This window comes from Ambystoma mexicanum, chromosome 4q, assembly GCF_040938575.1.
Source record: "Ambystoma mexicanum isolate Mex_15411 chromosome 4q, UKY_AmexF1_1, whole genome shotgun sequence".
Classification (NCBI taxonomy): domain Eukaryota; kingdom Metazoa; phylum Chordata; class Amphibia; order Caudata; family Ambystomatidae; genus Ambystoma; species Ambystoma mexicanum.
The window spans coordinates 609,792,665-609,864,753 of NC_090928.1; positions in this window are offsets into that span (position 1 = coordinate 609,792,665).

Consider the following 72,089-nt stretch of genomic DNA (forward strand, 5'->3'; position numbering starts at 1 on the left):
GGCCCGGCTCAGGGCGGACATTCTGTATATGAAACTGTCATGGGTGGAGCCAGGGTAGTTTGCATAGACAGAGGTGATGATTCCCTTTGCATCGCATACCACCTGTACGTTGATGGAATGCCAGTGCTTGCGGTTTCGGTAGATGTGCTCAGTGGCCCGAGGTGGACGTAGGGCCACATGGGTGCAATCTATGGCACCGAGCACTTTGGGGAAGTGTGCCACCCTGAAAAAATCCAGGACAACGGCCTGCCTTTCTGCGGGTGTTCTGGGCATGTATATGTGCCTGCGGACTGAGGGGCGCACTATCATGATTGCCAGTACCTGGTGTAGGCAGCGTGACTGCGTGGCCTGTGAGACCCCCCCACTATGGCAGTAGTCCGCTGAAATGACCCAGTGACCAAAAAATTCAGGACATTGAGCAGCTTCTCCAAGGGGCTCAATGCTTGGGAGCAAAGGGTGGGGGATGTAAGGTCATCTTCCCACTCCCTGACCAGGTCTAGGATGATATGGGGTGGAAACCTATACCTGCCATAGACCTAGTCGTCAGGCATCCCAAAAAGGCTTGTCCGTGGTGCGAAAATGCGTGCCCTGGCTATTCTCCTCCTCCTGCGGTGTCCCACGATCAGTGCTGCGACAAATGGGGCATTCATCGTAGCTGTATATACGTGTTTGTTGTTTGTGCGCACTTTTGTACTGTGCGTGGGGACGCTTCCGCCTGCCTTCGTGTGGCCGACGCATTGACGCCTGTGCGCGACTTTTGCCGTGCGCGGGTTTCCCGTATTCGAATCCATGGGTTGTTCGCGTGCGTGTGGGCGTTCCGTGTAGTTCCCTGCAGTACTTCCCCAGTTACGCCTTCTTTTTCAAGCGTTGTTCCCCATTCCACGTGTTACGCCCACTGTTCCGCCCACTTTGGTTGTGTGCGCCGCGCTATGTGCGCTTTTGCTGTCGTGTATGCCTGCGTGCGCCATGGCTGGATTGGGCGCACGGACAGCGGAAAACACGTGCAGCGTCTTCCTTGAATCACAGGCGTGCGCTGCGTTTCTCACTCTTGCGCTCCCTTGCGCCTGCTTGCGCATGGATTTTCGGCGCAGGTTTGTTCCATGAATCGGCCCCTGAGTGTCATATACTTCTGTGCATCCATTCAACTTCATTACAATAGTCCCTGCCTCTTATCCATTGCATGGCATTTGGTGCAGTATCTTTCATGCAACCTAGCAACATCCTGTATTAATTACACCCTTTTTATTTATTCACATGCAAGGTCCCACTGCTCATCTGTAATTGCCACACCCAATTCTTCCTCTCACTTTCCTCTGTACTTTATCGATTCAGAAGCTTTAATGTTTAACATAGTGTTGTATATAGTAGTGATTAAATGACGACACCCTACCTCAGACACAATGAAATACAGTAACTGAGTAGTCACTGGATCTGTAGGGAAACTATGCCACCTAGCCTTAATCAGTGCTCTGAGTTGTAAATATGATTACAGCTAGTCCTATATGTGCTATTTGTTGAGAAATATGTCAACCATCGTCCACGCTTTTCATTGCCCTTGCCTATTAACAGTAATACCTGAAGCAATACAATCTGTATGTGGCATCAATTTCAACCTCATAAGCGGGGAGTATGGCATCTGAATACCTACATATCTCAATGTATTGTGCCAAGCAATAATAGTACAATTGATCAGGATCCATGTTCTTCCTCTCCACAAATCCGGTTAAGCCAAGTATAATCTGTCTCATAAGGCTGCACTAGATCACATTCAATCGGCACATGTGGTGCCATGTCCATCTTTTTTACCCAGGAAATAGCATGTAGGCATGTAGGTCAGGTTCTGCTAGCCCACCCTATCTATTGGCCTTGCAAGGGTGCCGATGTCTAATCTTTCCTGCCCAGATCAGCCTATTTATTTAATAGTGTTCTGCAGCGACTAAAGAACGTGTATGGTAGCACACATGGTATATTCGCAAATACATTTAACAATTTAAGTAACACCATCAATTTGGCAAGGGCCACCCTGCCTGCCATTGACATGGGTACTGTTATCCATGTTTCCACTTTGCGTTTCAATCACCTTAGTAACACTAACATTTTGTGTTTTACATTTGACGCTCCAGTTCTATATATTTTGATACCTAAATATTTAATATAGCTCTCCACCACTAATAATCCTGTGGCCCCAACATTTATGCATAAGGACAAGAAAAAGTACCCACTTAGGGAACTCCCGTCCCCTGCACTCTAATGATGGCTTAAACAAGCTAAAATAATGTATATTTCCAATCGGAAAGCCAATGTAGATTTAGTCAATGGATTACAATCTATGTAAGTACATAGCATTCATAAACATAGGTTTTGAGACAAAAAATGATTTAGGTACAGCTTGAAAGTAGATTGGTTTTCCAACGAAGATTTATTTTTCATAAGCATATGCCTAACGCGTTTCGAGATAATGTTCTCTTCATCAGGGGCTGTAATGATGCATACAATAATCAAAGAAGTTCTAAAGAAATATAAAACAATAATGTCAGAATACATAATAGTCCAACTTGTTGTGTCAAAGACAAATATTCACTTAGACAAACTGCATGGGGGATATTGTGCAAACAATAGCTCAATATTGTTAGAAGCCTGAAATACAACTTTCAGTATTTTCCCAAATATGTCAGAGCCATAATATTTTTATGGGGATTAGTATCCCATTAGTGCCAAATTGCGTAGTTAAAGGAGAACATCATTATGCAAATCATAATCTGGAGCAAAACCTATAAATTCTGAAAAGAATAGAAACAAGCCTACCGTGTGTTCCACATCGGTAGGTATTGGGCGTAGTGTTTCAAAGATGTAGCATCCCTATAGAGAGTGGTAGTCTGAATCCCCTATTTTAATAAAAAGACAAAGGAATTGTGCTGTGTAAGAAGTTGTGTCTGCCCTAGGTAAAATCTAAATAAATAGCTATAGTAGAGGTGGAATGACTTACTGGATAATGTCCAGGAGACTGGTAAACCCTTACCCGTCCAAAGGGAACGATGCATACAGGACTTCAAAAAAGGGGACAGCGATGCGTGTCCAAAATCCTTTGCGGTACCTGAAAAAGGCGCCATGTGTTAATGTAGTAATAAAAGACTCGTAAGAGTCAGAACATCCACTGAGGATGTAAGGTAAGTGTAAGGGCGCTGTCACCCTGCAACGGCATAAGGGAACAGGAAAGTAAAACTAACGAGTACTTACTGATGTCTCTAAAAGATGATTTTAGTCTAGGAAGCCGATCTGGACCAGCGCTGTGTAAAGTGCTGGCAAGATGGCGGATAATATATACATCATGGATGTGACATCATCACGTCGTAACATGAATGACGTCACAGATGTTAACAATGTAATCGCGTAATGATATAAATAAAGAGGCTGATGCATGGAATGCAGTCGTGGGTAGGTGGTGCCTTATTATTAGTGCAGCTTGATGGTTAAAGACCAATTACTGCCGTAATATATAACCTCAAGTAGGGTAAAGCAATAACAAATAGAAAAATGAAATAGAGGCAATGTTCGTGGGTCTGGTTAGGTGTGTGGTCAAGTCTGTCTGCCAAATGGCCTCAATGTAACCATAAATAATGTATGGACGATGCAATGTACATAGTACAGTAGCCGCAAAGTGTATCAAAGCAGTATATGGAATGCAATTTAGCATATTTTTAGCATGTGAAATGCAATTTACCATATTTTTAGACCAATGTGTGTGACACGGTGTAAAAAATGACATGTGATCCCACATTTTCTCCATGAGAATTGCTCACAGGTTTCTCAGTACAAGAATTTGAACAATTATATGATAACATACACTAGCTGGGTTAGATAAATGAGATTTACCACTGTCTCATGCAAATTGAGTTCACAGTCTGTTGAGTAGGGTGGGTGTCAAGAACCCAAAAGAGGATCAGTTACATGGTCAGCTGTCTCTACAGGAAGAGTTCACAGTCTGCAAGAAATACCCTGGACCACAGTGGGCTAATGGGCAAGCCCCTTCAACCTCAAAGCATGGTAGGGTGATATGTAACAGAAGAGGTACCCTTGAGGATGTGTGGAGTAGATAGAGGAGTCTGATTAAAGGTCATTTGGAAGGTATTGCTTTAAAGGAATGGCCCAAGGTAGAAATCGTCATTTAAACCTTGGGGATTCACTGCGTCCATGTTCTCTCTGGGCTAATTTCTTGGCAAAGTCTCCCCCTCTCGGTAAAGAATGTACTACTTCTAAGATTACCCATCTCAGTTGTGAGATGTTGTGTCCTTTCTCCTTAAAATGTCTAAACACTGGTGATTTGACATTGCTGGTCCTGATGTTAGACTTATGTTCTGCCCAGCGTTCTTTGGCTTTCCTAATAGTTTTGCCTACGTAATATTTCCCACAAGGGCATCTTAGGGCATAGATAACATTTTTGCTGTCACATGTTGCGTAATCTGATAAAGATATTTTTTTGCCATTGTTGGGATGACGGATGTACTCTCCCTTGATGATATTTGAGCAATGTTGACAGTGTAGGCATGGGTAGGTCCCTAGTTTTTGTTTTCTCAAAGATGTTTGGAGTGAGGATTTTTTCTTTTCTGCTTTGACCAAGCTATTGCTCAGGTTCTTTCCTCTTTCGTAGGCCAACATTGGCGGTTCCGGGAATAGTCTATTGAGATTAGGATCTGCTTTGATCAGATCCCAATTCTTGGTGATGATCCTTTTGATCTGATAACTCTGGCTAGAGAATTTCAATGTGTGGATGAGTCTAGTTGTACATTTCTTAGGTTTGTCTTCCAATAGGTCTGATCTAGACAGAGCATCAATGCGTCTGACAGCTTTATCAATGGTTGCATCAGGAAAACTTCTTTTAATAAATCTTTGCTTCATATCCTCGTATTCACCCTGGAGTTTTGCGGTATCTGACGTAATCCTCTTTCGTCGTAACATCTGACTAAAGGGTAAATTATCTTTAAGTTGGGTGGGGTGGAAGCTCTCAAAATGTAACGTACTGTTACAATCTGTAGGTTTCCTGTAGATACTGGTTTGTATGCTGGTGCCAATTATTCCGATGTTGATGTCCAGGAAATGAATATTTGGTGTACCCATCTCAAGGGTAAAGGTGATTCTGTCATTGCAACTGCTTAGGTATTGAAAAAACTGGTTGAGTTCATCTCTGGTACCTAGCCAGATCCCGAAGATGCCGTCTATAAACCTTTTCCAAAATGCGATCTTAGCTTTCCATGGTTCTTTATTCAGTACATGGGTTTCCTCGAAATGGAACATGAAGATGTTCGCATACGACGGGGCTACTGGTGAGCCCATACATGTGCCCGCTGTCTGCAGGTAGTATTTATCATTGAACCTGAAGTAGTTGTTGAATAAAATTATATGAATCAGTTCCATGGCAAATACTTTGTGGATCTTAGTATCTTTGTGTTTCAGAAGAAACCATTCCAATGCTTCGATCCCTTGTTGGTGCGGGATTGAGGTGTACAAGCTATTCACATCAAGTGTGAACAGAATTGATGTAGAGTTGTTGATCCGTACTTCATTGATTAGCCTGAGGAAATGGGCTGTGTCTTTCAAATAAGTAGATGTTTTTTGGACCAATGGTTGAGCAAGCTCTCTTGAAGTATGAACAAATCTGATTTTCACCAATTTATTCACAGCCCTGGTACTTGTCTAAACAAATGTATAATGTATTGGGATGCAAGTCCAATACCCCAAATGTGAGTGAAAGTACAAGTTAAGGAAATCTAACATGAGACATGAACTACCTAGAGGGTCAGTCACCTTGCTATTTCACACGACGCATCAGTGTTATGTGAATGTTGACAAAGGGATAGACAAATTTGTGAGAACAGTCAATGATGAAATACAGATTGGACACCCAAAAACATCTAACGTTGAGAGTGCAAACTGTGTACAGTAAAGTAAGAGACGATTAACATATAGCAGCATAGTAGAAATAGGGTAGACTTACAAATAACAGGGGACACATAGGACTTCCTACAGTGGAAATATTATGTAGAGTAATATTCTGGACAGCAGTCTTAGAAATAGCAGGGAACATATAGAAATTCATATTGGTAAGGTAGCATGAAACTGCTGGAGTTTGTGCCATTCTAAATAAAAATGCATTTTGAGAAACATTCACATTTCTGGTGGTCAAATGCAGCTCATTCCTGCTTGTCTCTGATACTGCAAAAGACAATGGGCCTCATTAGGATTATGGCAGTAGCCATGCCTGTAAAACAGACACGGCTACCGCCAAACTTGCTTTCGACACCGGCACTGCAAATGGGCAATTACCGGCCCATTCTGAGTTCAACGGACCAGTAATTGCCTATTCGCGGGTGCCGGTGTGAACACACCCCCTATCCCCATTCCGCCCCATAGGGCTGAATGGGAATGGGGAGCATGGATGCACCGGCACCGTTTATAACGGTGCCGGTGCATCCACGAGTTGTGCACCCGCGGGCACAACTCGGAGTTTGGTGGTGTGGTAGCAATGGTGCCGGTGCCTTACTGCCACCTTTGTTACCGTACCGCCAAACTCCTAATGAGGCCCAATGTCCGACTTCATGGGGGAAGATGCAAAAATCTGCACAGGAATTGGCTAGGAGCAGAGGGTGCAGCAGGTTCCGAATCCTCAAAAGAGTTAAACATATAACAAATAATGTTCTTACACATCACTTTAAATAAACTAGCAGGATGAAGGCCACAGTTTGGTGAGAATGAGGTGAGAGGGACACCAGATGGAGTTAATCAGGCAGAAGACACACACTGCCCCGGTGGAAAGTATCCACATATGATTGGAGTTACAAGTAGCAAGCACCATGGTTACTTTGACTCAGAATATAAAGAAATACGTATTCATGACCATAGAAGCAAGGAGACGCTTTATCAATGCAGCAAATATAATAGGAGATACATGAAATGTTCTAATACCTATTCAAACCAAATATGTTCACAAGAGTTAGGACCACTCACACCCAGCCACACATAAATTCACGGTTTAAATTTTCACATGGTCTTAGAGCAAGGGACTTTGTGGGAGTGAGGGGTCGTTTATACCCCCCCCCTCACACATACAGCACAGTGTGGACCACTTGCTCGCACAATAGCGGGGGACACTTCCATTGCCTGCGTTTTAAGCAGGGCTGTTGTGAGGGACACTTGGCGTCCATTTTGTGTGCCCTCGGCTCCATCTCTGGACAAGGCCTCACTGCGATAATACTATAATACTAAAAGGCTTCTCTCCCCTTTTGCAGCACCGCGCACTACGCGCTCATGGCCCCCACCATTTCTCACTCTGTCTGAAAGCTTCACAGCTCCATTTCTCATGGATGCGCCGGGGAGAATTGAAACAAAAATACTAATGTAACATCTCACTCTTCCTCTGAGATCACTGTCCTGTGTGTGAAAACCTGCCTGTGTCCTCATACCCCCACTGTTTTTAAAATTACTGCCACTATAACCCTGTGCCCCTTAAGGTATTCCCTTGATGTACCAGAGGTGTGACCCTGCTGTGAAGCCCACCCCACTATGCCCCCTACTAAAACCAGCCCTCTGTCACAGTATATTTCACCTTAGAACTAACAAATGTCAGCGTGCCCCATGATTGCTTTGATGTGCTCATACCCACCCCATGATCGATGTTATCACACTGACCAAGACCCCTAAGCCTGGTAACTCCATATAAATCATGAATGATGCTCTGATTTTATGCATGCAATTTATAGGTTCAAAGAGGATTTACTAAAAGCTTATACTGATGGTCATTGTTTATGATATGTCTAGTGTTAGTTTGTTATGCTAGCTTAGTTAGTGTCTGCCCTGCCTCACCGAAACCTGACCCTCACCCCTCCTGGACACTGGCAGCTGGACCACGTGACGCTCACCCTCCTGCCAATGGAGCAACCAATCCAGATGAAACAGCACCCATAGCCACATAAGTGTCAATGTTATTCACCCAATCCCAAGCATTTGTGGTCCCATATAGTGTGATGTCAGTGATGACGTTTTTTCCCTTCATAAGCCAATATCTTTGTATTGTTTGCCAGAGCGCTCTTGGGGCAGCAGAGTTCTCTGGATGCCAATTCTTTATAAAGAAATCTAGACTCTTGCAACATGTTCTCTTAGTCTCATTCCCATTGGGGTGCTTCATATTCATTTGTACTTGCATGTGTAAGACAGGGAGTGAGCCTTCAGGAGTAAGAAGTATGCCCCATGAAGTCATGTAGTCCTACTATGGGAAAAGGAAGGAAATGTACCAAAAGGTGAAACATGTTTCTAAAGAGAAGTCGCAATATTAACTGTCAGTTGAACAGTTGCAAGAGTGGTCAGGTGGAGCCAACCTTTGGGTCCCATGGGAAAATTATGAAGTATTCTTCTCTGTTGCCACACTTTCTACACTGGTCCAATCAGTGAGTATGAATGTACAAGTATCCTGAAACAAAGTTATGAAACATGCCACTCCTTCCTATAAAAGCCATCATTTAATGATGAAATGTTGAATGATTTTTAAATATTCCCGGGCGAAGCTGTGTACAGTAAACGTTTGTTTTTCTTGCTTCTCATGCACTTTCATTGGCTCATTGGATTGTTTTTGTATATGAGTTTTTGGGCATACCTTACACCTGGCGACATGTGACAGGATTCCAGGCCCATCCGAGGGGCTTGAAGCTCTTCTGCCACATTTTCCTGGGCAAGCAGCACCTGCCTGCATGGAGCAGAAACTGTGCACATCACAAGAAAGAATGCAAGAACCAGGGTTATCCAGCGGCTTGCCTGATCGCTGTAGGTTTTGGCACCACCCCCAGGTGTGCAGGCTCTTGGAGGGGGGAGAGACAGCATTGGTGTTCCTCGGAAGAACATACAGAATGAGAGTGCACCCGACGCAAGAAAACAAATGGGAGAGTGAATATTGGGAGGAGTGTGAGAGAGTGAATCACATGGCCTATATTTCTTTTAATTTTGAGTGGAAAAAGAAAAAAAGTGCTTCCACAGAGGCGGCAGCAACATCACTGTAATAGTTGTAGTAGTGAAAAAAGAGATCTTGAAGTGAAAAGTCCCTTGACAGATGTGAGAGTACAGTGCTGCTTAAAAGAGAAAATAAGTCTTGTAGTGGAGAGGACTATATCCTTCCATCCCGAGGTAAAGAGGAAAAATAAAACATTTTGTATATAAGTGGTGATTTGGGATGTTTTGTTGCATGATTTGTGATAGAAGTGTGTTGTTTGAATTAAGGTGAAAATAGTTTGGTGTGTGTGGAGAGTAAGGTACAAATTTGGAGTGGAAAACGTATTGTGGGAGGGACATTTTGTTAGGGGTTGTTGTGTGGGGATAGATGGTGAGTTTTTGTTTCCCTTTGTGTCTTTTTGTGGCAAACATGTGTGCACCATAGGGGACGGCCTCTGTAGACTTTTGTTGGAAACAGTCTTTTGTTGTGATGATTTGTTGTAGGTCATTACTTCATTATCACTTGTGTTGCTCAAAATGTGCACTCCGGTTGGGCATATGTGTAAGGAGCTCCAGACATATAGAGCAAAAAACCTTACGTATCATAATGAATGGGTGTCGGGGACAGACAGGAAGATGTTTACTGCGTGGCCTGTGGAAGGTACGGACAATAAGGGAACCATTGAGCATATGTACTCAAATCTTTCATCAACATATAAAGGTACAAATTTACGGAAAAGACAGAGCATATTAGAATTATGGAAACTATATGACGAAATAGATGAGGATTCAGAGAGTAGAAATGAACAAGGGAATAAGACACCTGTTGTAGCCACAGTCTCACCCCTTTCCATAGACAGCACGAGTGCAACCCAGGCTCCAACATATGCCCCATCAACAGTCATTCCCCTCCCACAAGAAAGCACCAATTCGGCTCAGGCTGAAATGCTTGCTCAACTGACACCCATGCCCACGCTCATGAAATATCCCGTAAAGCCTGCCATGGGATATGCAAATCCTTGGTATAAACCCCAAACAGAATCAGAACCAAGAGCCTCATGGGTGCTGCAGAAAATAACAAAGTCCAAGACCAAATTATAACAAAGCTAGAAAATAAAGCACTTAGGGATCTATTGGCAGCAATCCAGAACACAGAGGAGGAGCTTTAGAGGGTGATGAGGAGAAGGCAGAGGTGAGGACCATGCTCACTGATAAATGCTGATACATTGACAGCATGGGAGATGCTGCTAAAGATTAATAGGGCAGTGATTAAGGATGTCAAGATAGAGACAGAAGAAGGGTTGTGAGAGGGATCCCTACACAGGGAACCGAAACAGCAATGCTTTTATTATGAGTCAGAAGCTTCAGAGAGCGAGGGAGAACAGGAGGAGGATGAGGAAGATTGGGAGACAGAAGAAGAGCAGAGGGAAAGAATGCCATGGGTGAAAAGGCTCAGACCACACCCAAGACCAATATCAGTCACAAGGGGAAAGAACAGAGTAAAAGCACCTAAAACAGAAAATAATTGCACACAATTCCCCTTAATACAGAAAGGAATAGGGAGATCACAGTATATGCCTTGGCTGCACATGGATAAAAATAACCTGATAAAGACATTGCCACACAGGAGCAGCGGAGTGGATCTATGTATTAGAAAAACAGACTGCAGGAGTCACCTTAGCAGTCGGAGACATGATGAGCCTACTGGCCACTATATTAGGAGTACAAACAAACACAACCTATGAGAAAGCAGCACTCTCAGGGGTTTGACTGGAACTTGACATACCTGATGGAGCTCTATATAATAATTACAGAGCCCATGTCTGGGATGATTGAGAAGAGCTTACTCAGACAAACCTGACATAGGATTGTCATGGAATGCACAATGAGACCAGATGAAGACCCTCCAGTGTACATTAATTCAATTCAGGAGATGTGCCGAGAAGAGATAGGCGAAGCTTGCGATAAAGGTGTACCACTATTTTATCATATGCTATGCAGAGACCTTCCAGTAGAGGTACAGGCAGAGTTTGACAAAAAAGAGGGCATCAAAGCGAAAGGAAGGGGGCGAGATACAACTGCATGTAGTGCATTATTGATTGCGGACGCGCAAGAAAGAAAGGGAGAAAGAAGAACAAACACAGCGAGCAGAAGCAAAGCTGTTACAGAAAAGGTTAGCAAAGGTAAGCATGGAAAGTGCAGTAGTTACGAATGCCACAGATGGGCGACATGAACAAGAGCCGCCACAACGATGTGTAGAAGGCTCAGGGGATGGCATACAGGACTTGGGAAGGGTCCAGGGAACAAGAAGTAACTCCAAAAGAGGACTAGAAGGGGGTTTGGAGGATTAAGACCACAATTGCGAGAGCCTTGTTGGTCATGTGGGAAAGTGGGCCACATGGCACGAGATTGTCTAAGCAGACCTCCAGTATCATCCAGGTGCACCCATAGATCATTATTCTGCCTATGTCCCACCATACAAGGTGTCAGCATATTCCTCAGATCCTGCAGCAGTACCAGGACTCATGTATGCTACAGGGTTGGCACAGCCACAAATTCCAGGCCCAGTGCAGGTAACAGCCCCCACACAGGTGCATCTCATACAGTATTCAATCCCAAATGTAATGCAGAATGTCACAAAGCAAGCACCTTCCCATGCTCACACACCAGCATGGGAACAAAATGGGCTGCTGTGAGGGATGGTGGCTCATCACTTAGAAGCAAGTCTTCTGGCAGGCAACCCTTTACCACTCTCAGGAACGAATATGTACTTACAATAGGACAGCCCACAGCGAGCCCTGATGTGTCCAGTCCTATCAGTCAACCCAGATGCAGAAAAGGAACCCAAGGTGGGAGTGAAGTTAGGAGACAGGATTTTCCCCTTCATGGTGGATGTAGGGGCCACCATGTCCTGTTTAAGGCAAGGGAGGTTTCCTTTAACCAACAGAAGCATGGACACACATGGATTCTCTGGGGCGAGTCCCACGTTTCTATTCACAGCAGTTCTACCTATCACCATAGCAATTCAGAAATTGGAAATTATTTTCTCATTTACAGAAAAAGGGATAGTGTGCTCAGCAGCAGGTATGCACTACACCAAAGTAGCTGCAGTAGTCCAAGCGCTATGCAGCACCATCACAGTTAGTGGGTTACCCATGCACAAAAACATGTACATGTATAAAGTGACTGTCCTTATAGACTGGCTTCCTGGGGTGAAAAACATGATATTCTGTCTGTCTGCAGAATTTTCATTCAGACCAGCAGTCACACAAGAAAATGCAGTAGGAGCAATGTTTACCCTACACATAGAAGCAGTGATCACCAGAAAAGAAGCAATCATTCTACAGATAAACAGGGAATACAATGGTGCATAGTACTGTCCTTATCCCCCACATTGCCATCAAGAGAAGCAACTGTTCACAGATACAGAAGCAGAAGGGGATATTGTGTTTGAGATATGCATATGCTATCACATGGCAATACAGCATAGGAAAATACCACAAACAGTATTGACTTCCACAGCACCACCATCACTGTTATATGAGGACATGGCAAAAGTGCCCAGTCGTATATGGACTGACAGCCCACATGATGTAGGGCTATTGAACAGCATAGCAGCAGTAAAAATCAAACTCAAACCAGGTGCAATACTCCCTAGAGTAAAACAATACCCACTGTCAAGAGGGTGTCCGGTCAAATGGTCGACAGACAAATGGTCGACAGGCCAATTGGTCGACACCATTTGGTTGACAGGTCAAATGGTTGAATTTTTTTTTAATTTGGATATATATTTTTAGGTTTTCGTTTAGGGAAAAAACGGGTTTTTAGCAAGAAAAAGAGGGTCGGGGGGGACCCCCAAAAAAAAAAAAAATTGTGAAAAAACACACGAAACAAATTCGACCAATTGACCTGTCGACCTTTTGGTGTCGACCAATTGTCCTGTCGACCATTTATTTTCGACCAAATGACCTAGAATCGTCAAGAGATATGAAGAGATATGAAGGGCAATACGACACCATTATCACACTAGTTGAGTAAGGCATCGTAGTGCGATCTACTTCCCCATGCAATACGGCTATTTAACCCGTGAAAAGAGCAAATGGTTAATTGTGGAGATTCATACAAGATCTCCACTTTTAAAGAGCATATTGTAGGCAGAATATCCATTAGTGCCCAACCCAGCCTCGAAACTATGCAAAGAAGCAGCAGCTTTTTTCATGGTGATTGATCTTAAAAATGCACTCTTTTTGGTGCCATTGCATCCAGATTCTCAGTATATTACTGCATTCACCTACCACAGACAGTGATACCAACACACCTGTTTACCACAAGGGTACTGTGAATCCCACAGTGTCTTCAATAGGGTCTTCCAGGTGGATTTAAGAAACATACAAATGCCAAGCAAAGTACAACACTATGTAGATAATTTCTTATTATTTAGCAAAACAGAAAAAACAGTTTAGGGAAGACAGCTCTCAAGACTCATCGCAGATAAGGGGTGCAAAGCTGACAAAGAAATGTTGCAGAATTGCCAAAAGGAGATAATGTCCCAAAAGCAAATACTATCCTCAGCACACAGAGTAGTATGTCCAGACAGAGTGACAGCAGTGCATAATACACCACAGCTCAGTACAGTAGAGGAGATGCAGCAATTCCTAGAGTTGTCTAACTACTATAGAACATGGATTTTTGACTACTCCACATTTGTCAGGCCCTAACTGCAAGCACTAGAAGATGACCAAAAACAAAAGGGAGCTCTTGAATAAACAGATGAGATAAGAGAATATTTTGAAGATCTCAAAATAGCAACCAGTAATGATCCAGTGTTAGCAACACCAGATAAAAACAAGCAATTGCATTTCTTTCTCACATTCGAATGGACAGGTAACGTCAGCAGTTCTCACACAATGATCATCTTTGAAACATAAGCCCTTAGCATGCTAAAGTGGACTCATAAACCCAAAAATACACAGCCATTTTCCATGCCAGTAGGAACTGGCAGCTGCAGCATTTTCAATTTAGAAATCTGCCACAATCACAATGAGATGCCCAGTAACTTTATATGGTGAGCATGCAGTTTTCACAATTCTGGAAAGAAAAATCAACCCTCACGACACAGAAAGCACCTGGATATGAGGTAATATTTTCCAACCCAGCCATTACCATAATTTGATGTCTCATTGTGAATCCAGCAACATGTTTAGCAAAACCTGCTGAGTGACATGATCAGGTAGACACAAGTGAGTGAGGATGCACTCTATACAGCAGAAGTGCTGTACTTGACAGGTCATCAATGATAAAGCAGGACAGTGGTCAAAGGCACACAGGAGCAGCACTGGTGAGATATGGAAAGGGAAAGTAAGATGAATACCAGACATTAATCCAAATGAGATTACCCTCACACTACTTAGAACAAGCAGCAGAACTCATAGCACTCATAGAAGCGCTTGAGGCATCATCGAACAATGATGTCACCATATTTACTGATTCAGCATATCTAACATAGACAGTACATTCAAGTCTGTCAAGCTTGAGAAGGAGAAGGTACAGAAAGTCAGATAGTTCCCCATTTCAACATGCAGCACTATTATGTAGACTAAGAGATGTTTTGCAATGTCCCCTCCATGTAGCAATTGTGAAGTGCGCAGCACACACAAGAGGAACAGATCCAACTTCAAGTGGAAATGCGGCTGCTAATGCAGCCATCAAACAAGCAGCTTATATGCCCTTTCCAATGAAAAGAAAAATGTCTGCTATAGCAGTTCAACAAGAGCAATTATCAGAAACATGCAACTCAATGTCCATGGCGCTCATTATAGAATTGCAGGTATGAGCATCACCTCAAGAGAAAGCATTATGGGTGAAGCAAGGGTGCACATTATTACCCATGGTATAGAGACAGGACATTACAGGTAATGCAGTGATGTCTTTGGAATTGTTAAACATTTCCCTGGAGCAGCGTTACTACCCCACAGATGCACCCAAGCTGCTCATCAGAGATTGGGTCATTCTGAACCTAGTTCAGCATGTGAACACATTTGTGGCCAATTGCACAATGTGCCACATCTTCAATCCTGGACACATGTTGCCTCACCCTTCAGGGCCCTTCAAGGAACTCCATGATGACTTAATTAACATAGTTAAAACAGGTGCAGTAACTTTCATTACTTGCCCATTTTCCTGATGGAGTGAGGCTAGTCCATGTGTACACACTGATGCAAAATCGGCAGCCATATTTTTGATCAGGGAGGTATTGCCAAGGGGGGGAATATGTGATGTCCGTAGGTCCAACAGCAGCTCTTATTTTGCTAATGAGCTCTTCAGTGAGATGACTAAATTATTGGGAATTAAACAAGCTTTGCACAGCATACTATCCACAAGCCAATGAGATAGTGGAAATAATAAACTATCTGCTGAAAACAAGCTAGCTAAAATCTGTAACACTCTAAAGAGGATTGGCTACATTTCCTGCCCTTAGCATTGTTCAGTTTGTGCAACCAGCAAGCAATGACTAACACTTGTCACCATATGAGGTGGTGATGGGTCAGAGGATGCATACGCCACTTGCCCCAATGGCAACAATGACAGATGCTCACAGGAGCATAGAGCTCTTGGGGGAAGAATTTAATGCATACTTTAGGGACCTGTCAACATGTGCCAAACTTATTTCTCACCAGGTAATCTCCAATGTGCACCAAGAGGTCAAAACAAACCAAGCCGAACTCAGACATCTGAACCTATACAGATCTACCGTAGGGAAAGAATCTACTCAAGAAAGCATAACAGAACATGGATGCAAATGAAATTCACAGGTCCCCTTGAAGTGATATATGACACACCCAATGCAGTGAAGCTGAAAGACAGACACACCTGGGTCCACCAGACAGATATATGAAGGGACACCAACACAACAGCAGTACCTCAGCAATAAGCAGACAATGGAGAGAGCAACATTAACCAAAATTGAGTAGAACAGAGACTACGAAAAAATGTATGAAGTGAGTGTGCCCCTTTGGGCAGACAGGAGCAGGGTTGTCAGCACAAATCTCTGAGGCACAAGCTGTAAATAGTAGAAGAATGAAGAAATTGTAAATAGGGATATGTTGTTTATTGTTTTCTCTTCTTTGTGCATATGTTATGATGAAAATACTGAATTTAGAGATTAGAAATAGGAAACATTGTGGAACTGAAGTAGTGAATGTAACAGCTATTACAAATAACCTCATGAACCGAAATAAAAGAGAAATCCAGATAGGCGAAAGTGTAAATGCTAATGGCATTGATCAACATCATTCAGAAGGAATATATATCTGGTATGAGACAATGAAGAGGGATAGGCAAGACCCAGTATGATGAATCATGTTATGTATGTGGGTTGATACTGCATGCAGTTGGCACCACCTCATTGTTCTTACATAAGGAAGTGTCCATGTTAGAGACACAGAGGTTGGCACACTTAGTACTCTAAAAGCTATAAGGGCAGTTTCAGGGCAGCCAGTAAAGGCTAGATTGGAAAATATACATAAAGCTAAATGTGCAGGAAAAGAAGAACAAGATTAGATACGATGCGCTATCAGACTGCAAATGTACCTTGAAGGAGCAACCTACTGAAATAAAAGGTGGTTGAAGTGGCAAGCAGTGTTCAAAGCATAGGGACCGGTGGTGTATACAGAAGATAAGCTAAAGAATTCTGATGAAACGTGCAGGGACTTGGGCTGCACATGATAATAGATTGACAAGCTTCCAGCAACATGATCAACCTATTAAGGCATAGAAAATCACTTGATCTTAATTTTGTTTTACGGGCAAAGGAAGGGCAGCTGTGGGTCAAAATGTAAACTGCAATGCAACTTATACCACGCCAGTGTTATGTGATGGATCAGCCACTTTGATGGACATCTTCTGGCAGTGTGATCGCAAGGTTTATTTTCATTTACCGTCATCATGGAATGGCATGTAATCCCTTGTGACTCATCATGCGCCAGTGCTACTCATCCTGGAGAAACACCTTTCAATCCTAAATGGACAACCTCATACCTCCCAAGTGCCCCCAGTAATGCAAGAGAATAAATGCCCACAGATATTACCCTGTATAAAGAGATTGAACTACTTTAGTAAAGAAGCAGACGATTCACTGTAGATGATGCCGATGTAATACAGACTTTTCACAAAAATTGAACTATTTTTTACAGCTTGCCGAGCCACTAGAAAGCAGCCACTAATGCCAAGTGGCTCCAAATTGTCAGATAGAATGTGGTTCAGCTGGCGAACACCATGGAGTATGGCCTCAAAGCAACTAACATTGAGATTGCAAACTGTGTACAGTAAGGTAGGTGGTGACTACCAGCAAATAACGTTCATAAACATCACTTTAAACAAGCAAGATGAAGGCCACAGCTTGGTGAGAATGAGGTAATGTGCTGAGTTGGGCACCAAACAAAGTCGATATGGCATAAGACACACACTGCCCCTTGGTGAGAAATATCACCTAAAATTGGAGTAACGTGTACCAAGCAACATGGGTCCTTCGACTAAGAATATAAAGAGCTAAGTATTCATGACCAGAGAAGCAAGGAGGTGCTTGATCAACGGAGCAAATATAATAGGGGATATATTACATGTTCTGACATCTCTTCAAACCAAATATATTCACAAGAGTTAGGACCATTCACACCCACTCACACATAAATTCACGGCCTAGATTTTCACATGGTCTCCGAACAAGGGGCCACGAAGTATGCCCCATGCAGTTATGTAGTCCCATCATGGAAAAGAGAAGGACATATTCCAAATGTGAAACATGTTTCCAAAGAGAAGTCACAACATTAACTGTTATTTGAACAGTCACAAAGGCTGAGAACGGCCAGATGGTGCCAATCTTTGGGTCCCATGGGTACATGATGAGGTATTCTTTTCTGTTGCCACACTGCCTTCATCTCACATAACGATTGGTCAATTAAGGTGAAAGAAACTCACCCTAGAACACATGAGATAGGACAAACAATGGCAAACAGAGGTGTATGTTGAAAAATGTTGAAATGTCTATTGCCCACTTAGAAATGTACAAGCTGGATAGACCCATTAGTAAGGTAATTGTTAAGAAGAAGTAATTAGCATGGTCACGAGGAATGGGATAGGCCAATAGGTCTAGGCAGTGTATAGAATCCTATAGGGGACAGCAGCCAGGAGTGCAGGAGCCCTGCGGGACGCCGCAGTGAATGATGGTGGGGGTTGCCGAGGCAGTGTCTGAGAACACCTTCATGAGTCTACCTTTTAGGAACAAGGCCACCCAAGCGATAGCTTCTGGAGAGAATTGTGCTTCATTTTTTAGGTGTTTGCCTAGAATATCATGGTTGACAAGGTCAAAGGCAGCTGACAGATCCACTAGGAGAAGGAGTTCCGGTTTGCCTTTGTCCATGATGTCCCCAAGTTGTATTTTTAAGTCTAGTAGGGTTGACTCTGTCCCGTGGCCCAGTCGGAATCCTGACTGTCTTTTACCTAGGATATGGTTGGTTTCAAGGTATTCCTGGATTTGCATGTAAGCGACTTTATCCAGGATCTTGAGCAGGAAGGGCACGGTGGTGATGGATCTGTAGTTATTAGCGACTTCTGGATCAAGAGTAGATTTCTTTAGAAGGGGGCAAACCCAAGCTTCTTTTAGACTGTCTGCAACTGTGTTGGCATTGAAGGAGGCGGTAATGAAGGATTTGAGAAAGGGGGCGAGTGTTTCGGTGCAGTCTTTCATGAGACTAGCTGGGCAGGGGTCCCCTTTGCAGTTGGATGGTTTAATTTTGTTCTTTATCTCAATGACTTCCTGTTCTGTTACTTCCCTGAATTTGAAGAGGGGGGTGGAGGCTTTAGTGGAGGGAGGCACTGGGCTGGGGGTGGGCAATTGGCTGGGCAACTGGTCGGTAATGGTGGTTGTTTGGAGGTGCTGTGATAGGTATTTATGGTGCTCCCTAATTTTGGTTTGTAGGAGTTCGATTTTATTCTCAGTAGGGCGGCTTGTATTGAGTTACACCTGGTCTGATCATGAACTATATCTTGTGATTTGATGGCTGGTGTGTTAAGTTCTTTGGAAATGGCGAAGAGTTCTTTGGATTCGGAGTTAGCATTAGCAATTCTTTCATTGTAGGAGGCTTACTTGGCTATGATTATGGCTTTTTTGTATTGAGAGGTGATTGTTTTGTATGTGGAGAGGGTGGCTGGGGGGGGGTGTGATTTCTGCCAGGTGTTCAGTGTTTGAATGTATCATTGTTTTATCTTTTTTGTTCTGTAGTGGGACAATGGTGTCTATGGCAGTGTTTATGGTGCTCTTATATATTTCTGCTAATACTGATGGGTCGGAGGACTTAAGATCGGTAGTGAGTGTGCTGAGATGTAGTGTTATATTGTCTTTGGTAAGATTTTTTGTGCACATTGCCAGCGCTGGGGGGATGGGGATGGGCTTTTTGGTTTTAGATGCAGCAGGGATGAGGAAATGAATGAGGTGGTGGTCTGACCAAGCAATTGGGGTGATGGAGTTTATGTCGATGTGGCAGTTGTGGTCGGCTGCCCAATCGAGGATGCGGCCTTTGTTATGGGTGGGAGAAGTTATCTTTTGGTCAAAGCCTAGTTCTTTTAGGGCTAGTGTGAGAGATTTGGCTGTCTTATCCTTTTTATCATTGTAGCCTAAGTTAAGGTCACCTAGAAGGATGCTTTTAGAGGTGAGTTTTAGGTTTTCTGTTAGGCGATGTAGGAGGTTTTCATAGAACTCCAATAGTGGGCCGGGTGGGCGTTAAACAAGGTTAATGGTGATGGTGGAGTTAGGGGAGAGGGTGATTTTTATAGCAAGGGAATCTGTGGTGTCACCTAGGTTGGAAGTGGTTTGTCTGGCCTCTTTGTGGTCTTTCAGGATGAGTGCTACCCCCCATCCCACTGAAGAGAGGCAGTCTTGCCTGATGATGGAATAGCCCTGTGGGATGGCAAGGTTGAGGGATGGTCTAGTGGCGCTGTGAAGCCAGGTCTCTGTAATGGCTAGGATGTCGAGGTCCAGGTTGATGAGGAGTTTGTTGATTTCAGTGGCATGCGCGGGAATGGACCTAGCGTTGATAAGGGCACACTGTAGGTTGTGTGGGGCCTGTGATGATGAGAGAGAGGAGTTGTGTGGTGCTGGTGAGGTGGGGTTGGGGTGTACTAGGACTGTTGTAGGTATGAATGGTTTGGCCATGCGGGTATCCATTTTTGTGGTATTGGAAGAGTTGAGAGGAGCTTGGAGAGTAGTGCACGGGTGTCTAGAGCGGAGTCCCAGCAGTTGGTTCCTGATGTAGGTGGGTCTGGCATATGATGTTATGGTGGGTTGGTGGCTGTGGTGATGCTTTTATTGAAGAAGGAGGGTAGAAAATGGGTGGGGGGGATGTTGGAGGGGAAGGTGGGGAGTGAGGCTGGTGGGCTGATTGCCTGGAGGTGATGTCTGGTGAGCATAGGGGTTGTGATTAGATGGCAGTGCAGCCAGATGCTTGTGCAGTAGGGTGCAGACTCTGCAGTCAGGGCAGTACAGGCTGGTGCAAAGTGCAGGCTACTATGATAAGAGGTGCAGCTAACTGTAAAGCACAGCAGTCAGGGCATTACAAGCATCAGTGGCAGTGAGAGGTAGTCAGAGAGGAGTGCCGCTTAGCAAAGGCGCAGAACACAGTAATCCGGGGCAGTGCAGGCGAGTACAGAGTGCAGCACACAATGGCAATGGGTACAGCTAGGAGCAATATATACCAACTAGAAAGCAGTGCAGGCGAGTCATTTGAATTTCTTCTTCCTTTGTGAATTAAAAAACGGCTTTTCCTTTGGTAATGACAGCTCTGCCTTTTTCACATGGCCCTCCAGTTCTGTTGGGTTTGGGGGTTTAATTACACCACAAACAACAGACTACTGACCTCTCCCAGCTTCTCTTTACCTGCAGCACCTCTCATATTACACTTGTGACTCCCACCATACCTCCTAACTTGCAGTTGGTGCAGTTTCCTTGACCTTATAGCACTTGAGGGGAGGAGGATCCCAAATATACCAGGACATTTTTCCTCCTGACTAACTGAGCATTTTTTAACTTTTCACCCTGGTTCATTCCCCGTTCCAATGTTATGTAATGCTGATGCATTTACCAGGACGTTGTGACTCTGCATATCCAACTACCATAGGTCAATCATATTCACTTGTAACCGTACCCACTTGTAACCTCTGAACCTCTCACATTATGCACCAATTTCCCCACCTCCACATTATTGCTTTCACTCTAGCTCTGTGAAATGACTTATTGAATGTATGTACTTTACAAAACATCAATAAAATAAAAAGCACATACAAATAGGCTATCCTTGCCTACATGTTATATGTCTGTTATGTTATATTATGTCACATTTATACAGCGCACATTCACCTGCAGGCAACTTGGTGCGAGAATTCCAAGGTATTAACCAAGCAGCTAAACAACTAAAACAACAACAGGGTTTTCAGGGAGCACCTGAATTGGAGGTGATTCTCAATACCTCTAAGGGCAGGTGGTAAGCCATTCCACAGTTTCCCCGCTGTGAAGGAGAAAGCACATCCTGCAACTCGGGATAACCAAATCTTTGGAATCGTCACCATGTTAGTGCTATCAGAGCGGAGAGACCGTCCAGGAACATATAACCGAAATGTTGTTTGGAGGTAATCAGCCCCCTTGTGATAGAATGCCCGGTGAGCCAGACACAGGGATTTAAACTTGACCCTCTGGGCCACAGGGACCCAATGAAGAGCACAAAGCACTGGGCAGATGTGAGCTCCATAGGGAGAATTGTTGACAACATGACCTGCCAAATTTTGCAGCAATTGCAGGCGATGTATAGAGCCTGTAGACTGAGCCAAGTAGATAGCGTTGCAATTGTCGATACGACTATTAACCAATGGTGCGACAACCAATGGTTGCAGGTGGTTAGGGAGAAATGGAAGTACTTTACAGAGCATTTTGAAAAGAAAGTGCCCTGCTTTGCAAACCGCACTCAATTGGGGGGTCATCGACAGAAAAGAAAGCAAAGGAATACCCAAATCCCTAACCACCGTCACTGAGAATTGAATATCACCAAGAGTGAGAGGCCAGAATGAGGATGTCCAAACAACAGAGCCAGAAGGGGGACCCCTCACTGAATCCTCCGTCTTGTCCCTGTTCAGCTTAAGCCAGTTTGCACTTGTCCACCCCCGCCCCACTGCCGACAGGCACTCACACATACCAGATGACATGCTGCTCTGGTCCAGATCTAATTGGACCAGAATCTGAGTGTTGTCGACATAGGAGTTACATCGGAAGCCGTGGGAGCGAATGAGGCGATCCAGCGGATAAACATAGATATTAAAAAGCATGGGGGAGAAGGCAGAGCACTCAGAGACACTACAAGACAGTGTACAAGATGAAGAAAGAAAAGGAGGAAGAGACAGCAAATGGCTACTATCAGTCAGGAAAGAGATCAACCAGGATGGGCCCGGAAAGGCCTGCCAATGATAAGCGTGACAAGAGGATGGAGTGGTTGACAGTGTAGAAAGACACCGACAGATCTAAACGTGTCAGGGCTCCCACTCCACCCTGATCAACCAACATGGTCAGGTCATCAACCACGGACACCAACATGGTCAGGTCATCGACCACGGACACCAGGATGCTCTGCGTGCCCCGCCCCAGCCGCAACACAGACTGAAAGGAGTCTAGGACATCAGATGTTTCCAAGAAAGACGAAAGAAGAGGAGACACCATGGACTGAAGCAGCTTCACAAAGAAAAGAAGAAGAGAGATAGGGCAAAAGTTGACCAACACAGATGTGTACAGTGATGCTTTTTTCATAAGTGGATAGCGGTTTCCTGTTTCAATTCAATCAGAATGACTCTGTGGAAAGAACACAGTGCACCACGAATAACTTGTAATTCATAGAGAAGGTATGTTTCCCCTAAGTAATAGACCTACCTCCAATGCAAATGTGTGGAATCCCAGTGTCCAACCAGATCTACGTTATAATACAAAAAGAAAACAAGGCTGAAAACACAGAATTTTTGTAAATAGTAATTTCGAAAACGGCTTTTCATTTTTGTGCAAATATTTTCTAATTGAAATTCGGGTGGAGACCACCGCAGCATACACACATTTCAGAGAGAGGTAGAAACCCTGAGGCACTCACCAACTCTATGTCATCAGAGGAAGGTTTAGGGACTGGACATTTCATGCACTGGCTGCTAGTTTTGTATGGGTCAGTTTAAGATCATCTCAGACCTAATCTTATTCATCCTGGCAATTACTGCCGTTTTAGGCCTCATTTCCTCTGTAATAGGATAGCCAGTGGTAATGCACTTGACAAAAGCGGTACATTTAGTTATTGGTGTAATGCGTTACCTCCTTCTGCATTGGGCGTTGATGTACTTCTGGTGTTAAATTACACTCTTACTCTAAGTAATCATACCACCTTTCTGTAACAGGGTCAAAGCCTCATATTCGTAGGGAAAAACAATTATTAGCTATTAGTCAATGGGGTAAAGTTCAACCATGAGATCATAGGCAGTTGTAGGGCACACAGGTTTGGTCCGATGGAGGTGCAGCTCCACTGGTGAAAGTTAGGGGACTCCAGCTAATGCACTTCTGGCAGGAGTGAACGTTTTGCAGTTCTGTCATTTTGAGTTTGTTGAGCTGAGGTTCCGTCATAGGTAGCTGGAGTTCTCAGACTGTTGAGCTGTCAGTTTGCATCAGTTTTTCTGCCTCCTCTTCGTTAGTTCTGTACAGTCAAAATTCAAGCAATGATTGTTGGTGCAGAGGGTTTGAATCTTGTGGCACAGCTGATCCCAACAGGTCATGGGGAGGGACAGCCATCCTTGCCCTCCCTCACCTTGAGCGAAGACTTCCACAGCAATCATTGGGAGGAGCTTAACCATCAGGAGAGGTCCTGGAAGGCTGCAGGTTCAAGCAGAGCTTCCTGAGGTTCAGCCTTCTGCTCTGGGTCCTCCTTTATGTCACAATTATTCACCAAAGTGCTTCAAGCAGTTGAAGCAGAGTGCCCACACCAAGTCATTCCTGTCAAATGTTCTGCTCGATTTGCATTCAAACTGCATATGAGCTGCGAACACGGGTCGCGGACTCTGCGACACCATATCCTAACCCCAACGTCAACTCCTGATCGTGGCTCCCGCCACTGTGAGTGCTCACTCTGTCAGGCTGGAACCACCCCAGGACCCTAGGGCAACTCCAGGCAGGAGTATAGAGCAGGGGAGGAGCCGTCCTCATGCTCGGCTGGCGGCAGCACCACACAGCTACCAAATCAATGATATGAGCACAGAAAAAACATTGAAGTGAGCCAGTGGTATTAGGTTTGTATGTGCATAACATAAGCATATTCCAAGGTACAAAGCTTGATTCGAATGTCCCCACTAGGGACAGTAAGGCCTGTTCATATAGTCAGCGCAGCAAGCCCATGTTCAATTATGCATAGTTACAACAGAAACGCGCAGCCAGCCCCAGGCACAGTACCCTTCACAGGCGAGGGTGTAGCTATGTGGCGCTCCTTGATGCACAAGGGCATGATGGAAGAGCTGGCTGTAGAAAAGGACTGCAGCATCCGTGCAGTCCTCAAGACTTGCAGCACTTCATGCCTTTGAAAAGGGGCCAAGGGCAGACAGGTACGTTGGAGGTAGATCTGGAGAGGCATCTTTGCACACATTGCACACACACTGCCAGTCACAAGTTACTTACCCAGATGCCAAAGGCAGCAAGACAGTGTAAGTGGGTGGGGGTGGCGAGTCCAGCAGAAATGCCAATAATCCTGTTGCTGTGTCTCTCTCATTCATCTTTACTGAGTAGAAGGCTATTGTGTCAGACAATTGTAAAAGAGAATGGTAACAGTATATTAAGCCACGTACAATTTCAGCGACTCCCATCCTTACGAAATCTCATACAGTCATACCACTTTTGAAAGAAATCTCGTTTTCCATGTCATCGTTCCAACAACCTTGTACTTTCGCATTTCTACTGTGCTTATCTAAATTAGCATAGACAATTATTAAGCTCCATTTCTCCATGTTTCTGAATACCGACAATGTTCTATCACCAGTTCAGCTCGAATTGCTCCCGGACACACCACCTATACTTCTCTTTTGTGTGTTTTGGGTTTTCTTCACCTATCTACTCATGCAACACTGTCTTCTGCACTGGTACTTTTTGACTTGCCTGCTACTTTTGGCATTGTTGATCTCTTCTCTTCACAATGTTGCCATTATCACCACTAGGCTTTCAAACCTATATCTTAATACACCTTATTTTGTTTTCTTGGACAAAAGGCTCAGTTTTGTTTGCTCCCATTACCTTTTTAGGGGTTCCCCAGGATTGAGTATGATGACCCTTACTGTTGCCATTGTATAGTATTCCTTTAGTCAAGCTCATTTCAATATTTACCCATATGTGTACACTGATGATTCACACATTATTTCATAATGTTCCCTATTTCTTGAATTAAAAAAGGGAAACCTTACAATGTTTTTCGCCTGTTTCACCAGAGGTATGCAGCATATTCTGGACCCTTTTGCAATGTCTGCCTCTGGTGCACTAGCAGTGGCCCCTACACAGGAAACCAGACTCTGCTGCCACCTTGGTGGAAAGGAAGCACTGCCCCAGATTAAACAAGAGCCAGACAGTAAAACATGCCGCCTCACCACCTGTTCCATGGCAGCAGCAGCAGACATCAGCATGATGGGCCCTTCATTTGTCTCAAATCGATGCTCCCATCCCAGCCTCTTTAACATATTGGTGTCCCTGAGTTTAGGCTAAAGCTCTATCACATATGTCAACAAGCATTGGCAATGGCAACAGTTCAGGCTTTTGTGTAGGCATGGGAAAGGCACTTGCCAGACACAGCCGTAGTGGTATTAACTACCAATTGTTGGTAGCAGGTCCAAAATGGCGTGTGTACCTTGGCATCTAATAGCAATGCCTGGCAAAAGCTTCAAACATACGCTCAAGCCAGAAATGTTGGTTTTACCAATGCTTGTTTGAAACAGGACTTCACTGGCTGTGCCAATGCTTGTTTTTAACAGAACTTCATTGAAGGACACATGATATGATATGATAGTTTATTTATAGAGCACCTATACACTCTGGGGGTCATTCCGAGATTGGAGGTAAGGAATTACCGGCACCGGTAAGGGTGCCGATGCCGGTAATCCCTTACCTCTGTATTCCGAGGTCCCTTTGCAGGTCCTTCCTTACCTCCTGCTTTTAGCAGGAGTAAAGTACGGGACCCGCAAAGGTACTTCAGAGGTAATTACGGTACCATAATTTACAGTGCCAAAATTACCTCCTTCCCCATTCCCATTGAGCCCTATGGGGCAGAAATGGGGAAGGGCAAAAGGTGAATGGGGAATTACCGGTCCCTCCAATCCTGGAATGGACCGGTAATTACTCCATTCACCATGCCGGATTTGGGACGGTTTCGGAGGCAACCATGGAGCTAATTACTCCATGGTTAGCTCCAAACCCGGAATGAGGCCCAATGTGTTTCAAAGCGCTTCAAGGCAAGGGAGGGAACAAGGGAAAATACAATGGCATTCTTACAGGCCATGAACAGTAAGGATGTGAAATTAACCAGCGTACTCGGCCTGATGACATTTCAGATAGTGCAAGAGCTAAGACATAGATAAGGAAGGGAGGAGGCAGTGGGAAGCAAATGGAAACAGACAGGCGACTACTGTACTAGGCCTAATGACATTTCTGGTAGAGCCAGAGAAAACTAAAGGTGAGGGAGAGGGGTGCAGAAAGGGAGGGGGGGGACAAAACAAGCGACTATCGTGTTAGGCCGGATGCCATTTCAGTAGTGCTGGAGGGGGTTGTGGGGGAAAAAGAAGTAAGGGGAGGCGGAAGGGTACAGACGAGGTTGCTATCATACTAGGTCTAGGGACAATTCTGATAGAGTAAGTGCATAGAAAAAAGTAAGGGGGGGAGACAAGGAGATAGGAAAAGGGAGAAAGGGAGAGGAGGAGAGAACAGAGAGTAAGCAGTCACAAAGAGTGGAGAAGCAAGAGGGGAGAGCAAATACAATTGCAGAAGTCAGTAGTAACAAATAATGTTGCAAGCCTGGATACAAGATGAAGATGGCAACAGCATGATTCAGGGCCACCATGAGAAAAGGTGACGCATCGTGAATCAATGAAGTCCATAAAAGTCAAATCCAGCATTCGCCACAAGACGGTGATGGTGAAACCAGAATGTATCAGTACAGACTCCTGCAGAGTAGGCTGGAGGTGGGGGGAGAGCAGGGTAAAAGAATCAAGCAAAACAGGCAACACCTGTGTGCGAGAAGGGGGGGCACAAGGGAACATCACAGGGGGACCAGAGGGGTGGGGATGGCCTGTGGGGACAGAGGGAGTAAACATGTTGGTGCATGCTTACCTGCTGTCTGGGCAGGGGTTTGGGCCCTGGGTCCTCTTGGTCAGAACAGGTCCAAACAGGAATTCCCCTTTTCTTTGTCTGCCCTTTGCTTTGGACGCCCAGGCGAGAGATGCCCTTGATCTAAGAGTTAAGAGCAGGAAGGAAGTGGCAGGGCTAAGAAGGTGGGCAGGGCTTGGGCCAGGTGACCAATATCCACTTGCACCTGCTCCCCATCTGCAAAGGAAAAGAGGCTGGAGGGCTCCTTAAGTTGCAAAAAAGAGTGTATCTGAATCGGGTGGCTGATGGAAGGCCTGGTAAGACATTATTATTATACCAGTAATGTTTACAACTCCAGTTAGTCATTAACTCCCAGAAGACTGTTCTGAACAAACACTGGCAGACACTTTGAATGTGAATCCTGATGGTAAGGCTTGATTAAATGAGGTGTTTTGGGTGGGCCAAGGCAAGAATGGGTGGGAATTGCTATAGGGATTAGCATGGCCATGGGCAGGCAATGGGTGGGCACATAACTAAACAATACCTACAAAATGTGTGTCTCTTTCCATATACCTTTCTTGTGTGTCCATCCTCATATACCATTCCTCCCTATCTGTACTCTAATGCAAATTTTTGTTTGGCTTATAGGTGTCGCATGCGACACCGAATAGCCCAAACTAAAAATATGTAGGCACTGTGTTCCCTCAATTAATCCTTTCTTTCAGCAAACTGCGAGTGACACCCAAAAAAGTGGCCAAAAAACATCAAATAAATGTTGATGGAAATTTAGATGCAGAATGGCACAATACAAAGTAAATTCGCTCGATTGTTTTGTTCCTCTGCATTTAAATCTATTCAAATTTCTCGTGCTAATAATTCTGAGGTATTTTGTAAGTGAAAGAATACTTTCTGACAAATTGCACTGGCCATTAGAGACTCCAGTAATGCATTAATTGATTATGAATAAATGGGGTTTGTGGGGAGAGGGGCAGGCTAGTAGGGAACATAGTTCCACTACTTCTTTTTGTACACTTCGACCACTGTATGAGACATGAAGCCTGATTTATAAAAGTGTTTTTCAATGGAAAAATCCCATGGAGAAAAACTTTGTAAATCAGGCCCATTATGTTCATACAGCCTGGCAATAGTTCATAAACACAGAATTGTATGCAGCCTGAAAATGCCACTAAGGGATCTCAAGAGGTTTTCCATGACAACGTTAATTCCAGAGCCTGTGTTGTCCAGCTCACCTCCACAACCTCTTCTTCATCACAGCATTACTGTTACTCTATGAAGGCTTATTTTACGGGCAGGTAGGAGCAAGGAGGGGAACATACATCAAACTAGGGATTTTTGGTTGGATAAGATAATGCAAGTACTTGGACGAGTTAGAGCAGGACTGGGAGTAATGAAGATTACTGGCAAGTAATCAGGGATCCGGCAGACTGGTAACCTCTGGCACACTCCATCTTGATTAGAATTATTTGTTATAGCATTGTGTACTGACCGGTAGTGAGCACTGACAAAATTTCAAACAAAACAGAAAAAACGCAAAATACAATTAAACTCAAATGTAGGCACTATAATAATTGCCTATGGTGTGCACTCCTTTCCCATCTGAGTGAAGGAGGCACATTCACTTCAGGGGGCTTACAATCATAGCCCTCTAGGTTTCAAAATAGGTTTTTACTCACAAACACAACAGCAGAATGCCTGTGTTTTTACCACATACACTGTGAAACAGCTTGATTTCACATACAGCAAACCGCACATTCTGAAAGATCAAAGAGAGGCCTTACAACAATCATCTGATCAAAATGAACCATAGAAGTGAAAGCAAACCACACACCTGTTTATTTTATTTATTTAAGGTTGTTTTTAATGGGCCCAATAAGAAAACAATGAGAATGTTTGCAAATATACTTGTGGAGGATGTGTTAAATTTAGCTGCAGGTTTGCTATTTCCAGCTTTTGTGATACAGATTATCTACTGAGTGCGGCCAGGGTGCCATAAAGAGGTAAAAGGAGAGCATGAGAAAAGGGGCATAGCAGGTGGTCCGAGCACAGTGCAAGGCTGTCCTGTAGTGCGCAGGCTGGTGCTGCCTTTATTACGACTTGGCGTCCTAACAATGTTAAGAAGGCAGACATTGGGGCTTCCGCTTCCTGGAGGGTGGGGCTGAAAAGAGGCATGGAGGGTTGCAACACCAAAGGTTGGTAGCGAGAGGAGGGTAAGCAAGAACAACTTGCCGTGCACAATAAATGTTGCAGTTGTTATCACACACAGTGTAGCTTTCATTTCCCCATGCGCCATATGCTTGAGTACCAGTACTCCCTTTAGTTTGGAGAAGTCCCAGTACTCATTAGTAAGAAAAATGAGAACTAGCGGCCCTGAGAGCCAGAAAGGACCGGCCCATTTAAAGCACTGGTTACAACTCCATTTAAGTCAATAAATCTCAATAGACTGCTTTGAAAAAGCACTGCCATGCTTTGAGTGCAAAGTTTGATGGCAAGGCTTCATCAAAGCAAGCTCACCTGCCTTCGTTTGATAAGGTTTGTTACCAATAGTCATCCTATTTTTCATATTTCGTTTTCAGCATTCCATCTGATCCACAGCCTATCACTACACAGGACTCCCTACTCATGCAATCAAATGTCTTCTGCCTTAACCCTCTTTGATTGTGCCAATGTGTTAGTCGTGTGTCATTTTGATTCCAATTCCCCCTCCCCCTGACGTTTGTCCTTGTTCACTTTTCCTCCACAGACCACCGCCTGGTTACCCCAAGAGAGGGCACAACATGTCAATGTATGAGCAAGAAACAGAGCCATAATACCACCAGGGTGACAATTGCCACAGTAAAAGAGTTTAGCAACCTAATGTAACCTGTTGATCCACCTTTTCCTGCCCCTCCCAACCTCTACTCTCATTGCCAATTGGCAGAAGTCTCTTCAAGATAGATAAGTCCGCTTTTCATCTGATCCATGCCTATCACTATAGTCCTCACAGAGATTGCCATCAAAGAAATGTTTTAAACAGCACATCAGACACCCCGGTATGCCACCCAAACCTAGCTAATGTCCCAAAACCCAAATATGCTAGTTTTAGGGAAAGAACCATCCGCCATCAAGGCTTCTTCACCTGTTTCTTTCTACTTCTCCACATTTGTCTTGAACAGGACGGTATGAGGTGGACAATGGATATGAGGATGCAGTGGAAAATGGTTATGAAGACACACTTTGGTGGTGATGTGTGCTGTATAAATGCATATCAACATAACTTTATATAGCATAACTATGCACAAGCACAGCAACACTTTAAGGCTGCTATTTTCAGGAAAGGCTTGCATCACTGCCTTACAAAAATGAAATTCACACATCAGCCCCCTCCCACGGATGCAAGCGAACATATAACAACGTTTTGTGTTCTTTCATATCCTTGGGGAGGGGCTGATGTGCACACTTGTTTTTTTGTCAGGCAGAGAGGCGAGGAAAGCCTTTTCTGAAACGAGCAGTGTGAAAGGGTGTTGCATGTTAGCTCATTGAGTATGTATGCACGTGTGCAAGGAGTGTGTATGTAATGTGTGTATGAATGAGTGTGTGTGAAGGAGGGTATCATGTATGGGGGGCTGGGTGCGCATGTAAATGAGCGAGTGTATGGTCTATTACTCAAGGCAGAAGCATCTGACAATGTAGCATCTTCTTTTTCCCCTCATAAATGTCCCCCTTCTCGTCGCTCTCATGTGTTTGTTTCCTGAAGAAACCATTAGCGACACACCCCATCACTCGGTGCTATAGAAAGGTAAACATAAATACTACTTCTTTTCTTGTAAGACCTATAAGCATATAAGTTGAGCAATTACTCCCAACGCATACTTGCCCGCTATAATTAGGTGAACGTTTACGTGGACGTGTTTATTAGCAGCTTTTGGAAATGGCAAAGCATGCACTCTTAGTATGTACAACTTCTCCTCAGTGACACGAACACCAGCTGGATGCCATTTTGCGACTTCCATGGCAGTTGAAGACTTCAATCTATTTCTATCCTATTCCAAGAATGCCATTTGTACATTGTCCAGCGTCACAATATGAAACTGACACCCCTACCAGTTTTGGGTTTCCAACTTTAAATGGCCAACACACAACTGTGTGCCAATAGGCTATTCACGGTGCAATGTCCTTTAATCCAGAACTGAAATAGAGCTAGTATTTTAACTAACTGATGGAAAAAATCACAAGCTGCCCTAACTCCTTAGTGACCCTACTATTTCAAGAAAAATATTCACTGAACTTTCCGGCTGTGGGCTGCTAATCCAAAGAGTGCTTTCTGCAAGCGTGTTAAATTTCCAAGTTAGAATTCATTCAACGGAGTACATTCCTTAACGTGATGCTTATTACTGAAATATGAATTGGCACGTTCATAAGCATGACACGTTGCATGACGGTTGTGACCGCATTTGCAAAAGGTTGTGTAGGTCTTTATTTGCACGAGACCTGTGCCCTTAGTGCAGTGGGACATTAACTGTCTAGATAGCTATGAAAATGTAGATGATGTATTGTGGCTACATTTCAATCACAAAAAATATTATGGGACCAAAGTGCTGAGAAAAATAATGTAAACAATAATTTAAACAAGGGTGTTAACAATAGAATTATTGTGGGAGCATCAAGATTCACTGAAGCAATAGAATCTAGCGGTGGGCATTACCGGTAGGGTAATGTACCCAGGGCGATAGTTAGAAGCCTGAGTGATAATAGGGATTCAACGCAGCCCTGGGTGCATTACCAGACCGATAATGTCCCCCCCGGAGGGTTCTATTGCTATTAGTACCCCGGCACGTTCTACCTAGGTACTAATAATAATATTTCTTTTTAGTTTAGAGACAGGGTTTCAACCGGGACAAAGGGACTACACATAGACCCTTCTCTCTTTCCATGATGGCCAGACGGAGAAAGGAAAGGAACAGCGTGGGGCGCGACGTGTGTCTCTCACACAGCTATGTCCTACTCAGCCGGGTATCAACCCACGATGGCCAATGCAGAGGGTTTTGAATTTAATCCTTGCATCCACTTGGAGCCAATGGAGAGATTTCGGGGCTGGAGAGATACAATCCCAGGGCTTGAGGCCAAGGACAAGTCTCACAGTCCTGTTCTGGATAAGTTGCAGAGGGCGGAGAGTAGCGGCAGGTAGATTTAGAAAGAGGCTGTTACAATAGTCCAACCTAGAGAGAACCAGAGCTTGGGAGACACTGAACTTCTGAGGGAAGGAGAGGAAAGGCAGAGCACCTCTGAGGAGGTTGATTTTTTAGAAACCTCAGAGATATGGGCGGAGAAGGAAAGTGTGGAGTCAAAGATGACCCCGAGGTTCTTAGCCTTGCAGGTAGGAGGAGGGCCAACGAAGGCCGGCCAGAGGGTGAGGAAGAAGGATGGAGATGGTGTGCCGATGAGGAGGATCTCAGTCTTGCTGGCATTCAGACAAAGATCAATGGCGGTACACCAATCTTGAATACCAGTTAGGCAGTCGGAGATGAGAGAGAGAGGAGGTGGCCGAGGGCAGCCAGAAAATGAGTTGAGTGTCATCAGCGTAGCACTGGAAATTTGATCAGTAAATGGCAATGCAGTGGGCGAGAGTTGCCAGGTATTGGTTGAAGAGCCAGGGTGAGAGTTTAGATCCCTGGGGAACCCCACATGTAGAGAGGAAGATAGGTGATAGGAAGGACCCCAGTTGGACCTGGAAGGGTCGATCAGAGAGGAAAGAGGTCAGCCAGGCCAGAGCCTGATCACTGATGCCCAGGTTATCATGGAGACAGTTGAGCAGGATGGTGTGGTTGACCATGTCGAAGGCAGAAGAGAGATCAAGTAGGATGAGGACAGAGGGAATGTTAGAGTCAAGGTTGGAGAGCAAATCTTCACGGATATTCAGGACAGCAGTTTCTGTGCTTCTGGCCGCTCTGAAGCCAGACTGGTGGTCATGGAGACAGCCAACAGAATCTGAATGAAGGTTAAGCTGAGAGATGGCCAGCTTTTCCAGGAGTTTGCCCAGAAAGGGGGTAATGGAAATAGGGCGATAGTTAGCCAGACGGGAAGGATCCGCTGTGGGTTTCTTGAGAAGAGGATGCACAAGGGAGTGCTTCAGAGAGGAGGGGAAAGATCCTGAGGCAAAGGAGTGGTCGCAAAAATAGGCAAGGGCTGGAGTGAGGGTGTCAATGTGGTCTTTGATGGTTTTAGAGGAACAAGGATGAACCTGTTTTTACGAGGCTTTCATAGATCGGACTTGTCTAGCTACCTCATCAGGGGAGAAAATAGGAAAGGAAGAGAAGGACAGTGGGGGGGTGGTTAAACGGTGGTCTTGTGATCTAGCCAAGATGAATTATGACTTCTAACACAAATATCAACATGAAATACATTCATAAGAACAATAGCAATAAATATAACTAAATTAGATTGCAAGTTGAAAAGACACATTGCTGGATGAAAGTTAAACACAGCATTTTCATTGAAACTGGCATATATCAAAATGCTGCACACCGGGAGAAATTAAATAAGTGAGCCTTTCTGTGAAATTCAGACCTATCTAGGATCTTTCATTTCAGGTGACTGATGCCACTTCTCAGCACAAAAACAGACATCATGTAAATAAAAATGCATTTGTGAGTGACCAAACTGAACAGCAGCCCTTCAAATTAAGTTTTCTACATTAATAAAAATTGCTGTGAGCAAAGCAAAAGGAAGACTCTGGGTTAGCTAAAATTACATTTCTAATGGAAAGTGGAACTGTCTTCAAACACAGAGATTCAAAACAAACTTCCCCCACTCCAGGCTTTGCTCAGGTGTCCCCAGTTGATAAACAATTGCTTCGAACCTTTCAAGCCCAAGCAGAAGGATGTAACCAGAATGTGACAGGTATTTATTGGTGGGCTTTGTAAATAGACTAATTCCTGGCTTCACTGGGGGATGACATGCCATAAAGAGAAGATACAATCTTTGCTGTATCTCTTAACTCTGCTTTTCGGCTCCACAAGAGTAATTGATCATTTTATTGCAGGCCTGAACCAACAGCCAAGTGCAGAGGCCTGAACCACATGGGTTCAGGGAAATGAAAAACTGTCCATGTTAATTATGTGCTCATTGACTTTCATTGCAAATGTTATCTTATTTAATCATTTTGAGACCGAGAGATTCACAGGATTGTGGTTGATCTCAGTTTGAAGGTAATTTTCAGGCATTGGTATTAATGTAACTTTCATTTTGATGCGAATTGGAATATTGTAGTTACTTCGATAAAGGTCTTTCTAGCTGCCCCGCAAATGTCCTGAATCTGAAAGTTGGGGAGCTGATCACTTATACAATCAAATATCTGATTAGGAGGTTCCATATGCCCAACTATGTTAGTTTTCGAATAAAAGGCGAAAAACCAAAGCATGCTGGTACTATGGTGTGCCAAAATCAAAGTAGCCCCTACCAATTCGTCATGAGGAGGAGTACATTAATATTTATATATTATGGCATTTAACAGTAAGTTACTAAAATGTGCCATATAGGGACTTTTTGAGGACAAAATCTGTCATGTTAAAAAAAATGCAAATGATAGAAGGTGTGTACCTCACTTCAACCACATAACTTCCCTAGCCTATCCACAGGGAGGAGTTGAGGAGTTGGTTCTAATGAGAAAGAAGAGATAATGATCCTCCAATGGGAACAATGGGAAAGTTAGCACCAATAAGCTGGCACCTCCTAATTGTATTAATTGGGGGCATGGCCTATACATTAAAATGAACTTGCTCTATGCAAGCGGGGATCAGACAAGAATAAAAGCTTCCTAAAAAACCATCCTTGAGGGAGAGCTACCAAACATCCTCTGCCCTTAATCCACCTTAGGGTATCCTGAGACAGCTGCCTGACATTTTGGGTGGAGAGGTCATAACATTGACAGGCCTTCAACTTTTCCTGGGAGAGAGAAACCGTTGGAGCCAACAGCTGATTAGGCCCTGATCCTTAAGGTCAAGCCAGATGAGGGATGAAATCTGGTGGCAATCGCTGACTGAAGTTACCATACCCTTTGCTGTCCAAAAAGAAGCCTGGCTGTCCCCCGAGTGCCCCAAAAAAGAGGTCCATGTAAGTAGAATTGATCCCTTTGAAACCAACTGTTTGGGGGATAATTTACGTACACCACCCTATATAGTGCCACTACATGAATACCCAACAGTACCAAAAATATTATATTTCTTGGGAGGAACTTCACGTTAATGCCCACATGTAAATGATCACACTGTGAATGAGAGCAAAGATGTGGAAAGCCACACAAAACAATGCCATTGTGGTGGCCTGCAAAATGTGGTTGATTAATTTGAAGAGGCCGATCCAATACAAAGTTGCTGTACATTGAAGGAACCACAGAAGATGGATTACTGTAATGTCTTATGTTGCTATTATTAAAGAAGAAGACCATGATGCTCAGTGATCCTGGTAGCTTTGAGGGATTTGAAGACCAGGAGAAAGACAATGAAGGTAAGCATATGACCACAGAGGCACCACACTATGGATTTAGTATGAACAGATATATCCAGTGATAGGTCCACTGACATAATGCTTACTCTTGCATGTGGTACACAGGAAACAAAGTCCCAAACCAGGAGGAAGGTGATGAAACAGTAGAGCCATGTGTACGATGTATTGAGGAGCTAGAATGCTAGGTGCCTGTCTTGCCAGATTTGGAATTCATCAGTACACAAACCAGGAAGATGCTTCCACCTTTGTCATTTTGAGTGCACAATTCCAAAATAACTTGAGTATGTGGGGGTTATACCATGCATCATTGAGCTGGATACCCCCAACATAACTTACCTGCATTTACAACCTGAGGCCAGACAGGGTAAGGGCACCACAACAGCACTTACTAGAGCGGGCCAGTGGTTGGCCATCATATCACTCTCCCTCCTCTTCCTCTATGCATGTGACATTGCTGGATGAATGCTAAAAATGATGTACATTTTCAAAATAATGGAGACCAACCAGCAACAAATGGCATAGAATTGGAGGTGCCATATGTGGACTGTGATCCAGTATACCTATGTCTATCAGCCAAATATACAAGTAGAAAATCTCACATGGAAGACCATGTTGGAAGAGCTGTATGAATCAAAAAGTGGGCTTGCAGAAGCAAGGAAAGTAGGCTCTTAGCTCTTTTTTGGGGTGTGCAATCCAACCCACTGCCAACCTCTGTACAATGGTTAATGACTCTGGGGAACGGTGGGGTTCGGGTGGTGGTATGGTTGCTGGGAATGCTCTAGGGAATGTTGGTCTTTAGCGAGGCGGTACAGTTATTCGGTAAGGGCACAGTTGTGCCTGGATTGTATTCAGAAATTCATGGATATGATGGTTTCTCCTCAAAATATAATCATATAAAGAAATTCCGTATTCTCTGCTCATGATGGCATCAGCAGTGACACCAATCCCTGTGGAAAGTTTCACATGCGTCTTTCATTCCCATTCTCATCGTCTTCTTCTTAGAGTGGCAATGGCCACTAAATAGCAATGTTGTGCAAAATGGAACACAATATACCAAAATGCCATTCATTGCAGGTGAACACCGGAGGATACAGAATTCAGGCTCTATTCTTCAGGAGCCAAAAGACCTTTGCAATACTGCTGGACTTTTCAATGGGGACACTGTTGTAGTGTTGCTGTGTTTCCATGGTCGCTTGGCATGTGGAGACTCATCCATGCTTTCTGGAGGTATCCAGTGTGCCCTGTAATTTTGAGTGGGCATATGCCACTTTAGGATTATTTGTTGGCATAGTACCCTTGAAGGGTTTACATGCTGCCCTGTGCTAGACGGAGTAATTTCTCCTGTGATTGTCTGCCACAAAAAAAGGGGGCTCTCTGATCATGAACGTGTTGCGGTTGCTTTTGAGCAGGGATTCAGGGTTTTAGTCTCCTGTATATTTATTTATAATGTGACGATGCCTCATCTGGGAATATTGACAGGAATGGCTAGATGTGTGTGGATGCATGAATGCGACTCTGTTTCATGTATGTGAGTAGTGGTTCAGCATGTTTTTCACTTACCTATGATCTAAGTCCTGTGTGGAACTTGGTTCCCCATGATCCTTAGCATTTAGATGTTCCTCATGACTGAGGAGTCATATATTGTGCAAAGGAAACATAAATTGGCCTCGGTAAAACATAGGCCTGCATCGCACACTAACCGAATGCTGATGAGGCGCTACAATTTCTGTTTCGTACATAATTTACCCCTAACATTTGCTGGTAAAATAGCCATATGAGTGCAGTTCAAAGCACCTACAACATTAATAATAATAATAATAATAAATAATAATAATAATAATAGAACATTGAGCAAGCCAACCAGTAGCGATGGCAACCCTTGGTGCCAGGGGTTGGAGGGGCAGATAATAGGGCGCCCGCTAGCTCATATCATATGATATGATATGGCATTTATAACGTCCCTATACACAAGTGTTTCATGTCGCGACGAGGCAAGGGAGGGGAACATAGGGAAGACATCGATAGCGATCCTACTAGGCCAGGTGACATTGAGATTGCGCAAGTGCATGGAAATGGGGAAGGGGAAAAGTGTGGGGGGAGAGGGGAATGGGCAGTGCAGTACATACGATAACAGTAGAATAAATAAGACAATAAATAATAGATAATAGATAACATAAATAATATAAATTCCTATGTATACTATTGACAGTGTGCTGAGCTGTTCAGGACCACGTGTGGCCCTCATTTGAAGCAGCAAGGCATCAAAGACCTGACCAAAAAAATGTAAACAAATTGTTCATGTCCTCATTGTCTGGAAAGAAGCAGAAGTGCAGAAGAGTACACAGTGGCGAGCTTCAACAGTGTGTATATGGTGGTGTGCATGTTGTGGTTATTCTCATTCACGCAAGGCCATTGCGCTGGCCGGGCTTCAGCCCCCCCCCCATAATTTGAGCAGAGTGGCAAGGCTTTTTGTTAGTCAGAGAGGGGAGAGAAGCCTTTCCTAAAACCGGCGGCTTTAAAGTGTTACTGTGTTCGTGCGGAAACATTTCTTTGCACAAACGCAGCAACACCTCAAAGCTACTATTTTCAGGAAAGGCTTGCATCACTGCTCTGACTGACAAAAATGAAATGCACACATCAGCCCCCTACCCACGGATACAAGCGAACATATAACAACGTTTTGTGTTCTTTCACATCCTTGGGGAGGGGCTGATGTGCACACTTCTTTTTTGTTAGGCAGAGAGGCATGAAAGCCTTTTCTGAAACTAGCAGTGAGAAAGGGTGTTGCATGTTAGCTCATTAAGTATGTAAGCATGTGTGCAAGGAATGTGTATGTAATGTATGTATGAATGAGAGTGTGTGAATGAGGGTATCATGCATGGGGGCCGGATGCACATGTAAATTAGCGAGTGTGTTGTCAATTGGATGTTTAAATGAGTGAGTGAATGTGTAATTGTGTGAGTGTGCATATATGTGTTCGCTTATGTGTAATGCTGGATCGAGGAGCTGATTATGGCAGGTAGAGAATCGGAGGTGTGGTGGTTGGTAGGAGTGGGATGGGTGGTGAAAGGGGGATAAGATACATGAGACCTCATTACGACTCAGGCGGTAAGGGTTTTACGATGGCGTAAACAGCGCCAACCCTTACCGCCTGAGTACGAGGTCCCTTAGCGCCATGGCGGATTTAACACCTGCTTTTAGCAGGTGTTAAAATCCATGGCGCTAAGGGACCATGGAGTTAATTACGCCACCGTAATTTACGGTGGCGTAATTAACGCCTTCCCCACTCCCATTATGCCCTATGGGGCAAAAATGGGAATGGGGAAGGGTAAATGGGGATTGGGGACTTACCGCCCCGCCAAGGTCGGAATGGGGCGGTAAGTCCGCCAACCACCATGGCGTAAACGTAGTTTACACCATGGTGGTAAAGTCACGGCCCAGGCGGTAACTTACCGCCTGGGTCGTAATGAGGCCCATGGACTCAACGCCAAACAACCTTTGGGTAGTTTTTGAGGGGGCAGAGTGTTTAAGTTTGCCCAACCCCATTTCTAAAGTGGCCCCACCCATAACCTGTTAGCAGCCCCTTCCACCCCACACCCCCGAAATGTAGATTTCATTGCACTCCTGGTTGTTCTCTATGTGATCTTGGATGACTGGCTTGATGGACTGGATGTTGACCAGTTTGACCAGTTTGCGTGTGTGCGCTTCATTTTGTAGGAGTGTGACTCCAAAGTGTGCCTGGTTTCAGGTGATGCCCATTAATTGCCTGGACATAAACAGACTTTCTTTCCATGCCTATAAACGTTGTGTGGCAAATTACCTGCATACTCACAGATAACCCATTACAATGCACAGATTCCCCGTTTATTGACAGGTGCGTCATATGTTTGCCCCTTCTGATTAGCTTGTGTTGATATGATAATCATACAGGGATGTCATTTCACCAAAATGCCTGCGGTAGCGGAAGTGACATCACACGACCCTTGACCCCTGGATGACATCACAGGAAGTGATGTAATTTATGTAATTTGACCCCGCACCCAAGTGACATCACAGAAAGTGATGGGAAACAACCTTTAGATTTTTTAGATGCATCTAACACCCGGGTTTCAAGGTGCTCTCATTTCAGCCATACATAGGACCCAAGGCACAGAGGGAGGCAGGATTTGGCCATGATTACACATTTGGGGAGTGCCATTTTCCAGATTTGATGTGGGGTCCACATATAAAACATACATAATGCAGTATTTCCAACAGGGTAACTGCGAAAATCTGTAACACAGGCTACAGCTAGTGTATGAAACATCTATAGATCAATGGACACAGAAGTAGGTGTTATCTGTGGCGTTGCTGTGTTAAAGAAACCAAACAAACACTGACCTGGGAAGGCGTGCGCTACTGTTTATCCAGGAGAAAAATGCTGCATGAGTAAGGCCTGAAAATAAATTAAATCATTGACCAGGATTTAGTGTCAACAAAATTCCCTGGTTATAAATGTATGTATGATTCAGCTACCACTACGATAGAAGAAACCTATTAGACTGGTCTGCGTGCACAGAGGGAGTGCACCTGATAATGTTATCTTTGCTGCAGTATAATACCTGGGAAAGTTTCTTTCAATATATCCAAGACCCCCCATAGTTCTTCTTATCTAAGTGTAATACTGGGAGTCAGAGGACTTTCTTAAAAAATAAAAAAACACAATTGAATGTAATATCATTGCTGCACACATAAATGCATAGCACCACACAGTTATATAAAATTGAAAACACCCACAAGTTGCTTCTCACCCGGGGACTGGCAGACTTCAAGTCGCGCAATACAAACTATCCCTTTGTCAGACCCAGTGGTGCCCAATGGCGTAGCACAAAATTTGGCAGCTCCCCTGTGAGCCATGCTGTGCCCCCCCCCCAAGCTCCTTAACAAAACACAGGGCACGACACACACCGGGCCAGTCCGGACCACCACGTGTGCAGAATGTCCATGATGATTATGCCGCTGCAGGGGCATGCACAACTGCAAGTGAAAGAAGTAAATATGATTTTTCAATCACAGCTTAAATCTTGAACGTAACATAGAGAGAAGGTGGTGGTGCATGATCCACAAATATACCAGCCACCAGTGGTGGCTGATGAGTTGTTTTTTTGGGGGGTGTAAATATTTGCCACAAGTGTGTGATTGCAACTGAGAATAGCGAGGGAGCCCGAACTAACGAAAATGGGGTCGGTGCCCAGGGGGATTCTTCTCCCTCCCCAGAGTAAATGTTTTGAATAATGGGTTAAGATGGCGGATTATAAAGCACACTTCTTGGGAAAATGTGGATAAAAAGCAAATAATGTGGGTAAAAGGCCAACAATCGGTTTTGTAGGGTGTAGGGTAAATCATGAAACATATACAATTGATGCAAGTCTCCAAAATTGCACATAGCATTTCCCAATGCATTATCATGTAGGTCTCTGCAATACATGCTAGTATAAAAACATTTCTATGCTGGCTGTGCCCATACATTTCCATGCTGGCTCCACCAACATATGCCAGTATTCCCATATAAGACAATACTTATGTTGGCTTGAAAACGTTTTTCTATACAATTATTACTGGCTCTGGGCACAAAACTGGCTGTGCCAATTCATGCCAGTACCATGTAAGAAAATACTCTTGTTGGTTTCACCATTAAAAGTGAAATGTCACAATAGGAAAACCTGTCCAAACTCGCTCCAATGTAAGCCACTTTAGACCCATAAGGACACATATTTGCTTTATTCATCATAGATGGTCAGTTAATCAAACGTCAAGCTACAGTGAAAAATATACAGGCCGATACGTCAAACCATCACTCTAGTGAGGTAACACTACCTATCATGCTTGCTTTTCTAAAGATGCTTAGTAATAAATATCATGCCACAGTAAGCAATGGCTAGACTGACTGCACCAAAATGCCATTCTTGGCCGGGAAGGTACACATGAACTTGCCTTTGCCCAAAAATACCAGTAAAACATGGAAAGTCAATAATGGATGCAGCAAAAATGCTCCAGTGATCACCAGGCTCCCAGGGCATAACACACACATGCATCCCCTTTCACCCACCGGTCACTCACCCATACATCTCCTCTCACACACGCTCACACTGGATTCACCACACAGACACACACCAACCCCCACCCAGAACATTCAAAAACACACATCATATCACCTCTCATTCACCCACCAGTCACTCACACCTTCTATTACATCCACTCATTGCATTCTCTACACATGCACACACCCACCCACCCAGAACATTCAAAAACACACATCACTTCACATTCACCTACCAGTCACTCACACCTTCTCTTGCATCCACTCATTGCATTGATGATGGGTGAAGACTGGGTCGGTGACCCACCAGACCTGGTGTGGCGGGTCCCCCCGAGCCACAGGAGGGCCCGCTATACCAGGAGCACCTGTTTTTTTTGGAGGGAGATTATTTTTTTTCTAACAATTTTACTTTCTTTTTTAATTTTGGGGTCGCAAGGGAGTCCAAGGTGTTGCAACTGTGGCCCCCAGGGGTCACAGTTGCAACCCCTGGAGACCCACAAATGATGTCCCTGTACTCATACCTCGCTTCTGAATCTCCAGTGTATTAGTTCTTCACCTTGTAATGCTATTACTCTGTGAAAAAAACATGTACGAGGTGAACAGAATATTATTTTTCACAATGCAGCCATATATCACAAGTGCTTCTATATGTGCATTAAAGAGTGCCTATGGAAGGAGATGGCTGATGCGAGGGGTAGTAACATTATTTATTTAGAGCGGTTGGGTAGGCAACTGAGCTGTATGGAAGAGGAGTTAATGAGAGAAAAACAAAATCAAGGGAAAATGCTGACATCAATGAGATTTAAGCTGTAGTGAAAGGGGAGATAAGGAGTGCTTTAAATGGGCCGGTCCTAGCAGTCCTTCAGTACCTGCAGGTCTTATTTTTGAGCATTTGAGTGCCTGCATTTCTCAACACCTGAAAGAGAGTACCTAAACTTAGCTATGTGGCAAGGTGAAAATTAGTGTTTCATTTCACTTTATCGCAACGTAAAGGACTAAGCTTCTGCAGCCTTTGCAGGGGAAAGCAGCGCCCTCTCCTCCTCGTGGCTCCTCCACCCGCAGTGCCCATAACGTCTCGTTCAGGGCCCACGTGCAGCTACTTTGCTCACAGCAGGCCGAGCACTGTTTCCCTAAGTGGCCTTCACCTTTTACTTGATGGAGAAGGGATTGATTTGGAAAGCCTGGGAAATTACTTTTTTTAAGTGTTCATTTGTTACTTACTAGCAGTGCCTATTCTAATATGTAAATGTTTAAGTAATTGGTATTGTGATGGAACGTTTTCCACTGAAAACTTGCACCCCGGTCCAGTTACCTACCAAAAACTCGCACACAGCTCCAGTTACCTACCGAAAACTTGCACACAGCGCCTGTTATCCACCGAAAACTCGCACCCTGCTCCAGTTACCACCCGAAAACTCGCACACAGCTCCTGTTATCCACCGAAAACTCGCACCCCGCTCCAGTTACCTACCGAAAACTCGTACACATCTCCAGTTACCTACTGAATTTCTCATTAGGCACTGGAAGTGAACAATAATAAAACTGCCCATCTACAGCTTAGTTTACAGCTATGATATCTGCTAGTTTGATACGCAATAAAAGTAATTTTATATGGATATTCAAACTTTTACACAATGCATAACAATAACCTGGAAGTTTGTGTTAAAGGATCCCGGATACACCACTTTACCAAAGTGTGTGATCCTTGGAACACAATTTAATCTCACTGGGCACTGCCTGCAAAAAACAGGGTGCGCCTAAAAGAAATCTGTGCCCAAGGTGCCGTGTCGAAACGGCTGGTGCTGAAAGCGCTGCGCCGGGATGTCCAGCTTCGTAGCTTGGGGGGTAGCTGCACTTCTTTGCCCACTTTACTGGTATAAATCCACCAGATGGAAAGTTCTTAGTTGCCATGTAATCCAAGAAACATACCAAATGTCTTATCATACCGCCCAGGCGTATTGTAGAAATGCTCAAAATATCAGAGAGGGAGCGTGTTCACATTAGCCCAAAGTAACCAGACATTTCAAGAGGCAATACTAATTTCATTTTTGCGATGCTTTTTGGAACGAGGGCCAAATATATGTTGAGTACTAAGTGAGTGGCTTCTTGCCACCAGCAGCTGCTCAGTGAACCTTCTGCAGTGTGGAGAGCTCCTGCCAGAGGGAGCGGGGAAGGATTCCATGGTGCCTGGCAAAGTCTGGCAAACGCCGCGTGTCTGCTTACAAGTACCCGTGTTGCTAAAACTAGGCATCTGATCTGGCAAACACATACAGAAAGCTTGTCACTCGCGAGAAAGACTGCGAACAATTACAGTATAGACGTACAGAATGTGGTTTTCCGCGATTACTTTATATCTGTGAGAAACAGATGCTGTTAAATTATTCTAAAATGTTATACGTACGAGGGAAAAACACTGAACATAGCATACATGTGGTGTTTGTCAAGTCACTACAGTAGACTGAAACCTAAAATAGTAGCTGATTGGCACTGATCACACTGCGCTTCCCTCCTTCCCTGGAGACCAAGGCTGCCCTCATTGAAACTGTAGAACGCACACCTGATAGAGGTTTCCTCCATGCATCTCTGTACACAATGCATTCCCCTCTGGGTTGTTATTTTTGCTGATGCCATTTTAAAGCTAACGTGAATATGTTTACCTGAACACATTAGAGCATTCATGTATTTCCCATAGGCCAACACTTGGGTATGTTTGTTTGTTTGTTTGTTTATTTGATAATGCGCTCCAAGCCCTTGGGCAGCTGGGCGCAACAATACGAAACTTAGTTACAGTGCCTGACACAGGCTATTAAAAAACAGAGGTAACTTACAACAAATGATACAAGTGATACAGTACATATAGGATCAAGATGGGTAAGCGTAGAAGAATACCGTCTTAACATATGTATAACATGATCAGCTAGATAAGGGTGAATATCGTTACATATCATTGTTGTGCAGCTATTTGAGAGCGTTACATCTAAATCTAGTGTAGGGTAGTGGCCGTCTGAGGTCAGGTGGGAGTATGTTCCATGATTGTGCAGCTCTAACAGGGAAGCTAGATCCACCCGCTGTGGTAAGTTTGAATCTCGGGACTTCAAGTAAGAAGGTGTTGGCAGATCTCGTCAGTCGGTTTGAGGGTCTCCAGCTGATTCTTTCAGCTAGGTAGGGGGGTGCTTGATTGGTGAGGCATTTGGATGTGAGAGAAATAGTTTTAAGGAGGATTCTGTCCTTTATCTTTAGCCAGTGGGCCTCAGTCCGGTATTTGGAGATATGCTCTCTACGTGGGATATTCAAAGCTGCTCTTAGGGCATTATTTTGTAATCTCTGGAGTTTGTCAATGACCGACTTATTTGCCCCTGAGTATAGGGCATTGCAATAGTCCAGTCTGGACATGACAAGGGCTTTGGCCAAGGTGAGGCAGCTGGCACTGGACAGGAATGGTCTGGCAGCACGGATGAGTTTACACGTGTAAGTGGTTGTAGAGGCGAGGGAGTTCACTTGCTTTTTAAGGGTGAGAGCTGAGTCGAGGTAAAAACCTAGAGTTTTAACCTCTCGCATAACCTTAATAGTATTATTGTCGATGTTAAATGAGGCATAGTCCGGGGTGAGTTTGGTTAGGTTATGGTCTTATCCGAGGAGCAGGATTTCAGTTTTATCGTCGTTCAGGCAGAGGCCATGGGTGGCCATCCATGCCTGAATGAGGATGTATATTTTATTCACCAAAGCCAGGTCTACTTCATAGTTGCCCGAAAGGGGTATGAGGATCTGGGTGTCATCTGCATAATTTGTGTAGGTGACACCCAGTCTGTCCAACTTGTCGAACAATGGCTTGGTGAAAATGTTGTACATAGTGGGTGAGACACAGGAGCCCTGTGGGACTCCACATGTAATTTGGATGGGATTGGCACAGGTAGAGGTGGAAAAGACTCTCATGGTCCGGTTGGCTAGAAAGGATTGGACCCATACTATAGCTTCCCCTGTGAAATTGGCAGCAAGCTTCAGGTGGTTGCATAAAACTGCATGATCCACCAAATCAAAAGCTGCTGACAAGTCCAGTAGGAGTAGCAGCGCTGTTTTCCCACTATCCTTGAATTCCTCAATTTTAGTTTTAAGATCTATCAAGGCTGTTTCAGTGCCATGGAGAGGGCGGAAGCCCGATTGGCGCGAGCCTAGTAGATGGTTAGCTTCTGAGTAATCTTGAATTTGGAGAAAGGCTACTCTATCGATGATTTTTAGTAGGAAAGGTACAGTGGTGATAGGCCTATAATTAGTTGGGATGGATGGATCAAGGGTTTGTTTCTTAAGAAGGGGGAGGACCCAGGATTCTTTTAGGTTAGCGGGCACTGGGCCTCATTACGACCCTGGCGGAAGACCATGCCGGTAAGTTACCGACTGCGCCATGGAGAAAGGGGGAATTACCACCCCATTACAAGGTTGGCGGGGGTAATTCCCCCTTCCTCCATGGCCCTTCCCCATTCCCATTTTTGCCCCATAGGGCTCAATGGGAATGGGGAAGGCACCAAGTACGGTGCCGCAAATTGCGGCACCATAATTAGCACCAAGGTCCCTTTGCGGGTCCCTACTTTAACGGCTGGTCTACACCAGCTGTAAAGGTTGGGTCCCCCAAAGGGACCTCGTAATTAGGCGCTAGTAGGTTAACGGCACCGCAGCCTTTTACGGCGCCATTACCCCATTAGCGCCTGGGTCGTAATGAGGCCCACTGTGTTGGATTTGAAAGAGGGGTTAATGAGCTTCGAGATAAATGGGGCTAAATCTCTGGCTGTGTCCTTTATTATTTGAGCTGGGCAACTGTCGCCCTTACAGTTGGAAGGCTTCAGTGAGAGGATAACCTTCTCAGCGTTGATGATGGAGATAGGCTTGAAGCTAAAAGGGGGGATAGTATTAGGTTCAGTCACTAGAGGTGCTTGTTGAATAGTAGGAGAGAGGGCATCCTTTTTATTAGTTATTTTAAGCTGGAGGGTGGACATTTTATTCAATAGGGCGTTCTGTATGTTGGTGCACCATATCTTGTCCTTGGGGACCGTGTCAGTTGGTTGGATGGGGGATTCCATTTCCCGGAGGATGGCAAAAAGTTCCTTGGTATTAGATTTGGCATTAGTAATTCTGTCATTGAATACCTTTTTTTGTATTGATAATTTCTGTCTTGTAATATTTGGTGAATTGGGTTAAGTTAACTTTGTTGACGTCAGTAGGAAATTGCGCCAGATAGTTTGGAGTTTTCGTTTCTGATTTCTAAGGTCCTTAAATTGGGGTGTGAACGAAGCATTAAGGTGGGCTTCTTGTTTAGCTTTGCGTAGTTTGGGTGGTGCAATAGTATCTAGTGCATGAGACATAGCTTTATTAAAGGTGTCTACTAGGGTGTCTTGGTCAGTATTGTTCTCCAGGCCATTGATAGTAGGCAGGAGGAGGGGGATGGGTTTTTATGTAGTAATGTCTTTTTTTCTTCTGGTGGGGAGTGGTGGTATCATTTTGATAATTTTAGGGCTGAGGAGGTCAAGTGTGGCAGTGAAATGTATTAGATAGTGGTCAGTCCATGCTTGAGGGATGATGTCAGTAATGACTATGTTGCAGTTAAGTTCAGATACCCAGTCAAGGGTTCTACCTTTAATATGTGTGGGGGTGAGGACTTTTTGGGTAAGGCCGTGGTCGTTTAGGATAGCTGTTATAGAGAGGGAATTTTTATTATCTGGCTCATTGAAACTAATGTTAAAGTCGCCCAGCAACAGCGTTTGCGAGTGATTTTGGGTATTGTTAGCTATGAGGGTGGTAAGGTCATCTTCGAAGGTTCCCAAGGGACCTGGGGGCCTAGAGATCAAGTGAATAGTTAGCGTGCGGTTATTAGAGAGTTGCAATTTTGCTGAGACTACTTCACAGGAAGCACAGGGAGGTGAGGTGGTGAGTCTGATAGGCAAAGTAGTTTTAGCGATGATGGCTAGGCCACCACCTTTAGCATTGGGTCTATCTACTCTGTGGATCTGGTAATTGACAGGTACGGCTAGCATCAGGGAGGGTCCTGCTGCCTCGTGGAGCCAAGTTTCTGTTACGGCAAGGAGGTCGATGCTGCTGTTGTTTAGTATGTCAGCAATTTCAGTTTCATGGGCTACCATGGATCTGGCGTTAATAAGTGATCCAGTAATTGATAAAGTATTCTTAGGAATAGGATAGCTTGCAGATTTATCTGGGTGCTTGTTTTGACTCGGGTGTTTGTTTTTATGAAAGTGAGTGGGATTCGGGGTCAGAGTTGAGGGTTTCGTGGCTTGAGTTTGCTTATCCAAGTGCGTCTGTATAGTTGGGGATCTAACAGTATTGTTTGCGCTATTTCATTTGGGTTCATAAATGCAAGGTAGTCTTGCCCTAAGTCTCAGGTTTCTGTCTGTGGGGGGGGGCTAGTGCTGTAGGTAGCAAAGGCCATGATTGTAGTTAGAAGGGTCAGGGAGGTCAGGTTTCTACACATGGTAGTTAGAGTAGTGAAATGGTTCAAGTTACTTCCCTTACTTCGCTAGGATGTCTGGGTAGGGTGTCGCAATATAGATTGCGGGTGGCTAGTTATAGCCAGGGGTTCATCTAGTTATATGGATCATGACATTCAAGAATCACAATATGAACAAAAATGCGTACGTTCATCGTATTGGTTTAAACAGAATCTCTTGGCATACACATTGCAGAGGAGCGTGTTACGTCATTGCAGCAATATAAAATATATGCCAGAAAGCATGCAAAGGATGCAAGCCACCTGCATTTATGTTATTGATAGTTTTGATTATACACGAACAGGTGGGAACACTCGAGATGCGGCACCCATACATTTCTTTATCTATAATTCTGGTTGCAATGGCAGCAGTATTATCACGTGGGGTAATACTGCCTATTCCCAATGGGAATCTGAAAATAGGGAGTAAATCAGGTGGAAAATTATAATGACCAGTGTAGTTATGATACTGAAGTCCGAAGTGTAATTAAATGTAAAGTTGTGTGTGAAAGAACATCCATGCAAGTTTATGAATGCAAGCAAAATGCACATGTGGGTGGTTGTTGACTCGCACGGCCTAATTAATGGAACTTTTAGCACGGTTTAGTCACTTTGCTCCGAAAAAATTCACTTTGCAGCGCTCTGTGAATGAGGGTGTATGCTGTGCAACGCAGCTTTGCACTAATGCAAAATCAATTTGCACCGCACTAATAGTTCCATGAATTATGTCCCCTGGCTCTCCAATGAACACACTCATGGGCATATAAACTTACACAAATTTGATTTTAAAAGTTATAGGCAATTCATTTAAGCAAACACGAGTTTGCTTACTGGGAACTTCCACGTGTGTGCTCCAGTTTCTGTGAATCATTTGTTTAAATGTTTTTTTCTTGGTGTATAAAGTCACAGATATACCTTGAAAAATACTTGAACTTCATCCTAAAATATTTAAGATGCTTAATCCTTGTCTCATTTTGCTTTGGACCATGTGATGGAGAGGTGTATCGTACTTCGAAGGTGTGTGCATTGTTCTTTCTCTGCATGGTACTTTCAGTTAGCCGAATAACAGGTATCAAAACTGGCATTTTGCATGATCTTAAAATATGAAATTGAGCTCTGTTTTTCAAGATGCGCCAACTACTGTGAATTGTTCTCCAGTCTGTTCCACAGCACATCGATCACTCTTAGTTTTGGAAGGTTGCTAATTGTTTGTACCTACGGACATCTTACACTCACTACTGATTAACCATTATTTAGAACTCTGATTCGTGTATTGTGCTTTGATGTTAGCATGAGGTTAAGATGCTCTTTTTGTTCATTAACAGAGTGGTGTTGTCCCTTTCATTTGAGTGTGTTAAGCAATCAGCAGTACAGCTTAGTACTAGTCAGTTGCTGGCAGGGGGAGTTCTCAATGTAGCAATGCAAGTGTTGGCTTTTTGGCTCCCTGAGTAGTAGAATTGAGATAGATGTTCTTGATAACCACAATTGATATGCATGTGAAACATCAACCTATTATGATATTCAGTGGAGGTTATTTGCACATTTGTGGACATTCTGAAAACCTGACAAGATTACACGAGTTGATGACTTGTCAAGTCCAGCACTCCACTGAAGTGACTGTTTTGAACAGAGCTTTAAGGGTTCATGCGAGTGAAAGGGAAACGTTCAGATAGTTTGGTCACTCTTTCACTGAGTATTTTTTAAACCAAACCAAGTTTTACCTGGGTTCCCTTTGGTAGGCAAGATGGCATCAGAGCTAACATGGTGACTTCTATCATCTGTCATCCTTAAACGTGCCTACCCTTTTCCCATCTACATTTGACACTCCTTGTCCACCTGCTCACTCTCCCATTACGGTGGGCGTCAGTTGATTTTGTCCCTGCTGGCACATCCAGGATCTGCAGTGGTTTCTTCATCCTTTGCCTTTCTGCCATGAATCAGCAGTGTTAGAGAGCTCCACCTCATTGGCTTCTATGTCTCCAATATTCCCATTTCAAATTCAAAGACCACTCGTAGCCGGTCGTTACTTCAGCTGTCAGTGAACTGGTGAGCATATGGGGCCTTTGTATGGGCCTTTGGATACCTCTCGGAGTTCTGGTCTAGCTCACTTTTGCTGACCTATACTTTCGCTAAATACATTTTTGCAAATTTATTTACTACTTGTATTTGCCGCAAAATGCAGATGGTAAGTTGGGGTAAGGTGTACAGAAGGGGGTAGCAGAGTAAGGGGTGGCTTTGCAGGGTTTCCCCCCATTTTTGCTGCGAGATAGATGCTGTTCCATTCCCACTAATACTCCTCGACCTATCAGCCATCCTTGACACAGTGAGTCACTGACATCTACTGAAATAACGTGAGTAGGTGTGGAGGTGTCCAACAGTTTCCTGGACTTGTTCCATTGTTTTCTCATCAACCACCAAGAAAGCACTGGACTCAGAATCTTTGCCTCATCCCGTTCTCCAGTCACTTTGAATGTCTGCTAGGCTGTCCTCTTTCCCCACTAGTCTCCAATATTTAACTGAAGACCCTTATGAATATCCTTCACTTGCACAATGTTAAATGTATCTCAAGACATGCAGATCTGCTTCCATCCATGCTATAATAGCAATCCTCTCTTGAGGTCTGCCTGTTCTTGATTTGTGAATGTAAGATAGCAACTGGAACCTCAATGGAGACAAACATGGAATTATGTGGGGTGTAATCAAAGGCCCCAGACTAACGGAACTGAAAGTCCATGTGAAAAAAGCCAAACTGTCATTACCAAAGGAAGAGCAGCATTTTCAATTCACAAAAGCAGAAGAAATTTAACGGTCCCTTTCTCATAATAAAACAGGATTTTTAAACACTGACACCAAAGCAGCTATGCAGAGGTGTTTTTCTTCAAGGGAAATCCAGAGAAGTCTAAAACAAAAATGTAATGCAGGTGCAGATTGGAAAAGCACAAAACATTACTGGCTAAGAAAGACATGCAGCATTTTCACCGCGACTGCCACCCATTAAACGGTGGGGTGGTACACTGTGACAAGTCAGACTCCCTTTCCAGCAGAAAAAAGAACAGAAGATCATTAAACGTGTATTTTATTAATGACTGAAAGAAACAGCCCTGTACTTTCAGCGCAAAAGCAAAGTGGACCCTGAAAACACACTCTATGTCAAGGAATAAAGGCTGATGTTGGAAAATGCAATATTTATTTATTGTGCATTTTTAAGACACTTATACAGCAAGTAAATTGTGTTTCAAAGTGGGTTCCTTTTCAGATAAGGACAAATAGTGGGCCTCTGCTTAAACTTCACAAAGACTTCCCCCACTGCCAGGCTGGTTTGTGCATCCCAGATGTTTACAACTGCAATAAAATGTAGTTTGCCTGAGAAGTGTTGAAACTCAAGTGTTCACTAGACTTGCTGTCTCTAAAGGCAGTTCTATGTAGAGCAAATGGCTCTAGCTGGTGTATCCCAGGTATTTACAATCTGCAAACAACCATCTTCAAACAACAAAGAGACAAATGACCTGGAGGAAGCAGAGCTCCCATTTGCCAACATGAAGGTGTACTATTAATTTAAGAGGACTATTATAACTTAGATCTTTTTCTCAGCAACCAAAAGTCATACTTTCTTGATTGATGTGTCATTTGTTAGGCAATTTCTAGGCAATTGTGATGATATAAAATGCATCCACCTTCGACTCAGGGAACTGTAATGGCCGTCCAAAATAGGTTTCTGGCTGATCCGAAAATATTCTGAATTTCAGAGTTGGCCAACTGGTAGGTGGGGGGTTGGAAAAATTAGGTATGTGGGGAATAAATTGCATGTTTCTAACGATTATGCTTTTTGTAAAAATGGCAGAAAATAGCCAAAAGGCCGTGCAGCATGGAGACGACACAGATGTTGTTTTATTAAATTCACCCTGATTAGCTGAATCAGAAAATATATATATATTATGACAATTACTAGTAACATTATGAAGTTTTTCCACATAACTAGTTTTTGCCAAGAATATGACATTAGAACAAATGGGGTTTACAAATGGAAGCTGCCATATGTCTGCTCCAGACTCCTAAGCCAATCATTGTAGAGAGGCTGGATTTGGGAGGAGAGGGAAGGGTAACTGTCAAATCCTATTTGCGAGAACTCGTGCAGGGTACTCTGCAAGATTGTAACCTTGACGGTGTTATCACTGCAATATAAAGTGGATACAATAAGAGAGAAAGGGAGAGCTCCCAAAATTATCATCTTGAAGAGAGCTGCTGACAATTGCCATCTGACAGCTGCCAGGAAACACCAAAAGGAGATGTTGGTGAAATTGCCTCTGGGTGGAGCTGTCTATTTATAGGAAGGCCTAAAAATGCTTTCCCTTTACAGTGGTGAGTTGGGCAAAACTGTGTAGATCCTTAGCTTATTTAACTAAAAATATTCATGTAATTCATTCCCCTTGGCAGAACACCAGAGAGTGATTTCTGTTAAAATTTGAAATTAACAAAGCTCATTCCTGTGCGCTGAAGACTATATACTGTAATTTAATTGGGTGATCCTATTTGTCCTGTTGACCCAAACTTTTTTAGGAATAGGTGTGTCTTTGTACCTGAACTATAAAAATACAATTTGTGCTGATCTGCTTCCCCAACACAGGCCTTTAAGTTAAGGAGATCTGAAATCCCAAATTCTTAAATCATCCCAATTGTTCTGTCTGACTTCCCCAAATCAGATCAAAGTAGTGGGGCGAGGGGTGGAAAAACCAACTGCTTAATCACCCTGTGTTATTTTTAAGAAAAGGGTGTGTTTGAAATCATAATTGCCATATGCATTGTACTAATCTGGAAACCAAACTGCTGGCCCTTTTAAGTGCACAGGAAAATTGAAATTGCACAGCATTGCATATGTAATTGATTTTGTTTATTGATCAGTTTAATTATTTCTTGAAGTGAAATTTGCAGAAAGTAAAGAATTGTTATTTGTGTTCTTTTCAACCCACGTGTGTGATTTATTCACGATGAGAGAAGTTTATTGTGTTGTGCCATGGAAAAAAGTGGTGTTTACTGTGATTTTCTTAACATCTAATTCAAATGAATAGAGATATATTTATTGTACACCGGCATGGTTCTTGGCTCATTGGTAGCTCAAGAGGAGGGATCAAGGGGTATTAGATGAATTGAAGATAGCACCGAATAAAATAACTGAGATTAACTATTTATTGTGTGACACTTAGACACTTAATTTGGAGAGGGAAGGAACTCCCTGTGTTGAGGGTGGCCTCTCAATAAACCATTACACATCGGGGACCGGGATTTGGCTGGCTATTTTTGACTCATGACAAGTTTATTGTGACTGACTAGTGATTTTGATGTAATTTCATTAAGGTGGAGTGTCATCTTTGCCTTGTTAATGTGCCACAAGATCTTGAACCCTGAGTTGTAGGTAGGTTTATAGGTGATAAATTAAGAATGAGTAAGAATTGATTTGGATTTGCCATTGTAAGTGGAGATTAAGCGGGAACAGGGTGATATTGCTCCTTCACAAAGGAAATTCTACAAAAATTGCAAAACAGTCATTTTTAAAAATGAATACAATTGAATTAGATGATGCCAGGAGACACTTCCTTACTAAGCTGTTCATTTGTGTTGGGTGTACAGAGGTGGATGAAGGGAGCTGGCAAGCTAAAATGATGCAGGTTATCAACTCAGAAGGAATTGACATCTGGTGTGAAGGTGTGATATGGCACAAAACATTAGAGGCATTTTATATGACACAAAATGCTGAAGAGAAACTGAGTCAAATGGCTCAGCTCACAGCTTATCTATACTTCCACTTGCAGTTAGTGGAAGAGTGAGTGCAGAGGAGTGAGGCATGTGCGCAGAGTCAGCCTGAGATTCTAAATGAGGTGCAGAAAGAACAATGAGAAGATCAGGCACAGAAGAACCATATTTTCGAGTTAAAACAAAAAAGCTTCATGGAACAACTAAAAAATGAGTTAAAAACCCAGTAGCAAGAAAATGCAGAGCATGAAACACAGTTTTGTGCAGTGCAAGATTCACATAATGAGTGTGTGGGAAATGTGAGCACACTGCCGGATAAGGTCAAAGGTCAGACCAGTTATAATAGAGGGCTGTTAGATAACCTTATGACCTTTCAATTACAAATAAAGAAGTTGAAAAATGAAAACAGTCAGTTCATTATAAAAGGGGTTGAGTCCCAAAATGACTTTGACCAGATATATCAGAAGGTACAAAGTTTAAAACAACAGAAAATGCAACTGGTGAAAGAAAAAGACCTCTTGAACCAGGATAATGGTGTCCTTGTGCAGGAGTTCTATCAGTTGAAAATGGATATAGAATCAACTGGAAATAGGCAAGAAAATGAAAACCTCATGGAGCGTGTGAGGCAAGCGGAAGCTGACCTTTTACACGCCATGCAGTGTAGAAACGTGCAAGAGAAAGAGATTGGTATTTTGAAAGCCAACCTCTTTGAATATCCACACACAATGCAGGCTGCACAAGATGAAAATGAGTCAAGTCAGAATGAAATCAGGGAATTGAAAGATCGATTAATGACCCAGAGTAAAGTGCTCGAGGGCAATCAGGCCCTGGTCTCAGAGTCAAAAAGCTAGCTCTCTGAACACCATAAGGCAATAAGGACAGGGAGACGCATGTGTGAGAGTTTGGCAAATTAAATTGAAAATTACAAACAGGCATTGAGGCACCGTGACCAATCACGGTATGGGAAAGGGCCCTCTGGTCCGGGGTGACGCCCTCCCCATCAGGAACATCATGCCAGTTAACCACAACTTCCTATGGGCTGACTGTGACTGACCTCATGGTTTCTGCCTACCAAGCCCAAGGAAACATGAAGCACCTAGACCTACCCAGGTTCAGCCAAACTGATCCAAAAGGCCATTCCTTATCTGAGATTGAGGAGTACTCACATCTGCCACACAGAAGGGAAAGTGGCTGAACCAGTGTGTCCTGGGAAGTAAAGAATAATCCAGTGAGTACTTCAGACCATGGAAATGCACTTGATGAGAACATGAAGGAGTTGGACTTTAATAAAATGAGATTGCAGAGAGACCATCTAGCTTGCTTCGCTGGAGAAGAATATTTAAAGCATCAGCAGCATTCTAAAAACCTCTGTACATTCAGGGAGGGTGGGTGGAGGTAATTCCCCAGGCTCCCTTGAAGGAAGGATGAGGAAACGGGGTCCTACCTGGGCCTAAAAGTAACTACAGGGAGAGGGACTCTGACAGTTCACTTACACCTAGGCAAGAGGAGTCCATGCCCTGTGGATCTGGAAGATATTCCCAGTCTCATAGAGATAGGGAGCACTTAGAAGACAGGGAAGAGAGTACCAGTAGCAGTTCTGAGTCAGAAGGTGAATGGACTACAGTGCAGGGGAAGAAAAAGACAGGGAAACAGTGCAAGGGTTTTGTGAATGACCCAATAAGACAAATCAATTTCACAAAGAGCCTCCTGACTGCATTCCACAAGAATGCTAAGTTTTCAGTATGGGAGCGCCTGGAACTTTATGAGCAGATGATGGCATCATTCCAGATCAGAAAGGATATGAACTGTATAGCATTTGCTAAAAGGACTTTCTCAACTGAGTACTCCAATTTCTTTGCACGACTGGAGGACCATGATCAGTATAAATTGTCCAGCTATAAAGCAGCCATTTAAAAACATTTCTCCACACATAGGAACCCACAAGAGGCCCGTAAGGCTGCATATAATTTGCAGTGTGGGGAGTATCAGGCGCCTAGGGAGTTAGTGCAGGAGATAAAGCGCACATTTGCTCAGAATTCCCAGCGGGTGAAAACAAATAGTAGGGGCTTCATAACTACATATTTCCATGTGCACCCCAAATACATCCTGACTCTGTTGGTGCGTGATTTTCACGAGTGTAGGAACCTGGATTGGGTGATTGAACAGGTCACTGAGAGTAAAAACAACCCCAAAACCCCCAAACCATCTAACACCCCAGCTGCTGAAAAGGTGGCAGAGGTCAAAACTACCCCTCCATTTGACCTAGAGACAGGGGGCCTAAAAGTAGCACTGCTGCCAACAAGCAAACTGGAAGGCAGAATGGACCCCTCAACCCGGCCCAATCAAATGGTAGTTAGGCAGAGGGCCCAGAACAATGATCCCTCAGACACTGCCACCTATATAATCCTTAGGTAAAAGGGTATCAAACAGATCCTGGGGTATCTGGAACCAATCAGGTAAGTACTGCCCCAGGAATCTTCCCTCAAAACTTCCCTTAGGAGAGAAGTGTCACTCCACCTCCCAATTTGAACTTTTTCCCCAGATATCCCTCGAGAGTTTCCAGGACAAAGGATCCCTGAACCCAGGAGAAGAGAGATTCAGGATGTAAAATTATGGGGAAATTTACAGTACCTGAGCTACTCTGGGAGAAGGGACAGTTACCCTTTTTGGGACCAGCAGAGGTATGACTCATAACCTTTCTATGACCCAGAAAAGGTCTTGAAGCTAGAGCGACAGGTCCAGCAAGTGACCGACAACCTAGGGCGCATGCTGAGGGCTCAGTCCAACCCTCAACCTAACCCAACTTCTCTGAATTCCCCAATACCCAGGATTGATGCCCGGTTGGGGGTGGGGGTGATGAGAGGAAATGTCTGACAAGCCACAGGTCCCTGAGGCAGGGGACTGGGTGGAGGGGAGATTCCAGCCCTAGAGGAAACTTCCTTTCTCATCCAGAAAGAACCCCTAAACACCTCTCAGCTCGAAAAGTGATTATTCTACCCCTGGAAAGCTAGAACCCAAAGAGCAAAGGGTAAGTAGGGTAACTTTGTGGAGGAAGTCTGGTTCATCCTCTTAGAAAGAGAAGAATTCCATGAGGATTCAGGTAAGACAGCCTTCTCTTTTAAAAATGGGGGGATCCCTCCCAAAGGAAAATGGGTCCCAAAAGACCTTGAGTGGGACAGGGTAAGCATGGAGACCGACTCAGAACAAGAAACTCTTCAACTCCAAAAAGATGAGCCACACGAAATTACAAACTGATGTGGTGTCCATTCTCCAAACAGGTTCTGAGAGCTGCCACCAGGAAAAGGTGGACAGCCAAGGAGCTGCAGAAAAGGAAGATTCCCCAATGACTCCCATTGCGAGTTGCAAAGTTTTCTTTTCTTTAAAGATTCCCGAACTCTGACACAGAAAACTGCCCAAGATCACACTGTGTCAGAGTCAAATATTAAGACAATGACCACCAAGTTGTCAAATAACTCACACCTTCTTTGAACGATGGAGGAGAAAGAATGCAGATTTGAATGTGCCTGTCAAGGTACAGGATCAGTGTGAATTATCAGCTCTGGTGGCTACTGGATCCCAAGCCACCCTCTTATAAAAAAGGCCTTTGACCAGCCAAACTCAGGACAGCGGGAGGGCCACCAAATTCTCCTCACACCAATTCCTGGAAAACTCAAAAATGTCACCGGGAATTATATTTCCATTGAAGGGACTGCAGATCTGAAAATCAAAATTAGACAGCACTGAGTAAAACATCTGGTGATAGTCGTAACTCCAGAGGGCATACCTTGTTTACTGGGGAACGATAGCCTGAGGAGCTTATCCCCTCGTATTGACTGTGTAAACAAGATCTACTGCCCTATAAAACTAAAAATGAGTACCAATTATATAAGCATGAATGGTACCTGTCATTTATTTGATCAACCTTCTGAGAATGTAGAATTCCATTTCAAGAATAACCAAGTCCCAGACATCACTGTCATCTCTGTAGGAGAACAAACTAGTGATGGGAACACTTTTCCATTCTTGAAAATCAACCGTCCTCCCAGTTCTAAGTGGCAATCCACACTGGAAGGGAACATCCTCAAATTTGACACCAGTCCAAAATCCAAAGAAACCTTGAGTCCTGTGAAACCAGACAAGGAGGAACCCACTAAAAGTCTGACGGACATTCAGACAAAGGCGAACAGTTGTTTTTCCCCATTAAGTTAAATCAGAGGGAGTTTCTGGTGCTCGCCAGAGTATACTTGAATAATGGAAGGAGCTTCATCAGTGAAGGATTATTCAGGACACTCCCAAAGGATCAGACCATTCCAACATTTAAATGGATTGACAAATTGTAAGTAGGTCTTTAAACCCCAAATTTCGAACATCTCCTGCCTGCCTAGCAGGTGTAAGCAATATGGCTCCAGTATTTGTGAAACAATACTGGTTACCTCTCACGTCCATAGAGCCATTCACAGAGATTATTAAGAATTTAGAATCCCATGGGATTATTCATCTGATTCACAGTACCTTCAAAAATCTTGTACTGAGGATACTCAAACCAAATGACCAATGAAGACTATGTGCAGACCCAAGGGAGTTGAACATACTGGTCGTCATGTTAAGATGGCCACTTCCCTATATTGATCAAGGGCTGGCATAGATACATCGGTCAGAGGTGTACACCGTAATTGACCTGACCAACGGTTACTGGATAGTACCCGTGAATAGGGAAGACCAGTGCAAGCTTGTCTTTACATTTGGGGGGCAGCTATATATGTGTATCCAATCCCCCTTGGGATACATACACTCTGACAATGAGTTCAACATATTTCTGCATAAGGCCATTTCCTGACATGGCCAAAAGGGGAAACCTCGCCTATGTAGATGATGTTCTGATCAAGAGCTCATCTGTCGAGGAACATATAGCAGAAAGCGACTATGTTCTAACCCAGCTGCAGAAAGTGGGAGCAAAACTGTCCTTTCAGAAGGAACAGTGGTATAAAACCCGAGTGAATTTCTTAGGGCACAAGATCACCCCTGAGGCTCTTACTCCCCAGTCAAAGAAGGTGGAAGCCTTATTGAAATTAAAAGCCCATACTATGCAGGAATTAAGAAGCCTTCTAGGAAAAACTAATTATAGTCGGAAGTTCAATGAAGACTACGCTGAGATCACTCGACCCTTGGTCCATTTATTAAAGGCTGGAGTCAAGTGGGAGTGTGGTTAGGAACAATCTGCAGCAGGGAAACAACTGAAAAGAAGCCTTTCCCAGGCTCCTTGTTTGGCTTGCCCCGTAAAGAACCAGGAGTTCTTCTTGGAGATAGCGTTCTCAGATACTTGCATAACAGCAGTGTTGTATCAAAAGCATGACACGGTCAATAAAACATTTCGTACGCAAGCAAGACTTTGTCCTCAGTGGAGGAAAAATTCAATGACTCTGAGAAGGCACTCATGGAAATGGTGTTGACATTGAAAAATTACCGCCCATTCATCCAGGGGAGCACATCATTGTCAAGACTCCTCACCAAACCTTGCAATATCTCCAAAGTGACAGAATCTGGGCAAGGAACGCTAGTAATTCCAGAATTACTTCCTGGATTCTGTCTATGCATGGCTTTCCTGTGGCGGGTAGATATGACCTAAACAAGAAAAGTCTCCTAGTGGAAGGGTTGGTGGATTTGCATGATTGTGCTCAAGAAAGTCTAATGACCAACAACAACATGGAGGCGTACTTAACTTCCCCACACAAGGTCTATGAAGAAGACACGTGTCAGGAGATGCCAACTATTATGTGGATGGGTGTTCCTACCATGTTGACAACAATGGGGAAAAATAACTGGTGGCTGGCATTGGGAAGGCCTGGGTGAATGATACCCGGAACCCTCTGTTGGTTATAAAATAGGACCCCAAAGTAGTCAGGTGGCAGAACTGGTCAAATCACTGACTCTGATTATGTCAGGAATGGGTTTGTAGAGCACTTGATCAACTGGAAGAATCGAGACATGCTTTGTGACAACAATAAAACCTTAAAGCATGCCAAACCGATCCAGTCAATTGATGATTTGGTGACGTCCAATGAGATGACCATCTATTAGATGAAGATAAGAGGTCATTCCAAAATAGAGGGGCCAGATAAGACTGGGAATTACCTGGCTGACAAGTTGGCTAAAACCAGAGCGCTGCAGGGGGATTTCTATTAAAACGGAATCCCTTTTGGGGGAAATCCAAGTTGGTGCTGTCACCAGGTCACAAATGTGTGTGAATAGTGAACTCTGAACTGCCCAGTGGTATAAAGATACCCCAGATGCAGATTTGATAACTGCACAGAAAGAACACCCGGTCATTGGAAAATTCTATCTATATATTGAAGACCCTGTGAGTTTTCATCTAGCAGAGTCAGATTATACTGGTAAAAAAGGATCTCCCCATGTTGATGAAGATTTCCAAGATTTTCTGGATCCAAGACGGTCTGCTGGTAAAGAGATCCCTATCTGACTGTGACCAATGTGTGGTACATACCTCATTCCGAAGCCTGATGTTGAACCACACCCATGACGTGGCCACTGCCGGTCATAGGGGATTTCATACGACATCAGAAATCTTGAGCAAGGTTGCTTACAGGCCACACATTGGCCAGCACCTCGACATTTAACTAACGGGGTGTCTTGTGGGTGCTCAATTTCAACCCAGTTCACTCACACAAAGAGTTCCCATACAAAAAAGGGGAATGACAATGCCTTGGTCAGATTTGCTAGTCAATTTCATTGGGCCAGTGATTTGCTCCTCTAGAGGTAACAAGTACATGTTGACTGTGACATGCATGTTCACAAAGTGGGTAGAATGTCTTCCAGCCCCTAATTGTAAGGCGGAGACAGCTACTGCACTAATGTTCAACCACATCTTCTCTCGTTTCGTCCTCCCGCAAAGGACTGAGTGGGACCGAGGAAGCCATTTTACCAGTGAGGTGATGGCGAAGATGTGGGAGATTCTATGGGTAAAAAGGAAACTCCACCTTGCCTACTGCCTGGCCTCAGGCAGAGGCAGAGAGATACAGTAAACATTGTGAGTATCTTAAAGTTGGGACATCCAATTATCACTTGTCCTGATGGCTGTTAGGTCTACACCATCTTCTACAACAAAGATGTATCCATTTGAGCTCATGATCGGACGAAAAATGGTGCTACCTCAGAATACGCTCTACAAAACTGAGGAGCAGACACAGATAAATGCGTCCATTGCTCTTTGTTACATTGAAAATGTAATGACAAACCTGCAGCATTCTTTTGATTGTACTCAGTGCAATTTAGAAAAGTTGGTTGAAGGAATTGAGACCTATTATGATCTAAAGACCACCAAGAAAGAACATGAAGTAGGTGACAAGGTTGACCTGTACAATTTTCAAAGGAATCAGTCCAAGGACAAGACATTACTTTCATCTTGGTTTGGTGCCTTTGAAATTGTAGATAAAATATCACCTGTTGCCTAAAAGATCTGCATCCCAAAAGGAGAACAGACAGAAGAAAAATTGGTTTATGACTGATTGAGGAGCCAAATGAAAGTTGAGCAGAGCAACCATCGGAAGAGTGAAAACCCTCGATGGAGGATTATAACAGGTGAGTATTTTAATTAACATTCTTTGGAAATCATTAAAAAAACATGTTGAAATGATTTTCTCAAAAATGATGTCATGTAATGTTATACTCTTTCGAATGGAAGTCTTGAAATTGATGTAATGCAATGGAATGTCCATCTTCCGGGAAAGGTGGTGTGTAAAAAGTACTGAACCTCTTTTTCTTTCTATTGTTAAATAAATAACTACATTAACTTCCAGCCTGGAGGCAAGAGGTGAATCTGGTGAGGACCCAAAGGACCCCGTAAGGAAAGAATAAATGGGGTGCTGGGCTACATTTCCAACCCAAAGATGCAAGGGTATGCTGGAGGTCCCACTCCCTCATGAAGGAAGAAGAGGGGTGCCGTGCTACACCCCCAACCCCCAACCCAGAGATGGAAGGGGAGACTGGAGAGCCTGCTCCCTAATGAAAATGAAGACAAAAATATAAGAAAAAGAAAAGGGGACTTTGGATGAAACCCCACTCTGCCCTGCTCTTGCCCACCTAAAAATTCTGGAAGAACAGGGAGTGGGGGGGGGCACGTGGGGTGTGATTATAGGCATCAGGCTAACTTAAAGGCCATGTGAAAGAGGCTTAGCTGTCATTACCAAAGGAAAAGCAGTATTTTTTATTCACAAAGGCAGTAGAAATTCAAAGGTCCCTTTCACATAAAAAAACAGGATTTTTAAACACTGACACCGAAACGGCTTTGCAGGGTAGCTTTTCAGGAAGGGAAATCCAGAGAAAGCTAAAGCAAAAATGTAATCCAAGTGCAGAGTGGAAAAGCACTTCACATTACTGGCTGAGAAATAAATGCAGCATTTTCACTAAAACTGCTACCCATCAAAAGGCGGTGCACTGTGACAATTCAGGCTCGCATTTCAGCAGAAATATGAACTGCAGATAATTAAAAGTGTATTTTATTAATGACTGAAAGAAACAGCCCTGTACTTTAAGTGCAAAAGCAAAGTGGATCCTGAAAACACACTATATGTCAAGGAATCAAGGCTGGTGTTAGAAAATTCTAAATGTGGGTTCCTTTCAGCCATGGACAAACGGCGAACCTCCGGGCAAACTTCACAAAGGTTTCCCCCACTGCCAGCCTGGATGGTGCATTCCAGCTGTTTACAACTGCAATAAAATGCGGCTTGCCTGAAAAGTGTTGAAAATCAAGTGTTCCCCAGAATTGCTGTCTCTGAAGTCAGTTCTATGCAGAGAAAATGGCTCTGTCTGGTGCATCCCAGGTATTCAGGATCTGCAAACAACCAACTTAAAACAACAAAGAGACAAATCGTGTCGAGGAAGCAGAGCTCCCATTTGCCCAACATAATTTGCCTATTTAAAAGGACTATTATAAATTGGGCCTTTTCTCAGCAACAGAAAGTTGTACTTTCTTCATTGATGTGTCATTTTGTAGGTAATTTCCAGCCAATTGTTCTGATATAAAGTTTATCCACCTGTGAATCACAGAACTGTAATGGACATCTAAAATGGGTTTCTGGCTTAGCTTTAAATGTTCCGAATTTGAGAGTTGGCGAACTGGGGGAGGGAGTAAAATTATGTATGTGGGGAATACATTGCATGTTCCTAACGATTATGCTTTTTGTAAAAATAGCAGGAAATTGCCAAACATGCCTGGCGCAACATGGTGCAGACCCGGATGTTGTTTTATTAAATTCCCTCTGATTAGCTGAATCGTGATACATATATATATATATATATACATATATATATATATTACATGGCCACGGTAGTGGCCATGTAGTTATGGTTAAGTTGGTGTTTCCATAGGAAGATCACATTTTCTGGGTGGCTTATAACTTCACTCTCCCTGGACGAATCCTCACCAAACTTTGCAGAAAAAGTATTTGGGTCACTCTGAATTTTTTGCAAAGTTTGGTGAGGATTCCTCCAGGGGGGGCAAAGTTATAGGGGGGGTCCCAAAACTTTTTTTTTCCCATAGACTGAATGGGAAAAATGTTTTGCTCGCGTCTACAGCCCAAACCGCTGGACGGATTTTCACCAGATTTGGACCAGGAGCAGCGGCTTGGTCCCGAAAGCGTGCTTTTGCAAATTTGGTGAAAATCCGTCCAGTAGTTTTTTTAAAATGACCAAAAAGTAGGTAGAAAAAAATTAGTGATATCTGTGTTCGGTCCGCGGACACACTTCCCTCTTCGCTCCGCGGACAGTGTCCATATTGGCCAATCGGCTTGCGTGATGTTCGCGGACATGCAACGTGTTCGCTGATTGGATGGCATGGAGCGTGAAGCGCATCAGATTTTCGGTAGCGCCCGCCATCTTGGATTTGTGGTCGTCCGCGGACAGCGCAGTGAAACTTTGTTCAAAATTTGTATTTAGTAGAGTGTGTTAGTGTGTAGGAGTGTTTGGGGAGGGTGGGAGTGTATGAGATAGGATGAAAGTTGTGTTTTTTTATGTGTTAGACGTTCTTTTTGTGTTCGATTTGTCTGCCGACATCACAGGTGTTCTGAAATGTTCTAAATAAACTGAATGGGGGGTGTTCTGAGGACTCAATATGTGTCTGTTTTGTTCGCAAGCAAACTGAAACTTTTCTAAGAACACTCACAGTGTCCTGAAATGTTCGCAAATAAACAAAATGGGGGTGTCCTGAGGGCGCTGTCCGTATTGTTCGTTGTCAAGTTGAATATGTTCTAAGAACACTCAGGGTGTCCTGAAATGTTCGCAAAAACACAAAATGGGGGTGTTCTGAAGACGTTGTCGAACACTCGCTGTGTCCTGAAATGTTCGCAAATATGAATGGGGGTTGTGGCTGACAAGTTGAATGTGTTCTAAGAACACTCGCGGTGTCCTGAAATGTTCGCAAATAAACAAAATGGGGGTGTCCTGATGACGCTGTCCGTATTGTTCTCTGTCAAGTTGAATGTGTTCTAAGAACAATCGCGGTGTCCTGAAATGTTCACAAATAAACAAGATGGTGGTGTTCTGAAGACACTTCTAAGAACACTTGCGGTGTCCGGGGAATGTTCGTAGGGGGTGTCCTGAGCATGCTGTCCGTATTGTTCTCTGTCAAGTTGAATGTGTTCTAAGAACACTCGCGGTATCCTGAAATGTTCGCAAATAAACAAAATGGGGGTGTTCTGAAGACGTTTCTAAGAACACTCGCGGTGTCCTGGAATGTTCGTAGGGGGTGTCCTGAAGGCGTAGTCCGTATTGTTCGCTGGCAAGTTGAATGTGTTCTAAGAACACTCGCAGTGTCCTGAAATGTTCGCAAATAAACAAAATGAGGGTGTCCTGAGGACGCAGTCCGTATTGTTCTCTGTCAGGTTGAATGTGTTCTAAGAACTGTCGCGTTGTTCTGAAATGTTCGTAGGGGGTGTCCTGAAGATGCTGTTCGTATTGTTCTCTGTCAAGTTGAATGTGTCAACTCATGGTGTCCTGAAATGTTCGCAAATAAACTAAATGGGGGTGTTCTGAGGACACTGTCCGTATTGTTCTCTGTCAAGTTGAATGTGTTCTAAGAACACTCGCGGTGTCCTGAAATGTTCGCAAATAAACAAAATGGGGGTGTTCTGAAGACATTTCTAAGAACACTCGCGGTGTCCTGGAATGTTCGTAGGGGGTGTCCTGAAGGCGTAGTCTGTATTGTTCGCTGTCAAGTTGAATGTGTTCTAATAACACTCGCAGTGACCTGAAATGTTCGCAAATATACAAAATGGGGGTGTCCTGAGGACACTGTCCATATTGTTCGTTGTCAAGTTGAAAGTGTTCTAAGAACTATCGCGTTGTTCTGAAATTTTCATAGGGGGTGTCCTGAAAACGCTGTCCATATTGTTCGCTGGCAAGTTGAAAGTGTTCTAAGAACACTCATAATGTCCGCGGACATTAAAAGTTTCCATAGACCATAGTTGAAATGTTTGACTCTATGGATGTGATATGCTGCGGTGGTTGTTGCCAGGGCGCACCCACGACTCTATGCCCTGGCAACAACCACCGCAGCATATCACATTCATATCTGCTTATAACTTTGGGTGAAAAACAAATGTATAAGGAACAAAGGTATTAGATACTATGGATGTGATATGCTGCTATGGTTCTCCTTATTATTGTATACTTACTGTTTGGTCTAGTAACCGGAGTACATGTATTTCTTGTTAATTTCTGTGATAAAAGAAAATAGCATGTTAGTATTAGTATTTTGTAATGACTTATTACATTGTATAACCAATATACTTTTTTTTTTTGGACCCTCATATTTAGTAGATTACAAATCAGAGTACTGTGCAATTTCCTCAGTTTCTGTATTTGTTGCTAAAATCATTGGGTCTGTGGGAGAAAGAAAATCCATGTTGGATTAAAAAAAACTTTTTCTGTTATGCTACAGTTTATTTGTTTGTTTGTTTTCAGTGTTCACTTGTTGTTTCTGGCTAATGCTTTATACTTTGGCTTGTTGTATTTTTTTGGAGCAGTAACATATTATTTATTTGTTTTGATATTATAATATTTTGGAGCAGTTAGATACCAATCGGCGTATTCTAACTGTCTATTTTTTTTTATATATTTTAGTGGTATTGATTTATCTATTTGGATATTGTTAAATTTTGGGACAGTTAGATACCAATTGGCATATTCTAACTGTGTATTTTTTGGTCTAATTTAGTGGTATTCATTTATCTGATTAGTTGTTGTAGAATCTTTGAGCAGTTAGATAGCTTTTGGAGTATTCTAACAGTTTATATTTTTTTAACACACGTTTACTTAGGGTTTAAATACAGTTTAGTTATCAAATTTTGGTTTTAAGAACATCAAATAAGCAGTTGTAAGATTTCCTGGTAATCTCTGCTTTAGAGTAATGGTACTATCATTACATTCAAACCATCCACATTTCTTTTTTATATATGCAGTGTAGTGCCCTGAATTGGTTGTGGCTCCTGCATGGTAGATTATACCTATTGTTGTGAAGGTTTTCTTACCAAGTGATATTTGACCATGTGTGAATCCAGTCAGCTTGCAGTTGTTTTTGGTACCATCTGCATTGTAACGTAGAAGCATTAGTATTATGTATTTACTATGTGTTTGTATTACTAACGTGGAGCGATTATCTGAATTGCAGGTAGAACATAATCTACCATGGTTTGCATTTTGTACAAGTCGCTGAAATGGAATGGATTCACAATTAGGTATTGATATATATATGAAGCATTCATTGGGGATTTCTTCTTGTGTCACATTGTTGCAGAGAGTGCATGTATGTTTCCACATGTATAAAATCTAAAAGATTTCATTTATAGGTATGTTTTTGTTTTCCAGTACTTGTAGTAACTACATTAGAAATTCTTGTGGATCTTCTTGTGAGTTTATAGTGAATTTCACCATTCCAGGACAGTAGTCCAATTGTTGTCTTATTCCATAAACACTATACATGTTGTCAGGATTGTTTGCTGCATTTCTGTGAAGCACTAACATTTACAAACACAATGGGTCTGTACTGTGTAAGTAAATGCTGTCAACAATTGGTGGTAATTGAAATAGAATATTCATTGCTACATTTGCGTAGCAACTTACACCAACTATATTTGAGAATTTAAATGGTCCAGGTAGTTCTGTATCTAACTGCTTTTTTTGGAGTTTGTCTTCCTTCTTTAAAGAAGTACCTGGTTTACTTTCCCTAATTGATTCTTTTTTGCTTGTGGTACTTGATTAAGTATTAGTTTCGTTTACTCTCTTTGAGGATTTGCAGTGGCATCCTGTTGCATTTCTGTTTGATTTATTTTTCTTTTATAACGTTTTACTTTTTGTGGAACAGAATATGTGTTTAGGTGGGGGGTGTATAGTGAGCGAAGTCTATTGTATTCTAAAATGCAAGGAATATCAGCGTTTATTTTACTTGCATCAAAGTTGATTAGAAATAGACCGTCAAGTGTACGTAAGCGTGATAGTGCTACATAGCTCATGCCTTCTTTAAAGACTGTGTTACAAATATCTATCATTGCTTTGTCTAGGGTAAGACCTTGTGATTTATGAATCGTGACTGCGTATGCAAGAGTTAGAGAAAATTGTTCTCTGCGTACATAAATATCTTTGAAGAGAAGGAATTTAGCTGTTGAGCGTCCTATCCTTTTTACTTCTGAAAGTTTGTCAAAGAGTATATTGACAAACTGAATTTTGTTGTCGCGTATGTATGTTTGAAAGCCAACAACTGTACCCAGTGCTCCATTAACTAGTCCTTGGTCCACGTCAAGGTTACGTTTAAGCATTACTCTGCAATTTAAGGATAATTTTAAAATCTTCTAAACTATTTAGTCTTGTTGTGGCTTGGTCACACATGGGTAGTGTCATACCATGTACATCTAGTTTGTCTGTGGTGCTAATTTCCATGATTGGTTGCATTTATTTACTTAGCATGAGTTCATTGAATTTGAAACAGCTTGCAAGAGTTGGCATTAAGGCCATACAATTGACATTTTTGTGGGCTAATTGTTCCATAACATCTGTAGCATATGCATTATCGCCATAAAGTGCATTAATGTGCCGGGTTTTCAATATTGCTTCTGCTTCTTTAGAAAGTATACCAACTCTGATACTTTTTAAAATGTTGGCATAAGTGAGATCTGCAGATTGCCGCATGTTTTCTGTTAATTCTCTGTATTGGAAATGTTGCCAAAGGTTGACATTTCCAATGCTGCCAACAGTTTTACGGCAGAGTTTGTGTCCTAATGTTTTAAAAATAGGCTCACCTTTTACTGGTGTTCATTGAAGTAGATCTCCAAAAACAATAATGTGTTTTCCTGCAAAGAGCTCTTCATAGTCTGTTTTGAGTACTTCTTGTAATCTGAGGTGAATCAAAGCTAACATATGGTTGGAGACCATGCTTGATCTATTAGTAGCATTTTCATTTGTTTCAATACTCTGCGTAATTCCATTGCAGCTTCTGCAGAAGGTTTGTAATAGTCTAATTTGTTCTGGTGTTCTACTGGTAATAGTAGTAATCGGTGTAATGTAACACCACCTATGTTGTAGGCAGCTAAACCTGTGGGGGCAGTGACAACAGCTGACAGTTTGTTGTTTGTCAATTGCTGAAAGAACTTACTAATGATTTTGATTAGGAATGTTTTGCCAGAACCAGCTTCTCCACTGACGTACAGTAGTATAGGTTTATAATTATGGCAGGAACATTCTTTATTTTCAAGTTTTACACCATGTGCAATTTGTTTTGTTACTTCTTGAAAAATGCTACTTTGCTCATTGTTTAGTTTTGATTGTAGTATAGTTAAGTCTTTATCTTCATACTGACACATGGTGTTTTCTACTTCTCTCATAGCTAATTCTGCCTCATTTATTATTAGTGGTTCTCCCGGTGATTCTTGGCTTCCTGTTACAGAAGGTTGACTACTGTCAGGAGTGTCCTTATCTAGTTGGGCTTGGAGTTCTCCTTCGTGTTGCTGTTCATTGTGCAACATTGTTTTGTACTGTGTAAAGTTTACATCAGTTATAGTGCTTTCATTTGCTTTGAAAGCATCCTCATATGAGTCGTAGTTATCTAGTAATTGTTCATCTTTTCTTCATGGTTTGAAGAGTTGTAGCAGGGACATGTAATATACTTCTTTATGTTGAGGAGTCTTTAATGACAATTTGATTTGATTAATTAAATTTGGCTTAGTGAGTTTAACTAAGCTGCCTTCACAGTTTGTCACTCTATATTTACCTTTTTTTTCATCAGGTTTCATATTATTTTTGTATGTGTAGTTTTGGGCTATGTAGTATAGACACATGTTTTCCAAAGTATTACTTCTGTTTGGGTAGTATGTGTCCAATAAATTGTTTTTTAAAATGTCTTGGCTGTTGGGATCATGTTTGGCTATTGTTTCTATATCTTCATATGATTTTAGAACTCTTTTTCTAGATTTAGCTGGACCAAGACTTAGCCATACTATATTTTCAGATTTACCATACAATGCAGTACCAGTTAAACAATCAGCTGCTTCATATGATCCACATTCTCTATGGGTGAGCATTTTTATGCCCAAGCTGTATAATTTCTGAGATACTGTTTTATCTGATGACAGGTTAGTCCAGAGGTCTTGGAGCTCTGTCTTTCCTGCTTTAGTTAAGTATGCTGTGACATATCATGCAACTGCAGTAGAATTGTCTGCAATGTACTGCACATCTATATTTGCATTCCATAAGTGGGCAACGATTGCATTGTATACATTGATATATTTTTCTTCTTCTTTTCTTTTTATGTAATATGTATTTATAGGTGACTTACCTTTAACACTATGTCTAACTGAAGACATGAGGTTGTTCACTTGACCTGTATTTGTAACTGGTCTAAGGAAACCAAATCGGCATTTGGTGTAGTATTTCCCTTTGTTTTTGTATTTGCAACGACAATATTTTCCACATTTGTGTATTTGAAATTGTAAAATGTGTGCATAGGATCACTATTTGTGGCTTCTGATGGAATTTCACAAGTGACATATTTTTCAATAAACTGTAAAACAGTGGCATCACTGTCTTGACCAAATTTAGGAGCATCTTTAATCCATAAAAGCATGTGGATATGTGGTGCTCCTCTGGCTTGGTATTCTTTTCTCCAAAAGAAGTGTTGCACTTCTCCAAGGGGAGGAACAGTTTTATTACAAATAGAATGTAGCATAGCAATGAAGCGATGGTGAAAATATCTTGAAACATTAACAGGATCCAAAGAACAAAGTTCTCCAGGTGTTCGTATATCTATGTTTGTTTTGTTTTTATTTGATATGCGTAGGAAATCATGTAAATCTTCCCATGCATATTCTGCACAACTTAATGTAACAAACCAAGTGGGTGGGCCAAGGTTTCTGATCATACAACGTACATCTCCATGACGTCGAAACCAGTACTCTTTACTACCACGCATATTTGCTAAAAGATTTGTAATATTTGATTGTAAAACCTCATCCTTTTGTTGCACTTTTTCTAATAATTGTGTAGCTGTCATATTTTGAAAGTGTGATCCTGATTTTAATATGTGTGCAACTCCATAACATAAAGTTGCTACTTCACTTTCAAAGAGTAGGTGTAATATGTATTCCACATTTTGTCTAAATCTGGGATCTTTAGAATACATTCGTAATGAGCGGTATTCTGAAGCTGATATTTGAATAGGTCTATAATCATACCTTCGTCCTTTGCCAGTAGGAAAGAGTAGAGGAAAAGCATGTGCTTCTATACTTTTTTCCCATATGCTGATTGGGAATCCTTTTGTTTGACGCAACTGGTAAGTTTCCAGTACATCTTCTACGGTGTCATTACAGTGCAAAGGATGAATTGTATAATGGTCGAAAGTATTTGATATTTTAGCAGGATCTAGTAGCTCAAATTGACCAGCTTCTTGTGTTTCTTGAATTATTTCAGTTGTATCTTTCAAGTTTTCTTCAATATTAATTTCTTTGTAATATTCATTATTCTCTTTAGGATATTGTAAGGCTTGTCTAACTTTATATAAATCTACCAGCTGTTGCCATATTTTTTTGTCTTTTGTAGGTACTCCATTTACTAAGATAATTAAAGATTGCTGCATTGGACGTTGCACTCTTAGAGTATGCACATTTTCTTTTAGATCTAATGGTAAATAAACTACTTTTCCATGAATGCCTTTTACCAATTCAGAGGGAGGTAATTTTGCTGTTTTTGGTTGAAGGCGTATTATTGCTTGAAATGGGTGTACTGTTTGAATTATGATGCTCTCATATAAATTAAGTTGTTGTAGGGGTTTTGGTACTGGGTATAATTCCAAATTATTTGTGATAGCACGTGAAGGAGTTTGGTTGTTGTCAAGTTTTGTAGTGCAGTAACTGCAAAGTATTAAGGGCTCAGTTATTTCATATTTGTTTTCTGCTACAAGGTAGAGAGCTAACTCAAACCATTTAGAATCTTCATTGTCTTCTATTTTGTATGATAGGTCTACAGTTTTTGTGTTACTTTTATAAAAAGTTCTACGGCAACATACACATACATAGTTTGGTACTTCAGCTGATGTACTTTTAAATTTTAGTATTTCTTTTTTGTATGTGTTTAGCAAAAGGTTGCCATGTGTAGAATTGTTGCTTATTTGGTTTAAAGCTATTTCATTCTGTAAATGGCTTTCACTTCCAAAATATTTTTTTCTGGATATAGTGAATTTCTTCAAGTAGGTCTTTTGCTGTACCATGTAGAAGTATGTTATTTAACTTTGCTAGTGCTAAAGCAGGACTTTTAGCAGAGTACAGTTTATAGACTAGATTTTTTATAGTTGAATCATGTGTTGATGTCCTTTTGATATCATGGAAAGTGGTTTTACAAGTAGG